This window comes from Lolium perenne, chromosome 2, assembly GCF_019359855.2.
Source record: "Lolium perenne isolate Kyuss_39 chromosome 2, Kyuss_2.0, whole genome shotgun sequence".
NCBI lineage: Eukaryota > Viridiplantae > Streptophyta > Magnoliopsida > Poales > Poaceae > Lolium > Lolium perenne.
This window is the reverse complement of record NC_067245.2, coordinates 191,139,826-191,210,910: the sequence shown is the minus strand read 5'-3', so window position 1 is coordinate 191,210,910 and position 71,085 is coordinate 191,139,826. Positions and strand designations below refer to the sequence as shown.

At 46.4% G+C, this 71,085-nt stretch overlaps 5 protein-coding genes across 8 annotated transcripts; 4 read left to right on the top strand and 1 right to left on the bottom strand.

Moving 5' to 3' along the window:
- The first annotated feature begins 8,910 nt into the window (after positions 1-8,910).
- Positions 8,911-10,054, top strand: LOC127324198 (uncharacterized). The gene is made up of 2 exons (XM_051352194.1): positions 8,911-8,993; positions 9,100-10,054. The coding sequence occupies exons 1-2, from the start codon at positions 8,911-8,913 to the stop codon at positions 10,052-10,054; spliced, it is 1,038 nt and encodes a 345-aa protein (XP_051208154.1).
- An 11,030-nt stretch (positions 10,055-21,084) lies between these two features.
- Positions 21,085-25,733, top strand: LOC127324193 (uncharacterized). 4 transcript variants are annotated; one of them, XR_007866131.2, is made up of 6 exons: positions 21,085-21,460; positions 21,552-21,714; positions 24,143-24,283; positions 24,403-24,492; positions 24,630-25,175; positions 25,481-25,733. XR_007866131.2 is itself a non-coding variant. In XM_051352189.2 (6 exons), the coding sequence occupies exons 1-6, from the start codon at positions 21,288-21,290 to the stop codon at positions 25,529-25,531; spliced, it is 684 nt and encodes a 227-aa protein (XP_051208149.1). In that variant the 5' UTR covers positions 21,091-21,287; the 3' UTR covers positions 25,532-25,733. The 4 variants fall into 4 exon arrangements, 1 of the variants encoding a protein (XP_051208149.1); XM_051352189.2 differs by having other exon boundaries at positions 21,091-21,460; positions 24,654-24,719; XR_007866132.2 differs by having other exon boundaries at positions 21,092-21,460; positions 24,160-24,283; positions 24,630-24,719.
- Positions 25,734-29,062: 3,329 nt separating this feature from the next.
- On the top strand, positions 29,063-30,236 carry LOC127324197 (uncharacterized). Its single transcript, XM_051352193.1, has 2 exons — positions 29,063-29,187; positions 29,225-30,236. The coding sequence occupies exons 1-2, from the start codon at positions 29,063-29,065 to the stop codon at positions 30,234-30,236; spliced, it is 1,137 nt and encodes a 378-aa protein (XP_051208153.1).
- Positions 30,237-40,531: 10,295 nt separating this feature from the next.
- Positions 40,532-42,702, top strand: LOC127324191 (4-coumarate--CoA ligase-like 9). Its single transcript, XM_051352187.2, has 3 exons — positions 40,532-42,115; positions 42,195-42,262; positions 42,352-42,702. The coding sequence occupies exons 1-3, from the start codon at positions 40,538-40,540 to the stop codon at positions 42,578-42,580; spliced, it is 1,875 nt and encodes a 624-aa protein (XP_051208147.1). The 5' UTR covers positions 40,532-40,537; the 3' UTR covers positions 42,581-42,702.
- A 2,685-nt stretch (positions 42,703-45,387) lies between these two features.
- On the bottom strand, positions 45,388-47,598 carry LOC127324192 (flotillin-like protein 2). The gene is made up of 2 exons (XM_051352188.2): positions 46,162-47,598; positions 45,388-46,078 (listed from the first exon to the last, which is right to left on the bottom strand). The coding sequence occupies exons 1-2, from the start codon at positions 47,125-47,127 to the stop codon at positions 45,560-45,562; spliced, it is 1,485 nt and encodes a 494-aa protein (XP_051208148.1). The 5' UTR covers positions 47,128-47,598; the 3' UTR covers positions 45,388-45,559.
- Between the last annotated feature and the right edge of the window lie 23,487 nt (positions 47,599-71,085).

Genomic DNA, 71,085 nt, shown 5'->3' with positions numbered 1-71,085 from the left:
CAAAATGCTTCTCAATTTGTGTTTATGTTTCATAGCTCATGAGGAAGTATGTGGTGTTTAGCTTTCAACCTTGTCATTTACTTTTGACGGACTCTCATATGGACTAGTGGCACATCCGCTTATCCAATAATTTTGCAAAAAGAGCTGGCAATGGGATTCCCAGTCCCGAATTAATTAACTTAAATAGACACTCCTCCATGGTTTGTGATTGTTGGACGGCACCCGAAGGATTTGGTTAGCCATGGCTTGTGTAAGCAAAGGTTGGGGGGAGTGTCATCATCATAATAAAACTAAAATAAAAAAGGCACTCCTTCATGGTATGAGATTGTTGGCAGGCACCCGAGGATTCGGTTAGCCATGGTTTGTGTAAGAAAGGTTGGAAGGAGTGCCAAATAAATATGCAATAATTCATGGGAGCCGCTCTTGAAAGTCCGGTTGGCGAGGTAGTTGGTGTACCCATTACCATTCGTTGACAACAACAAACACCTCTCAAAATAATTTTACTCCTGTCTTTATAAAAATGAAAAGCTCTAGTGCATGTTAATCCCTGCTTCCCTCTGCGAAGGGTCAATCTTTTACTTTTATGTTGTGTCTCCATTATTTCTTTGAGCACTATCTTAAGAGCACAACTGTCATTCTTAGTATAATATGCTTGTCTCAAAATATGATTGATTGTGGTATAACTTTGATGCATTTATCTTTTGACAATCACTACTTCTAGTCTTTCTATGAACTCCAAAGGTGCTCGGGCATTTATGTTTTCCCAATCAAATACAGGCAAGCGAGATACCACTTTATCATACTCTCTTATGAACATTGCAGTCCTGCTTATATACATGATTCATGATGCTTATTATTAATTGTTGGTACCTCTCCATGATTGACATAGCTGTTAGATGATCTTATTTGCATGTATCTCATTATGAATTGCTTAAGTATTAGCCATAGCATGAGAATATATACATCATATGAGCAAATGTGTTCGTGAAAGTTCTTTTATCGCTCAGTTGTTAACTGAATTGCTTGAGGACAAGCAATAAGCTAAGCTTGGGGGGAGTTGATACGTCCAAAACGTATCTACTTTCCCGAACACTTTTGCTATTGTTTTGCCACTAATTTGTGTATTTTGGATGCAACTAACACGGACTAACGCTGTTTTCAGCAGAACTGCTCTGGTGTCTCGTTTTTCTGCAGAAATCCAACTTTCGGGAAAATCCTCGGAATTTATGCAGAAGGCCCTATTTTCCCGCAGAATCGACGGAGCCGGAAGGACAAACCAGGTGGAGGCTCGAGGGCCCCACACCATAGGGCGGCGCGGCCCGGGGGGGCCCGCGTGGCCTGTGGTGTGGCCCCCTCGGCCGGCCTCCGACGCCCTCCTTCGGACTATTTATCGGCCTCGACCTAAAAACGCACGGGAGAAGTCGAAGTCGCAAGAAACCCTCCGTAACGCCGCCACATCGCGAAACTCCGTCGCGGAGCCGAAGTCTCCGTTTCCGGCACTCCGCCGGGACGGGGAATTGGAGGAGATCATCGCCGCCATCACCGCCAACGCCTCTACATCAACCAGCCATGTTTCCCCCATCCATGTGTGAGTAATTCCCCCGCTGTAGGCCGAAGGGGATGGTAGGGATTGGATGAGATTGGTCATGTAATAGCATAAGATTGTTAGGGCATAGTGCCTAGCGTCCGTAATTGGTACTTTGATGATATTGTTGCAACTTGTTATGCTTAATGCTTGTCACTAGGGCCCGAGTGCCATGATCTCAGATCTGAACATGTTATTGTTTCATCATGATATTCATTGTTTATGGTCTTACCTATAAGTTGTATACACATGTCGCTGTCCGGAACCGATGGCCCCGAAGTGATGAATCGGGACAACCGGAGGGAATGGTAGCGATGTGAGGATCACATGTGTTCACGGAGTGTTAATGCTTTGCTCCGGTACTCTATTAAAAGGAGTACCTTAATATCCAGTAGTTTCCCTTGAGGCCCGGCTGCCACCGACTGGTAGGACAAAAGATGTTGTGCAAGTTTCTCATTGCGAGCACGCACGACTATATATGGAACACATGCCTATTGATTGCTTTGTACTTGGACACCGTTTTATTATTATCTGCAAATGCCCTGCTATGATTGTTACATGAGTTTCTCTCATCCATGCAACGCCCGTTCATCCGTCCCCGTGCCTACAGTATTTTAATCCTGCTGTTTACTAAAATCACCATCGCTGCCGTTACTCATGTTATTTCACTCTGCCTCGCTATAAACCGTTATTATCGATAAACCCTTGCGAGCAAGTCTGTTTCGTGTGCAGCTGAATTGACAACTCCGCTGTTAAGGCTTCCAAGTGTTCTTTGTCTCCCCTTGTGTCGAATCAATAAATTGGGTTTTACTTCCCTCGAAGACTGTTGCGATCCCCTATACTTGTGGGTCATCACTGACAGGGTGGGGTCCGCGCGTCAGTGACTCAGCGTCACCGAAGCGGTACGTTTTAAAGTGGAGCGTTGGATTAGAACGCAGATCAACGGCCGTGGTTCATCGTCGTCGCCGACGAGAACCCGACGATGCGGCGGCGGCAGTAGGGGGTCGGCGGGCTAACCAGTGCTCCAGCGAGGGATGGCAGTGTGCGTGGTGAAGTTGTGGACGACGGCGGAGCTCCTGGTACCGGTGGCTCCTCCTGGAACAACTCCAATCGACGGCGGCGACCTCCGGGTACTGGCGGCGTCGATCTTCAAATTGGAGCAGCTCCGGTGATGATTCGATGGGTGGAGTGGTGGTTGAGAAGCAGTGAGAGGTGGGGAGTGAGATGGTGTGCTTGGTTCTGTCCAGGGAACTCCCTATTTATAGGATTGAGAGAGGGTGGCGGGGCAGTGATGCGGGCGACCATGGCGTGGCTTCTCCGGCGGCTGGTCGAGCTAGGCGTGGTCATGGCGATGCTCTACATGTCCAGGCGAGGCGAATGGTGGCGACAGCTCGGTCGGGGAGGGCCTGGTTGGGTCGCGTTGCTTCCATGTCTGCCGCGTCCGCGGCGGACCAGGGTTTCCTTCTCCGGCGGAGGTGGGCGCGGGTCGTGGTCGAGCGAGTGTCTGGCGGCGTCCAGGTGTCGTGGTGATGCTCAAGGCGTTGCGAGCGGGGCCAGGGCGAGCGTGAGGTGGTGGCGCGAGAGGTGGCCAGAGCGCGTCCATGGCGTGCATGCGCGCGACACGAGCGGCGTCTGGGCGTGTGCTAGGCGCGCGTCGTCCGGCCACTGTCGCTGTCGAGCTCGACCGTGGAGGTGCTAGGGCGGCGTAGGAGAGCACGGTGGCGAGCTGTGGCATGGTGGCCATTGCAGGGATGCAATGGGAGAGAGGGAGGTGGTCGGGTTGGGCGACATGGCCGGCATGGCCATGTCTAGCCTTGCCCTCTCTCTCCCCAGGTTTCTATTTGGCATTAAAATGGATTAAGGGGACCAGGGGACCAATTGGGGTAGTGTAGTGTAGATTAGGTTGAGTAGAATCACTATTTGCAATAGTTGCAAATAGTGCCCGAATTTGGAAAATTCAAAGATAGCCAAATTTGAAATGATTCAAATGGTGAAAGTTTTTGAAATGTGAGTGCTGATATAAGTTGTAAATGACCAGAGAGGTTTTGAGGTGGTGGTGGAATTTTTAGAATTCAAAAATTTGCAAAATTGGCTAAGTGGAGAATGTTGCATATGTGAGAAAGTTGAAACTTTGGATGAGCCTTGCTCATGATCAAAGATGAATTTGGCATGATGATCTTCACCAAAGTTGTTCACCTTGATGTTGACTTTGAAATGGTGCAAAGAGTTAGCAAGAGTTGGTTGGGGAAAAATGAATGGCAAGGGCTCAAAGTGGTGATCAGACTAGAATTGTCAAACTTGACCATTATCATATGTGAGTGGAATTTGTGTTTGAAATACATTTGAATTGTGAATCTTTGATTCCAAAAGTTCTAGTAAGTGTTTAATAACATTACTCAACTAATGGTGAAGACCAAATAGGTCTAGGGTCAAAATTTATAAAAATGCCATAGGGCATATGTGAGGGTTTTTAGGGTTTTCCATTTAATGGAATTTCTTCCTCTTTGATCTATTTGGGTTGGTGATCTTCATATGATCACATTAGGGTTTTAGAGCATATCAAATACAAGTAAAAGCAATCATCATGGCATATCACTCAAATGCACAAGTCCTATGCATGGTACTATATGCAAATAGAAAAGTTTTTGTTGGTTTGAAATTTTGCTTTCTGGAATTCTCTAACTTTCTTTTTATTGAAATTTGGGGTGTTACACTAGCACAAATATAGCAATCGATGCTTTCCTCTTTGAAGGACCTTTCTTTTACTTTTATTGTTGAGTCAGTTCACCTATATCTCTCCACCTCAAGAAGCAAACACTTGTGTGAACTGTGCATTGATTCTTACATACTTGCATATTGCATTTGTTATATTGCTTTGCATTGACAACTATCCATGAGATATACATGTTATAAGTTGAAAGCAACCGCTGAAACTTCATCTTCCTTTGTGTTGTTTCAATACCTCTACTTTGAATTATTGCTTTATGAGTTAACTCTTATGCAAGACTTATTGAAGCTTATCTTGAAAGTACTATTCATGAAAAGTCTTTGTTGTATGATTCATTTGTTTACTCATGTCATTACCATTGTTTTGATCGCTGCATTCATTACATATGCTTACAATAGTATGATCAAGGTTATGATGGCATGTCACTCCAGAAATTATCTTTGTTATCGTTTACCTGCTCGGGACGAGCAGAAACTAAGCTTGGGGATGCTGATACGTCTCCGACGTATCGATAATTTCTTATGTTCCATGCCACATTATTGATGATATCTACATGTTTTATGCACACTTTATGTCATATTTATGCATTTTCTGGAACTAACCTATTGACGAGATGCCGAAGGGCCAGTTCTTGTTTTCTGCTGTTTTTGGTTTCAGAAATCCTAGTAAGGAAATATTCTCGGAATCGGACGAAATCAACGCCCAGCATCCTATTTTTCCACGAAGCTTCCAGAACACCCGAGAGTCGCCAGAGGGGAGGCCTGGTGGGCCCAGGAGGGTGGCCGGCGCGGCCCAGGCCCTGGCCGCGCCGCCTTACCCCCTCACTGCCTCTTCGACCCTCCGACTCCGCCTCTTCGCCTATATAAAGGTCCTCGACCTAAAACCTCGATACGGAAAAGCCACGGTACGAGAAACCTTCCAGAGCCGCCGCCATCGCGAAGCCAAGATCTGGGGGACAGGAGTCTCTGTTCCGGCACGCCGCCGGGACGGGGAAGTGCCCCCGGAAGGCTTCTCCATCGACACCACCGCCATCTTCATCAACGCTGCTGTCTCCCATGAGGAGGGAGTAGTTCTCCATCGAGGCTCGGGACTGTACCGGTAGCTATGTGGTTAATCTCTCTCCTATGTACTTCAATACAATGATCTCATGAGCTGCCTTACATGATTGAGATTCATATGAGTTTTGTATCATAATTCATCTATGTGCTACTCTAGTGATGTTATTAAAATACTCTATTCCTCCTGCATGGTGTAAAGGTGGCAGTGTGTGCATCATGTAGTACTTGGCGTAGTTTATGATTGTGATCTTTCGTAGATTGTGAAGTTAACTATTACTATGATGGTATTGATGTGATCTATTTGGTTATGTTGATCTATCTTGCACTCTAAGGTTATTTAAATATGAACATTGAATATTGTGGAGCTTGTTAACTCCGGTATTGAGGGTTCGTGTAATCCTACACAATTAGTGGTGTTCATCATCCAACAAGAGGGTGTAGAGTCTAGCATTTATCTATTCTGTTATGTGATCAATGTTGAGAGTGTCCACTAGTGAAAGTATAATCCCTAGGCCTTGTTCCTAAATACTGCTATCGCTGCTTGTTTACTGTTCTACTGTATCTGTACTGCCTGCAATATTACCACCATCAACCACACGCCAGTCCTGGGCAAAGCACGTTTCTGGTGCCGTTGCTACTGCTTATTCATACCACCTGTATTTCACTATCTCTTCGCCGAACTAGTGCACCTATTTGGTGTGTTGGGGACACAAGAGACTTCTTGCTTTGTGGTTGCAGGGTTGCATGAGAGGGATATCTTTGACCTCTTCCTCCCTGAGTTCGATAAACCTTGGGTGATCCACTTAAGGGAAACTTGCTGCTGTTCTACAAACCTCTGCTCTTGGAGTCCCAACACTGTCTACAAGAATAGAAGCTCCCGTAGACATCAGCGTGGACTCAACAGCACTAACTGGCAAGTGGAAAGGACAACTTGCATCTGCCATTGCTATTGATGGAAACCATTGGATGTTTCCAGTAGCATATGGTGTATTTGGCTCAGAGACGTCTGATAACTAGACATGGTTTTTTGACAGGCTGCATATGGCTATTGGTTCACCCCCTGGATTAGTTATATCAACAGATGCAGGTAAAGGTATAGATGCTGCCGTTACCCAAATTTTCGCAAATGGGGTGGAGCATAGAGAGTGCATGAGGCACTTAGTCAAGAATTTCATGAAAAAATTCCGTGGTGATGTCTTCTTGAAGCACTTGTGGCCAGCTTGTAGAGCCTACAGAATTCTTCGGTTTGAGCAACACTACAATCCTATGCTTGAAGCATGTCCTGAAGCCATACAGTGGTTGGAGGACAACCACAAGCATGTATGGAAAAGGTACCAATTTTCAGAAATCAGCAAAGTAGATTATGTGACCAATAATATTGCTGAATCCTTCAATAGTTGGATAAGAACAGAAAAGTCTCTTCCTGTCATTCCACTTTTTGACAGAATAAGACAGTTGATAATGGAGAAAATGGACCTGAGAAGGAGACTTTCTTATAAGGTGCGGGGGAAAATTCTTCCTCGTGTTCTCAAGGATGTAAATGCTAAGAGTCGGAGATTGCCATATGTGCACACATTTTCTAACAGAGATCAAGATAACTCTCCACTTTTAGCTGAGGTACAAGGAGTTGATAAAGACCTACAACTATGGAGGCACACACTAGATCTCACAAACAGAACATGCACTTGTAGGCAGTGGCAGGTAACTGGTTTGCCTTGCTATCATGCTGTGCATGTTATCACTAGCATGAGAAATCCCAAGATGGAAGATTACATTGATGACTACTACTCAGTACACAAGTTCAAGAAAGCATATGAAAATTGGGTGGCGCCAATGACGGATAGGAACCAATGGCCTAAGGTGGATCTTGGCTTTAAACTTTGGCCCCCTATTTTGAAACGTGCTGCTGGGAGGCCAAGAACAAGAAGATATAAAGGATGGGAAGAAGGAGGAAAGACACGTAGAACCGTGACATGCAAACGCTGTCATGAAAAGGGCCACATGAAGAAAACTTGCAATGAGACTGTGCTTGATCCTAATGCACCTCCACCTGCACCACCTAAACCAAAGAGAGTGAGGAATAGGAGCAAGAAGAAGGCAATTGAAGTTCAAACTAAAGCTACACAGGTTCAAGCATCACCATCTGCACACGTGGAAGGAACTACACCCTCAAAGGCCCCGACTCCCACCATAGATATTAGTAGCCCAATGACAAGAAGGTAATCAAATCCATAATTTTTACTATATTTACATGCTAGCAAAAATATTTACACTCATCTTTGTGTGTTTTTGTAGCCGCCAGCGGCAGTTAGATCTAGATTCTGCAGCTATCCATGGAATGTGCACACCGACTAAACAACTTGCTTTTAGTGTTGATGGTAACAGCCCTGTGACAAGAAGGTACTAAGTCTGCAAATTTTGTACAACATTTACATCATATTGTTTTGCTGATTTCTATGCTTATGATATTGTAGCCGCAAGAAGCAACTGGATCTAGATGCTGCTATGTGCAAGACGTCAAAAATTGCTGCTAAGCCTAAATCCATGAAGAAAACAGTTCGCAAATTGGAGGTCAAAAAGCCCAGAAATTAGTGCTGAATCTCATATGCTGTATGTAATAGGGATATACTAATAGTTACTTGCTTGTTGAACTTCCAGTTGTTTAAACCTGTAATTTTTTTTTGCTTTTTACGAATTCGATGTTTAAATCTGTCATTTTGTGGCTTCTTACCTTGAGCCTTGAACTGATGCTAAATCTGTTTGGTCAAAAATTATGCCCTGTTAAATCTTTCAGGTTGCTGTTCGGTTTTCTTTTTTTTCCTTTGGCAAGCCACTGTCCGACTTTCATGCATATGGCATTTATTGGCTCCAAAAGTTGAATTACACTGATACGTATGACCTTTGGCTCAAAAAGTTGAATTAGAGAAAAACGCTGATTATTGATACGTACAACCTCTTTCGACGCACAATGAAAGAAAAAAGATGGAAATCTCTTTTGACGCCCAATCAGAGAAAAAAGATGTTCTAAACCGAAGTGTGTTTTGGCAAATGTACCACTAAATTAAGCAAAATATTAAACTTTCCGTTTTAGGCTACATGGTGTGTTTTGGCAAATGTACCTCAATTTTGTAATGGTACTCAGCAAACAGAAGTTTTAGTGGTGTGTTTAGGCAAAGGACTAGAAATAACGGTGTGTCCTGGCCAATTTTCCCTTATTTATATTGACCTTATTATCAGATCCCACGTTCACGTACGAACGCAGGGTTTACGCACGAAAAGGAAACTCAATGTGGGGCGTAGGTCTCGCTCGCCGCCACTGCCGCCGCCTCCTTGTTCCGCCATGTCCAATCCGTGGGAGGAAGGCCGCCCTTCGGGTCCTGCCAGGTACGCCGAGCATCATCACCATCCATCAGCCGTCGCAACCCTTTTCGGCCGCTCCCTTCTTCGCTGATCCATTGCGTTGGTGCAGGTCTTCCTCTTCTCGCCGCAGCGCTGATCCATTGCGTTCGTGCACGCCTTCCTCTTCTCCCAGCAGCGACATGGCGGCGATCGAGAGGCTCACCGACGACCTTCTCCTCGAGACCCTCTCGCACGTGGCCGCCAAATCGCGCCGCCTTTTCAAGTGCCCCTCCAACCACTAGCACGGCATCATCGATCACCACCGCGGCCACCGCTGGCACGACTAAGCTCTCCCAGCCCTTGGCCGGCTTTTTCTACAACACCCAAAGCGAGGAGCGCTTCCCGAGATCAGCTCTCCACTTCGTCAATATCTCCGGGAGCGAGGGCGAGGACCCTTTCATCTACCCCTCCTTCGCCTTCCTGCCCGACCGCCGGCGCCTCCATCTCCTCGACTGCTGCAACGGCCTCATCCTCTGCCAATGGTACGACATCTCCACCACCCGAGACGACGAGTTCAGATACGTCGTGTGTAATCCCGCCACGGAGGAGTGGGTGGCGTTGCCAGACCGCGGCCAGGCCGGCGACGGCAATGTGGGCACGGCGTGTTTAGGTTTCGATCCGGCCGTGTCTCCCCACTTTCATGTGTTTGTGTTCTTGCTGGACGAATCCGGCTTCATCAGCGGAGTGGATGTGTACTCGTCTGAGACCCGTCAATGGATTCACAAGGAGAAGAGATGGGACGTAAATGTTATGCTCGCTCATCCTCAGCTAGCAACCGTCTTTCTTGATGGCTATCTGTATCTTCCCACCATATGCGGCGACGAGGGCCCTCGTATATCTGCTGTGGACACGAAGGGAGAAACGTGGTCCAACTTTGATACGCCTTGTGGCCTGTGGCGTTGTGATGTGTTTCTTGGTCTTATTCAGCAGTCGCAGGGCCGCTTGCATTATGCTTGTTTTAACAATGGAGAAGATGACGAAGAAGAAACTCAACTGCAAGTTTACAGTCTCGAGGACCATGCCAAAAAAGAATGGATACTGAAGCATAGACTTAAAGTTTCGACCAAAGTGTTTGGATCAGGGCCCTTCAAGGGAGAATTTGATTGGATTGCCATGCATCCTGAAGGTAACTTGATGTTTTTCGTTGAGGGGTCGGATAATATGTTAACGTGTTATAGTATGGATGACCAGGAATCCACCGAGCTCCGTGAACTTCGAGAGGCCCAGCCACCATATCTGCCATATGTGCCCTTGTACTCAGAGTTAGAATCTTTGCGCATGTGATGTCAAGATTAGACCGACTTTATGTGAGGTGATCTTCGATAGGAGCGGTATGTTTGCTTGAATTTGGATCTCAGCTTGGAGCGCCCTAATGTCTGCATGCTTTTAATAAGTTTGGAGCAATGGTGGTTCTGTATGGATTATGGCGACAAGCTTGGGTTGGTTTTATCTTAGATTAGTTATTCGAATTTACACTGAACGTTTGTTGTCCGTTTGACTTTTTTTTTTCGAAATGGGGGAAATATCGCCCCAGCTTCTGCATCCAATAGATGCACACGGCTTTTTTTATTAGATTATTCACAACACCTTACAAGTGCAATACAAAAGTTTAAACTCGAAGCCACCTCGCTAAACCTATAGAGGGATGAAGGGGGTGACAATTTGTTATAAAAGCGACAAGCAAATAACGAAGAACGAAACAAGAACACACGCAGGGGACACAAGATTTAACGTGGAAAACCCTTCCAACACAGAAGGAGAAAAAAACCACGGGACCAGCCAGCAAAACTTCACTATATCGGGAGGTGTTTACAAACGCCGTGGGTTATCTTATAATCTGATGAACCCTAGCCGGCGGCTTACAAGATGTATATATACGCTTCGGCCCAAGCCTCCGACGACGGACCTCGCTCCGCTCGTCAGAAGTTAGCCTCCCTTTAGTATATGAATTTGGATCACAATACAACAAACTCCACCTTGAGACAAATTCCATCTTGTAGCATGAACTTCAACAATCTCGTGAACAACAAAGAAAAACACTTGCTAGCGCCAACAGCCACTTGGGCTAAACAGTTATACCAACCAAGCTCGAGCAAAGCTCAAACTTGGAATCAGGAACTGGCTTTGTCATCATATCAGCAGGATTATCATGAGTACTTATCTTGCATACCTTCAGTTTACCTTGAGCAACAATGTCGCGAACATAATGGTACTTGATATCAATGTGCTTTGTCCTCTCAGGGAACATTTGATCTTTAGTAAGGTATATTACACTTTGACTGTCAGAAAATAAGTTAATGCAAGAATCATCTCCACAAAGCTCAGCATACAAACCGTTCAACAAAACAGACTCTTTGCAAGCTTCATTAATTGCTATATATTCTGCTTCGGTCGTAGATTGGGCAACAACAGATTGTAACGTTGCCTTCCAACTCACAGCACATCCACCAACAGTGAACACATAACCTGTGAGGGATCTTCTCGTATCCAAATCGGCAGCAAAATCTGAATCCACATAGCCTACGAGTCCCTCACCGGTCTTGCCAAACTTCAAGCAAGCTTTGAATGTGCCACGAAGGTACCTGAAAATCCACTGAACAGCTTTCCAATGTTCTTTACCAGGATCAGCCATGTATCGACTAACCAAACTCATAGCATATGATAAATCAGGACGAGAACAAACCATGGCATACATCAAGGAACCAACAGCACTAGAATATGGAACTCGTGACATGTACTCAATATCTTCATCAGTACTAGGACATTGCAATGCTGACAATTTGAAGTGAGGAGCCATAGGTGTACTAACAGACTTTGCATCATGCATGTTAAAACGATGAAGAACTTTCTGAATGTAATTTTGCTGACTAAGAAATAACACACTAGATTTTCTGTCTCTTGTAATTTCCATACCTAGTATTTTCTTAGCAGCACCAAGATCCTTCATCTCAAACTCACTACTTAATTGTGACTTTAAAGTAGTGATCTCTTTCTTGCTCTTGGTAGCAATCAACATATCATCAACATATAACAGCAAGTATATTGGTGATCCATTAACAAACTTGATATAAACACAACTATCATACTTAGATCTCTTAAACTCATGTGCAAGCATAAATGAATCAAGCCTTTTGTACCACTGTCTTGGAGACTGTTTCAGACCATAAAGAGACCTCTTCAACTTGCAAACAAGATCCTCCTTACCAGGGACAACAAAACCTTCAGGCTGGTCCATGTATATCTCCTCCTCAAGCTCTCCATGCAGAAAAGCAGTCTTCACATCTAACTGCTCAAGCTCAAGATCATGCATAGCCACAATACCAAAGAATGCACAAATGGAACTATGCTTCACAATCGGAGAGAATACATCATTATAATCAATACCTGAAATTTGGCTGAAACCTTTTGCTACTAACCTTGCCTTAAACCTCGGAGGCTCATTAGGAGACAAACCTTCCTTTCTTTTAAATATCCACTTACAGCGGACAACCTTCTTTTGTTTAGGCAAGGGCACAACATCCCATGTGCCATTCTTGTCAAGCGATTGCATCTCCTCTTGCATAGCAGAAATCCACTTCACGCGGTCAACGGATGCAACTGCCTCAGCATATGTAGCAGGTTCAGTATCATGCTCCACCTGTTCAGCACAACTCAAAGCATGATGAACAAGATTACATTCTTCAATTAAACGAGGACGTGGACCTTTGTTACGCCTCGGTCTATCAGCAGCAATGGAACCATTTGTTTGCTGCAAAATAGGTGGTGAGTGCTGAGCAACAGTGTTATCATTTTCAGCAACATCATTTTCTTTCTCCTCCACGTGCTCCACCTGCACGCTGATCCTCTGTTGCTCATCATCAGAACTATCAGAAAAATCAACAGCATCAGTAACACCTGTAGATGAACTCTTATAAAACATGAGAGCCTCATTAAAGACTACATTCCTGCTATGCAAAATTTTCTTAGTTTCAGGATTCCATAACTTGTATGCCTTAACTCCTGAGCCATAACCAAGAAACACACACTTAACAGCCCTAGGCTCTAGCTTTCCATTATCAACAAGAGCATAAGCAGTGCAACCAAAAACTCTCAACTGTGAATAATCATCAGGTGAACCAGACCATACCTCAATAGGAGTTTTCTCAAGCGGAATACAAGGTGACCTGTTTATCAAGTAACAGGCGGTGGAGGCTGCTTCAGCCCAGAAACGTCTATGCATACCAGCATTGGACAACATGCAGCGAGCCTTGGAGATGATGGTTCTGTTCATCCTCTCCGCCACACCATATATGGGATGGTGTGGTGCCTGACAATGCATTCGTCGCTGCAATACACATTATATGTCGTATTTATGCATTTTCCGGCACTAACCTATTAACGAGATGCCGAAGAGCCAGTTGCTGTTTTCTGCTGTTTTTGGTTTCAGAAATCCTAGTAAGGAAATATTCTCGGAATTGGACGAAATCAACGCCCAGGGTCCTATTTTTGCACGAAGCTTCCAGAAGACCGAGGGGGAAAGGAAGTGGGGTCACGAGGCGCCGCCACAACAGGGCGGCGCGGCCCAGGTCTTGGCCGCGCGGCCCTGGTGTGTGGGGCCCTGGTGTGGCCCCCCGCGTTGCCCTTCCGCCTACTTAAAGCCTTCGTCGCGAAACCCCCAGTACCGAGAGCCACGATACGGAAAACCTTACTGAGACGCCACCGCCGCCAATCCCATCTCGGGGGATTCTGGAGATCGCCTCCGGCACCCTGCCGGAGAGGGGAATCATCTCCCGGAGGACTCTTCACCGCCATGGTCGCCTCCGGAGTGATGAGTGAGTAGTTCACCCCTGGACTATGGGTCCATAGCAGTAGCTAGATGGTTGTCTTCTCCTCATGTGCTTCATTGTCGGATCTTGTGAGCTGCCTAACATGATCAAGATCATCTATCTGTAATTCTATATGTTGTGTTTGTCGGGATCCGATGGATAGAGAATACTATGTTATGTTGATTATCAATCTATTACTTATGTGTTGTTTATGATCTTGCATGCTCTCCGTTATTAGTAGAGGCTCTGGCCAAGTTTTTGCTCTTAACTCCAAGAGGGAGTATTTATGCTCGATAGTGGGTTCATGCCTCCATTAAATCTGGACGATGTGACGAAAGTTCTAAGGTTGTGGATGTGCTGTTGCCACTAGGGATAAAACATTGATGCTATGTCCAAGGATGTAGTTATTGATTACATTACGCACCATACTTAATGCAATTGTCTGTTGTTTACAACTTAATACTGGAAGGGGTTCGGATGATAACCTGAAGGTGGACTTTTTAGGCATAGATGCATGCTGGATAGCGGTCTATGTACTTTGTCGTAATGCCCAATTAAATATCACAATACTCATCATATCATGTATGTGCATGGTCATGCCCTCTCTATTTGTCAATTTCCCGACTGTAATTTGTTCACCCAACATGCTATTTATCTTATGGGAGAGACACCTCTAGTGAACTGTGGACCCCGGTCCTATTCTTTACATCTGAAATACAATCTACTGTAATACTTGTTTTACTGTTCTTCGCAAACAATCATCATCCACACTATACATCTAATCCTTTGTTACAGCAAGCCGGTGAGATTGACAACCTCACTGTTTCGTTGGGGCAAAGTACTTTGGTTATGTTGTGCAGGTTCCACGTTGGCGCCGGAATCCCTGGTGTTGCGCCGCACTACATCCCGCCGCCATCAACCTTCAACGTGCTTCTTGGCTCCTCCTGGTTCGATAAACCTTGGTTTCTTTCTGAGGGAAAACTTGCTACTGTGTGCAACATACCTTCCTCTTGGGGTTCCCAACGAACGTGTGTGTTACACGCCATCAGCCACCGACGGATATGCTTCACCGCCGACCTCGCCACCGACGGATCTGCTTCACCGCCGACCTCATCCACAGCCTAGCAATCAACGCCTTTCCTGTCGACGCACCGGATCCTCTCCAACGGAACCGGGTCTACTTCACCGCGCCCCCCCTCCACAGAAGCCGATCTATTCCACCGACTACCTCGGCGCAATGGCTGTATCAACTTCACCAAATCCCTTGCCAGCCAACCATATCTGCTTCACTAACGCCTGCTTCTACTGAAATAGGGTCCACTCATCGTCTCCCGCGTTCGCCGCCGCTGGAATGCAAGTTGCCGCCCCCGTCCACCCCGCCGCAGCTTGGTTAGTACGCTGGCCCGTTAGATCGCGGTGTTTCTTTAGCCATGTTTTGTGTAGTTATTTGCAGATCTCATATGCCATTAACTTTCTTGATGTGTTATTTTGCATGAAGTTCGTTTAAATATTGTACAGTACAAAAGCATTATCCGGTCGCTACCATCCTGTTCATTCTACTGACACCTGTGTGCATCCACATATTTATAGCCTTATATCCATTCATTTGCTGCCAACTATTTTTGTACTGCATGCTATTCCTTTTATAGTCATGCTATGGGCATTTCCAATCTGGTTGTTCTTATACCACGTCATTAGCTCATTGCTAGCCGCTAGCTGTTTTCTCGTGCCTGCTATTCTCACACTGCTTTTATAATCATGCTATATGCATTTTCAATCTGCTTGCTCTTATACCTCATCTTTAGCTTATAGCTATTTTTTTCCATGAATGCTCCTGTCGCACAGCTTGCATAGTTATTGCTGCGTGCATGTCTAGTCTTTGTATTATCGTAGACTAACTTGTCAATGTTATTTTTTCTAGGGATTGATCATGCAAACCACTTATTAGAACATCCAACATTAACAGCGGGGACGCTAGGGAAGGTTGGAATCTGAGTTCTTGGTTGGTAATTTTGGCAGTTTACTTCCGTTATTATCTATAACCTATATGCATTGTTCCTTATGCAAGAGATTAACACTTGGAACCCTGCCATAGCAATGCCATTCATGCTTTACTATGTTTCTGCCTATTTGATATGCTTGTCTTGGAGCAACTGCGAAGGTGATTTGAACCTGACATTTGGTCATTCTTAATGCCAGTTTACTTTATGTGGACAACCTTGGCATTACCCAACTCTAAATCTGAATGTCTAAAATTCGTATCTCATGAAAAGCAACATCTAGTTGGTTTTAATCTGATATCTGGTAAATGTTGGCTTATTCATTTGGCAGCTCAAGTTTTTTGTTATTTGAAACCAGCTGACTTGGTGTTAAATGTGATATCTAAACACAGATTAAGGACAATGGAGCAGGAGGATTAGCATTTCACTTGATGGCTGAACCTAAAATGACAGGCATGTCGACCACGACTAGTGCACGCAAGAGAAGGACCTGCAGCGAGCCAGTATGTGCTTAGTACATGCATCTTATCTTATCTTATCTTATCTTGTCCTTATTTCTGCTACATGCTGTTATCTGATCTCTACATTGCGTAATACATGTTTGAATAGTTAATTGTTGTAACTATGTTTGCAATATTACCAGAATGCAGTTTTAATGAAGCAGTCATCATTAGAAGATAGTCGCCAAAGCGACCCTGTGCAACATTATGATGTAAGTTTGTGCTTAGTACAAGTTCCATACATTGTCTTATTTATGGAACTTGTTATTATCTTATATCTACATTGCATAATAAATGTTTGAATAGTTCACTGTTGTAACTATGTTTGCAATATTACTAGAATGCAGTTGTAATGAAGAAGTCCTTAGTAGAAGATAGAGCGCAAAAAAGGTTCCGGGGTGAGCCTATGCAACGATATAATGTAAGTCTGTGCTTAGTACTTGTGACTATCTCATATCGACAATGCTTAATACATGTTTGCATAGTTCATCGTTTAACTTTTTTTGCATTATTACCAGAATGCAGTTGTGATGAAGCAATCTTCATCAGAAGAGAGGCCCACAAAAAGTTCAGATCTTTCTTCTGATGCATCCTCTCGTAGCCGTCAACCTAGACCATTCCTTTCATCAAACAATAAATATCTTAAGACTGTACTTTATAAAAGACATGGTATTGCTGCTTTAAGATCTGTAGCTGATATGTTGACCAAGAGTACACACGATTCAATCAAGACGATTGCCAAATGTCAACGTGTTATTAATGATGCTAATAGAAGTTCTCAATGATTCTATGTATTTTTTTTATTTGGGCACATTAATTGCCTTGTAATTTTCCTAGTTATTTTATTTGTGTATGTAATTGTGTGTATCATTGATACCAGATTTTAGGCACATGAAAATTAATGCAAGTTGACTAGTCAAACAATCAGGGCCCTACAACAGATTGTGCCGGCCCACTTACAGTAGTGTGGGACCCACTTTCATTTTGGGTCGGCCCACTTACTTATTGGGCCGGCCCGTTAATACGATAGTGGGCCCCACCTGTTTATTGGGCCGGCCCACTACCTCGTTGGGCCAGCCCAATAACGTTATGGTGGACCCCACATACTAAATGAGCCGGTCCTTTAACAGGAAGTGGGACCCACCTGTGTTTTTGGCCCGGCCCACTATCTTGTTGGGCCAGCCCACTTGCTATATGGTAGACCCCACATACTAAATGGGCCGGCCCTTTAACAGGAATGTGGGACCCACCTATGTTTTTGGCCCGGCCCACTATCTTGTTGGGCCAGCCCACTTGCTATATGGTGGACCCCACATACTAAATGGGCCGGCCCTTTAACAGGAAAGTGGGACCCACATGTGTTTTTGGCCTGGCCCACTTTTTGTTGGGCCAGCCCATTTGATCTATTGTGGACCCCACGTACTAAATGGGCCGGCCCGATAGCAAGAAAGTGGGACCCGCAGGCTAATTGGGCCGCCCAATAACTTCTTGGGCCGGCCCACTTGCTTTAAGGTGGACCCCACTTGTTAAATGACCCGGCCCGATAACAGGAAAGTGGGTCCCACATGTCTTGTGGGCCGGCCCTTTTGCCTGTTGACCGGTCAAACGAGTGCATTCGGCCCGGCCCACATGCTTAGTGGGCCGGCCCATTAAAGTTTTGACCAGTCAACCGTAGAGGTTAGGCCCGGTCCACGTAACTAATGGACCAGCCTAGCTATATAGTTGACCGGTCAAACTAAGTCAGCTGGCCCAGCCCGCAAACTTAATGGGTCGGCCCGCTTAAGACGTGGCAGGCCTCGTGTGGGCCTACCATCTACCACGGGGTTTCAGCCGGTTAACGCCGTTAACTGCCAGTTAACGGCGTCTGCCATGTGTCAGTTTGCATGACGTCAGCAGTCAACGGGCTCCCGGAAACACTTCTGCAATGGTCCGATTTTCCGTGACGGAAGGGCGACCAAGCACGACGGACCGAAAAAATCGTCGTAGGACTTTGCCTGACGCAGTTTCGACAACAAAACCCATATCGTCGGGTTAGGCCCATAGGCGATGAAAAATACCCCTTAGCGGACGATTTTGGGACGTTGTCTGTCAGAACTTTTCTTGTAGTGCTACTTATGCGACATCGAACCTTAAGCGCGTCACCCTACGGTTCGTGAACTATGCAGACATGGTCGAGACTCCTCTCCGAGCAATAACCAATAGCGGGATCTGGAGATCCATAATGGCTCCCACATATTCAACGATGACTTAGTGATCGATTGAACCATTTACATACGATGCCGATTCCCTTTGTCACACGATATTTTACTTGTCCGAGGTTCGATCATCAGTATCTCTATACCTTGTTCAACCTCGTTACCGACAAGTACTCTTTACTCGTACCGTGGTATGTCATCTCTTATGATCTAATCATATGCTTGTAAGCTAATCAGACGACATTCCACCGAGAGGGCCCAAAGTATATCTATCCATCATCAGGATGGACAAATTCCACTATTGATCCATATGCCCCAACTCACACTTTCTGAATACTTAATCCCATCTTTATAACCACCCATTTACGCAATGGCATTTGATGTAATCAAAGTACCCTTCCGGTGTAAGTGATTTACATGATCTCATGGTCGAAGGACTTAGGCAACTATGTATCAAAAGCTTATAGCAAATTGAACTTTAATGACTTGATCTCATGCTACGCTTATTTGGGTGTATGTCCATTATATCATTCACCCAATGACATAACCTTGTTATTAACAACGTCCAATCTTCATGATCACGAAACCATGATCATCTATTAATCAACAAGCTAGTTATACAAGAGGCTTACTAGGGACTCCTTGTTGTTTACATAACACACATGTATCAATGTTTCGGTTAATACAATTATAGCATGGGATGTAAACATTTATCATGAACACTAAGATATAACAATAACTAATTTATTATTGCCTCTTGGGCATATCTCCAACAAGTCGCTGCTTAGATCTGAATCTGCATACGACCCGAAGGACATGTTGCCGAAGATATCGGCGAGTTTTCCGCTTGAAGCGGGTTTCGTGAAGCTTGGCGGCGAGATCTCTTCGTCGCCTGTCTCGAACGATGATGGCGATCCCGAGAAATCAGAATCGACCGCTGACGGACCCGAAGAAGTCGGTACCGCGAGACGATGCGATCCTTCTTTCCCGACGCGGAAGTGGAAACTCCTGAACGTCATCTCCATTGGCTCCTCCAAGTACGCATATGCATCCACACGGGCGGGAGGGTGAGGTATAAAATCAACGAGACCAGTTTTGATCTGTTTACCTCCATCCATCACGTTGCTCGCTACCGATGAAGTTGATGATGTTGTCGAAGATGTTGACGGTGCCATCGAGATCAGATCCTTGTCGCCTCCAATTCCCACAGACGGCGCCAATTGACAAGGTATTAACTTGTCAATGCCTACAAGTTGTAGACTTGGGTTTCGCGGAAGTAGAGGGCAAGTAGATCTCGAAGGTTTCAGCCGAAAAGGTGCTCGACTGCTAAAAACTAGGGTTGAGTTGACAATGATATTGATCCTTTCTTTGTCCCTCGACTCCCCCCTTATATAGGAGGCGGAGCCGAGGGTTTCGTATTACACAAGTTTACAAAATGCCGGGAGACTCTTTGAGTTCGTTCCGTGAAGTTACAAGTCTCTTGTATGCCTAATCTATCTCTATTTACCATAGTCGATGCCTTAATGGGCTTTCGGGCTTCATGAACTTCGGGTTATGGGCCTTCAGTAAACTCCGGGTACCTTCTTTGGCAGGCCTATCCGGGATGCCTATGTCACCCCCAGCTACAAAGATTGGCGTCGCTAATGCCTGCGAAGGCGGATCTCATCCAGGTTCGGACTCCTGACGATGTTGGCCTCACGGTGGGCCCTAACTGCTGTTCCGTGATCGACGGTGCTCCGGTGAGGGGAGCCTCACAAGGGGGGAGGGGGCCATAGGGCGAGGAGTCATCGGGTCAGGGACACACGAGTTACGTAGCTTCAGAAACCTCACGACGGTGGCGAGGCCCTACTGCTACTTGTCAGGAATTATCAGGCAACAAGTGCGAGATTAAAATGAGTTGAGTTGTTCCTTTCAAGGGCTCTCAGTATCAGGTTTATAAAGACTCCGGATCTAGGGTTACAATGGTAGAGATCCTACTAGAAATGACTAAGCCTAGACTACGCTAAGTATTCCTTGTCGTATATGTCACGAATTCGACCGACCTTCATCATGGACTGAATCCGATATCTTGTCTCCAAGCCGGATTCCACCATATCCGTTCTCCAGCAACTAGATCGCTCGGTTGGGCCATAGGCCTCACCACCATCCGTGGGCTACCCGAGCTTGCCGGAATCAAGGCCCTAGTATGGTATACCTATTTTGTATATCCACAACAGCAGGCTCGCTAGAAACATACGACCCACCTAGCCTAGATGGGCCCAATCTAGGCCCAGATCTGGCTGAACGAGCGCCGCCCTAGCAACCCCCGGTTCCGTCTGCGCCGCCGCGCTTCCTCCCACCCGATACGTGGGTCTCACGCCGCCGCACCGAATTGCCGTCGGTCGAGGTACACCGTCGCCATCACGAGGCACTCACGCCCCCCCTCCGCGCCACGGGTAGAGATAGTCCCGACACTGCAAGGGCAACACCCAGTGGTGCACGCCGATGACGGGGGCAGGGAAGAGAAGGGGAGTGAGGCTAAAGGAAGGGGGCAAGTTTTAGCCTTTTCGGATTTGCCCGTTGCGAGCAGAAAGGGTCACACTCAACTCTCGGTTCATAACTGAACCTGGAGTTTATAACTTTATATGCAAGAGGGATATTGGATTGATATATGCAAGACCGTGGAGGGAGATGGTATATTAATGAGGTAATTGCACCACACATGGAGAATAAGTAAGTGCAACCCCCTTTGCCATATGCGAGAGCGCTCCACGTGTTAAGATGCAGTTGGCTGGCTGATGAGGAAGAAAAAAGACTGCGAAAAGAAAAGGCAGCCCTGACCAAGCCGTATAAACCCTACCGACACTCTCTCCCGTCATGCCGCCGCCTCTTGCGTTCCCCATCCCCTCGCCGGCGCACCTTCCCCCTCACCGGCCTTGGCGCCTCTCTTCCGTGCCCCTTGGCACCAGGCACGGGTACATCACCTTCTCCGCCGCCCTCTCCTCCACTAGCCTCCGCATCGGCCGAGGCACGGCAGAATGATGGCTGCAGCCTTGACAAGCCATGGTTTTCCCTTTATCCGATGCCGCATTGACGAATTGAAGAGGAGGAGACAGTACGGCGGCAAGATGGTCCGACGATTCGTGCGGCCCTCCTTCTTCTCGCACGCCCCTCTCCTGGCCTCTCCAGAGAAGAGGAGGATATCTCAGAGGTGCGCCTTCTTCCTCTCCCCTTCTCTCCATTTGATTCCGTCGCCCACCACAAGAAGATTGGCTCATTGTTGTGAATGTGTTCTGCATTAGACATGTTTGTGGATATGTCGGTTTGCACTCCGTTGATTGTGGTGATCGTCGGCTATCGGCGCTGCAACCGTGTGTTCTCAGACGAGGCCCCCCTGCCTGCATTGGTTGTCAAAAAGAGCATCCATGCTGCCATGGTGGTCGCCACAAGCAGGCATCAAGACAGGTGAGGCGTGCCCTGTACAGAGGCGACCCTGAAAACTTCAGTTTACTTTGTTCTACTTGCATCTGAGAATTATTGGACACTTGTTTGTTGTTGACACTCAATTTTCTCAGTAATATTACAGGAGTATCCGGAAAAAAAACAATAGAATTGAGTTGATGGCAATGTTGCGCGTATTTGTTTTTTTTTTTTTTTTGAAATGAGGCAAAAGACTTGCCATTTTCATTAATAAAAAAGAAGTACAGAATTTGGCCAGTTTATTAGCGGGAAACCGGCCGAAAACCGAAACAAGTGCCCCGACGACCGTCATGGAGCACGGCCGCCGCGGGGGCACAGAGCCACCCTTGAAACCCACACAAGATACACAGACCACCGAAGCGAGAAGTCGTCGCGGTTGACCTTCAACATCATCGTCATCACTTTTCAGCGACTCCGACTTCACCGAAGAACCAACCACCAAGACCTCGCCGAAGCGGCACCGTGAAGCTCAAGCCGGCCACCGCCAAACAAGCGACTCCTCGTGAAGCAACCAGCAGCTCCGACTCTGATGACGAGCTCTGAAGAGGATAAGCGCAAGACATGCGCCGAGGAAGATCACCGCCAGAGGGCCACCCTGCAGGTCATCGTACGCTGCTCAAATGAAGAAACTCGACAAACCATAGCAGCTCCGACTCCACCGCAGGCGAAGCACAAGACGAAGAAGCTCGGACGCTCGCCGAAGCCAAGGTCTTGACGCTACCAGACCATCGCTCACCACCGCCATCGTTGCCACACAAGCCACCACACGGACCTCACACATCGCCGGCCACCCGCCGCGATGCCACTCAGGAAAGCACGTTGGGGAACAAAGTCTTCAAGACGACGCCCCCAAGAGGGAAGCAACGTGGATCGACGCCGTCGTTCGGCCCTGCCACGGCCTAGGCTTTCACCCGAAAAACTATGCCCCGGGAGCGGTGGAGGTCGAAGGCTCCATGAAGGCCCCCAAGAGGATAGCGACATCCGCAGCTGCCGCGCCATCAGCTTTCGCTCGGAGTAGCCGAACCTCCGCACTCCCATGTTGCCGAGACAACGCCGCCGGCCTGCGAACCACTGGCACAAGCACTTCCCACGCGGCGACGACGCCACACCACGAAGGACCACCAACCTCACCGCCGGCAGGAGCCGAAGCCACCGCGACGAGCAACCGGCAGCAACCGGCCGACCACCACCCGCAGAGGAAGAAGCAGGGGAGAGGGGCCGCCACCCCGCCCACCCTCGCCGGACAGCAGCTGTGAGCCGCCGCCGACGCCGCCACATCTGGGAGGAGCCGGAGCTCCACCCGCCGCCGCGCTGCTTCGGACCACCGGGGGTGCGGATGGGGTCGCCGGGGGTCGCCGAGCCAGGTCGCCGGGGGTCGCCGAGCCAGGCCGCCGCCACGCCGGCCGCAGGCCGAGCCAGCGACCCGGAGCAAGCCCGAGCAGGCCCGCAGGTGCCCATCTGGGCCCTTGCGTGCGCCGCCAAGCCCCGCCGCGCCCCGCAGCACCCCGCCGCTCCCGACCTCGACCTGGCCGCGCACCACCACGGCCGCCCGCAGCCCCGCCGGCGCCCGGCCCGCCGGCCCATCGCGCCCGCCGCACATCGCCGCGCCCGTGCGAGCTCCTTCTCGCCAGTGGACGCGGGAGGGGGGAGAATGCCCCGCCGCCACCTTCCTCGGGGGCACGCGCGGCTTTGCCGGCCCCCCCTCCGGCGGCGGCGAAGCAAGGGAGAGGGGTGGAGGGGCTAGAGGTGGCGGCAGCAAGGGTTCCCCCCTTGTCGCCAGAGGAGGGCGACGCTCGAGGGGCTAGAGGTGGCGGCGGCAAGGGTTCCCCCCTTGTCGCCAGAGGAGGGCGACGCGGGAGGAGGGCGACGCGTATTTGGAGCAGTTATCAATGTCATACAGATGTATCCTTGGAGTTGATCTGATATTTTTCTGTTTGAAATGGCAACACATTGCATCGGTTTGATAAGCTGATTGCACACTGCATTATTTTCCCTTTTTGAGATTACATAGTATTCTCCTTCAGATTACTCATAAGTATTCTTCTGCGATAAAAACTTCATTCTATTAAATGGAATGCTGGTGCTGTAAGTCCCTCCCAGTGCTCTGCCTACTGGTTAGCAGCTGCAGCTTCCTTGGAAAATAGGCCTCACTGTTAGAATCGCTGGAAAAATTATAGCAATATTATGTGATCAACAAGATCATGGTAGGCCTTTTCAAAGCATGATATTTTTAATGAAAGCAACGAGGAGTAAACTTTATCTTGTTCAATGGCTTAATTAACAAAGGGCACAGATTGGTTTGTTTTCTCTTTTGTTGGCATTTTTTATTCTTGCTCCGCTGATGTTCAGTTACTGCTGGTGGAGCAAGGAGGAACAATCAACATATTTAGCATTTATTTTGCTAAAACTGTAGGTTATTGTGAGCTGTAGGAATAACGGAAAGTCGGCAGCATCATGCTCGACCTGTGATCCGCCTCGGAGCGCGACGCATCCTCCCACTCGGCGCCCTAAGCTAGCTACTTCCTCCCCAAGCAGTGTCGACCTACAACATCATGTGAGTGTCCCACTCTATTTTTCCGGTTTGTATGTTTCGTTTGGCAATAGTACAGTATTTGTTGGAATGATATGCCAAATTTGTGAGTGTCCCACTCTGGAACAATCCTTGTTATTCAGTTTGTGCAAGGTAACTCGGCCATATTCCATATGTGTGCAAGGCGATTTTCATGGTTTACTAGGATGCAAAGCTATTTCCCCTATTGGCAGGTCTCTTTCCATCCCATTTCTTTTCGTTTAAAAATTTCTCTCTTTACACTGCTGATATTTAGGTGCATGTCTGATGCCAATAGGAGAAATTTCTCACATAGTTTATATGATTTATTCTACTGGATAATTATTTGCAGGGGCTCCCAACAAATCTATTGTAGTGTCATATGTGGGCGAAGTGCTTTTCAGGGTTTACTAGGATGCAGAGCTATTTCCCCTATTGGCAGGTATCTTTTCATCCCAATTTCTGTCATGAAAATCCCAATGATATTAAAAATGACCTAGGACAAGTAGCTTGCAAATTGAAGAACTGTATAAACAATCATATTTATTACATATTAAACTCCCAAAATAATATAGGAGTAGTAGATACCATGGAGAGATGATCCTACTTACCAGAAAATTACTTTGGACGGAGGGGAGGTGAAATAGCACATGTACCATCCAGCTCCTATATTTATAGGAGTAACTAATGTTCTTATGTGCCGAATTTTGGGTCCAACCTAGAGCTATAACAATGCTAGGTTCTGGCTCAATTAACCTTCAGCGGAAATTACTGACTTATTTGCTTTGAGTTGGCATAGAGTTTGTTTAGGCATTGTTTCTGATTGGCCCCGTGCTGCAGACTGAGCTTTCTGCACTTTGTGTTGAACTAAAATTCAGAGAGAGATGAGACTACAAATGTATGTATACAGTTCTCCTTTGCAATATTCTTTAGCACTAAGTCTGACAGTATATACTTACCTTGTTCACCGTTACAATCAATTAGAAGAAGCGTCGATATTGCAACAATATAGCAGACAAATCAGTGTATCTCGTTTATTCCTTGTTTGTCCGCTTGCAGTTTCCGAAGTAGTTTGTTAACAGTTTTGCCATCCTGTATTCTTTGGTGAAAAATTGAAGGCTAAATTAGTACCGATGCCATGAATTTGTACCTTCATGCCATTCAAACTTAAAAACTAAATTGGCTATTCTTCAATTCTTGCAGGTCAGCAATGAAGGTTTGACTGACTTTGTTGTCTTTGTTGCGCTGAACTGAATTAAGCGTCGGTCACCTCCAGCTGTGACCCGGCCGTTCTGGCTCCAGCGTGGTGCTACCGTAATACAATGTACTGAACAGTTTACTACTCTTTGTCAGTATAAGTGCTCAACTCTTCAAAGTGTGTCCAAGTAGTACTATTGAGCAATTGCGTTTCCACGTGCTAAGTTAAACATAAATACAAGCTGACTATTTGTCATTAGGCATTGGATTGGATCGCAAAGCATCGGTGAGGAGGCGCCCCATGGGGCGCCCCAACCACTAGTACATAAAATTGTCATCCATGTGCAAATTCATACAACTTCTTGCAACTTGTGATGCAGCAGTACAAATACTTGTCATTCCGGTGCAAAAACATACAAAACCAATCAAAACCTGACACTTGTCCGCCATGCTGGCTCTAGACCATCTCAAAGTCTTTAACAGAACCCCCTTAAGTTCCACACAAATTGCATCGAAGTCCTATTCGCCCAGGCTCTGGATATTTATGTGAAGCCCCCATTCTCTTTTGATTTCTTGGCGCTGTACCTAGCTGAACTATGGCTGGCCTACCTTGCGCTGCGTCGTGATGGGAAGTTGACTTATTTCCACGACCGTTTCATTTGAAGTTTCACACATACACTGAGATGCCCTAAACGCTTTCACTGTTATAATTATATCTCTTCCTATCCCATGGCTGAGGGCATCTCTAATCGTGGCGGCGCCAACTGTTTGCTACCACGTGGACCGAAAATGCGTCTGTACACTATTCGAGCGGCCCGACACATAGTGTTCAACCCGTCCGCCGAGACGCAAACGCCGCTCAAATATGCGGCATGTTTGCGTCTGCGCGGAGGCTGCGTGGATAGCGCGGTCATCCGCACGCTTCTCGCGCAGGCCCACCTGGCAGCGGCATAGATGCTTCGTCTTTAGCGTGGTATAACTTACGAGTGGCAAGCTGCAACTTTTTCAGGTCCGGGTTGATGGCGCGCCTCGCCTTCCGCGCGCGTGCGCTGGTGGGCATTGTCGCAGTGGCAGGCGCCGTATCCACCCGACCGACGACCACGAGGCTAGCGGCTCACGGTCTGGCAAGAAGTCGCGGGTCGGGCGGTACGAGCGCGCCGCCTCTGGGAGGAAAACCGGCCGGTGCCATGGCCGGATGCTAGCTTGCCTAGAGGAGGCTGGTACCTCAACTCCAGGCGCATGTCGGTCCCTTCCGTGCTACTCGAGGGCCGAGAGCGCCGTGACGACGTGCACCGCCATTGAGCCATCTTGTCGGCAGATCTCCGAGAAGATTCGGCGTACGCGTTCAACTCCTACAACTGGATCTCGTTCGGGACGTGGGAGTTTGACGCGCGCCGCCGAGCGGGATACCTCGGCGACCTCGACTACTTTGACCGCGAGATCGCCGCGGAAGAAGACGCTAACAACAACGACGACGCTGCCGCCAAAGCCGAGTGTGAGACCTCGGCGGATGGCCATGTCCAAGGCGGAGACAATGACCACGACGACGGCGGGCCGGCGTGGGATCCAGAGATCCAGCCGCTAGACATTAGCGAGGAGGAGGCCATTGCCATCGCACTGGCCAATATCGAGCTCGCTATGTGGGACGTGCTCGTCATCCAGCTTCGCGAGTCGGCGCTCGCATAGCTAAGGCCGGCGACTCCTCCGGCCACGCCAACGTGTTCCAATGACCGCGCCAACTCCTGCTCCTTCAACGGTCTGGGATCCTGGACACCTTCACCACAGCCTCCTGCGCTGCCGACGGCCTCTCCGCAGTTGCCGCAGGCTCCCATTCCTCCTCCATCGCCGGCGTACTAGCTTTCGGCGGACGCCGGAGTTCATCGACCTCGTCAGCGACGACGAGCAGTAGCCCATAGCTAGGTTTTAGCAGGCTTTGCTGGCCATTTTTAAGTCTTTTTATGTATTTTTATTTATGTAAATTATGGGTCAATCAATGGGAAAAAAGTTATGCGTCGGCCCGCTGATGACACCCCTAGATGCAAATGGACGCACGATCGATTTTGACCATTTGACCCAACTCAAATGGATGTTTCGCGTCCATTTTTACGTCTGAAATGTTGTCGCTCCGCTGGAGATGCCCGAGTCTATTGCATTGGTAAAAAATGGTGATTCAATACAGCGTGTGGCAGGTCCACTTTGGTTTGAGATTAAAAGGAATATCAAAGCGCATCTCAAAATAAAAGAATCTCTTGTTCAAAAAAAAATCTCTGGTGATACGTACGTCCCAGTAGGATTTGGCTTCGTCTCGACGTGTCTTTCGTGCAGTGATCACTCAACTGATTGCACTAACCTATGTTGGAGTCCACGTGCGAGGAGTCGAGAAGCAGCTACAGGAACACGCTCGCGGCGGACGCGACAGGTAGCTGCTCAAGCCCGGCGCGGAGGGCAGCGAGCGCAGCGGACTCTGCACCACGGAAGGCGGCGACCTTGTTCCCGCGATGGGCGAGAGGGGCGCGCATGCGCACGGCGGCGGCAATGCCCTTGAGGTGTGCGCCGTGGCTGACGAATAAAAATCCCGAAGACGTTCCCGCATCCTACCGCATCTCCACGCCTACTCGCGCCGCCTGCCCGTCGCGATGAGAGGAAACTGAGGAATCGATTCTAACTTAGAGGAAAGACCGCATTGTGAATTGAATCAAACGTAGGGGGTTTCTGCTAAAGATTTTGTGTGGGAAAGAGCCAGCGTGGCTGATAAGTGTCGGGTTTTGAATTTTTGATTGGTGTTGTATGTATTTGCACCTAAATGACAACTATTTGTACCACTGCATCACAAGTTGCAAGAAGTTGTATGAATCTGCACATGAATGACAACTTTTTGTATGTCACATGCAATTACCTCTATATTAATTATGCCGTGCGCGCGTGTGACTCCATTCCCTTGACAGTTTACTTTTTGAGAATTATTGCCCTTATTAATTTCGGATCCTACATTCACGAACGAACGCGGATTTACGCACGAAAAGGAAACTCAATGGGTATGTAGTATGTTTGGATGGGGCGGCGGCGTAGGCGTAGGTTTCGCCGCCGACACCTGCAATTTATGTGCAAGCAGTATATTGGATTGATACTGTACAACTGTATACGGAGTCACGGAGATGGTATATTATGCCGTGCGCGTGTGTGACTCCATTGCCCTTGACGTTTTTTTTAGAATTATTTATTGACCTTATTATCAGATCCTTTTTTTTTTTTTTTTTGAGAATTTATCAGATCCTACTTTCACGTACGAACGCAGGGTTTACGCACGAAAAAGAAACTCAATGTGGGGCGGCGGCGTAGGCGTAGGTTTCGCTCGCCGCCACTGCCACCGCCTCCTTGTTCCGCCATGTCCAATCCGTGGGAGGAAGGCCACCCTTCGGCCCGTGGCAGGTACGCCGAGCATCATCACCATCCATCAGCCGTCGCAAGTCGCAACCCTTTTCCGCCCCCCTCTTGGCTGATCCATTGCGTTGGTGCAGGTCTTCCTCTTCTCCCCACGGCGCTGATCCATTGCGTTGGTGCATGCCTTCCTCTTCTCCCTGGAGCGACATGGCTGCGATCGGGAGACACACCGAAGACCTCCTCCCGTGTGTGTCCACCAAATCGCTCTGCCTCTTCAAGTGCGCCACCAAGCACTGGCTCGGCCTCATCGACCACCCCGACCACCGCAGGAAGTAAGCTTCCCCAGTCCTTGGCCGGCTTCTTCTACAGCAGCGAAAGCGAGGAGCGCTTCCCGAGATCAGCTCTCCACTTCTTCAATGTCTCCGGGGAAGGCCGCCCTTTCATATACCCCTCCTTCTCCTTCCTGCCCGATCGCCGGCGCCTCCACCTCCTCGACTGCTGCAACGGCCTCATCCTCTGCCGCTGGTACGACATCTCCACCACCCGAGACGACGAGTTCAGTTATGTCGTGTGCAATCCCGCCACGGAGGAGTGGGTGGCGTTGCCGGACCGCCGCCAGTCAGGTGAAGTGGGCACGGCACGCCTGGGCTTCGATCCAGCCTCGTCTCCCCACTTTCACGTGTTCGTGTTTTTGATGGATGCACGGGGCTACATCAGCGGAGTTGATCTCTACTCGTCTGAGACCGGTAGATGGGTTTACAAGGAGAAGGGATGGGACGAAGATGTTACGTTGGCCGAACCTCAGTCAGCAACCGTCTTTCTTGACAGTTATATGCATCTCTGCACTGCCTGCGGTCGTATATCTGCTGTGGACACCAAGGGAGAAACATGGTCGAGCTTTCACACGCCTTGTGCTCCCTTTTTTGGTCTTATTCAGCAGTCACAGGGGCGCTTTCTTTATGCTACTTTTAACTATGGACAATATAATGATGATGACTATATTCCTCAAAAAAATAATGATGATGACTATGAAGAATGGCAGCTGAAAGTTTACGCTCTTGAGGACTGTGCCAACAAACAATGGATATTGAAGCATAGAGTTGGACTTCTAAACTTGGAAGCATTTGGAGGGGCCCTTCAGGGGGCATTTGATTGGGTTGCGATTCATCCTGAGAGAGACTCCATGTTCTACATCCAGGGGACATATGGTGATAATATGTTAATGTATTATAGTATGGATGGTAAACCGGCGACTGAGGTCCGCGCACTTGGAGAAGCGGCCCAGCCACCATATCTGCCATATGTGCCGTTGTACACAAAGTTAGAATCTTTGCGCAAGTGGCATCAAGATGGGACCGAGACCGCTGATGACTCTATGTAAGGTGGATCTTCGATGGGAGTCAATCTTCAGTATGTTGAATTTGGTTTCTCGACTTCTCTTACACGAGTGCTCTGTTGTGCGCAATGACCATTTATATTTAGTAAAGAAAAATCATGGTGAATATCATATATAGCTCAAACTTCTTTCTGAAGTTTGGAGTTCGGTATAGTATAAGCATCTTTACTTCCAATTGTCAAATCATTTCGAGAACATCATTTAATTGTGCTTAGAAATCATAATGTTCAATCTTCCTGAGATGAGCGCACTTCCCATTGTGGTCTTACTTATAGTCAGAATTCAGAAGCTACTAGTAATGTAGCAGCCGGTTAACATTTTCACCGGCACTCCACTCGTCCAATATTACTACACAGTGCGTCTTCTGATTTATGCTATTCTACATTGCTAGAATAACAAGTGACTATTGTGTGTACCATATAATCTTCTGATTCTGATGTAGGAGTACCATATAATCTCTAGAATAAACACACATCTCTACCACCACAACCTAGATGAATATTGTGTGTTGCTATATATGTAGAATAAACACACATCTGTAGATTTACTGCTTACGACATCGGAGGAAGTTTCCTCCCCCTTTTTTTCTTGTTGTACACGACGATGATGCGGTTCCCCATGTCATCTCTTCATGAGCAAGGAGGTGGTTAGATTATTGACAATTGATTCCTAACACCTAAGGGGCAATATTGTCAGTAAATTCAAATATAAAGCTGAAGTTTTCCTTTATCCCATAGAGCATAACATATACAGGTAGATGATAGTGAAGTTTAACATCAAGAGAGCAGAGCAAAGCATGTTGCAGATCATTTGCTTTACTCTTGTGCCTATTTTCATGTACTGACTACACATAATGGTTTACTTTTAGCTTGTGCATGTACCATAATTAATTAAGATTGTGTCATAAGTAATTCGTTGTTGCTAATATGGACCTCATCGTTGGCATCCGTTGGAAAAAATATCTTTTTAATTCACTCTCATTTTTAGTCAAGTCGAATTTCCCCCAAAAAATATGAAAAATATACCTTTTATAGAGGTGAATACATGTGTCTACATCTTCATAACATGAAAGTAAGCTTACTGATTACCCAATTAACCAATCAACAGTCGTCGTGCAGACGTAACTATGTGGCCAAGTCAGTTACATAAGCAAATTGTAACCGTTTTCTTTTTGTAGTAATGAAATATAAATTAGGTGTACAAACACCGGTCTTATGGAAGCGGCCCATTCTTTTAGTTTCAGGGTAGCATCTTCAGAAGTGAGGCCTTCTTGATCGCACATTACTCTTATTATGGTGGTTCATACCACGGTGTTGAAAAAAAAGTTATGATTTGCTCTTTGCTAACGATCTTAGTTACTCTCTGACTGCAATATCCTTATGTGATCAAGGGGAAAATGCAAGCTGAAACATATTATGTTTTTGTTTTTGTTTTGTACACATGCAAGCGTTGAGCATCCGCTTGCAACTGTTGTTGTAGAATATGTATTTCATTTCCATTTCTTTGGAAAGCTCCTTCCTCAAAGGATAACATTGATGAAAGAAAGTTAGAGCATCTCTAGCGGAGCCTGAACTCCGCGGAACCGAAAACTACGAGTTCGGTCCCGAACTCGAGGAGAAAGTTCGATTTTGTCACGGCGCAGAATAGAACCCGTACTCTGAACCGAAAACGCGGAAATCGAACAACGCGGGAAAATGAATTTTGCGATTCAACTTGATTTGATCCGATCAAGCTCAGTTCATCCATAATTTACAAGAATCTTAGCAAAATAGAAGCTTCCTCGACCTACATTCGCTAATAACGGACATAATTTAGACTAGATTAGTCCCTGGATGGACTATACTATGACCGGGGAGCTTAGGCGTCGCCGGCGGAGGGTTTTTGGTCGCCGGCCATTCCTAAGCGACGATGACCGCCGCCACTTCGAAGGCCGTCGCCTCGGAGGTGCTCCCGCAGGCTAGAGGCGTCCCGGCGGCGTCGTCGTCGCTGCGTGGGGGCTGCGCCGACAGCGGGGGGCGCCTCCGCTTCTCCTTCCGCAGCGTCCTTCGCGCGCGCTTGCAGGTACGCCATCATCTCCGGCCACTTCCGGCCGGCCCGCTTCCACGCGCCGTCGGAGCGCCTCCGCCTGGCGCGCTCCGGCGACGCTCGTACACTCGCCGCCCGATCGGCCACCTCCTCTACCCACGCGTCTTGCACGCGCCATTCCGGACGGAGCGGCGTCGGAGACGCCGAAATTTCTCGTCGGAGCGGAGGCAGGCGGCGGCGGGAGAGGAGCGGCGGAGGGGAGTAGGGTTTACGAACCGAAGTCCCCTCCGCGAACCCTTTTAATAGATGCCGGTCACCCGCCTGGCCGGCGCCTGCATAGCCTTGTGTGTTCCTCACTGTTGTCGGACAACCAAGTTCACCACCGTGCTGCAGATAACTGTACGTATAGTGAATTTGTGAACCCTGTAAGTCTGTAATTGCCGCAAATGGCAGATCGACTGCCGCAAATTATCTTTCTGCATTTTTTGTGCTACATAATCTGTTCACTCTAGGTTTGAAATTGGGATGGCTGGGGTTTTAAAGCTTTCCATCTGTCTCCCCGCCACGGTACAATTAATTATAAGCACAGAAGGGCAAGCTCGCGACTGAACCTGCAATTTATTTGCAATCAGTATATTGGATTGATACTGTACAACTATAGACGGATCGAGTCACAGAGATGGTATATTATGCCGTGCGCGTGTGTGACTCCATTGCCCTTGACGGTTTGTTTTTTTAGAGTTATTTATTGACCTTATTATCAGATCCCACGCTCACGTACGAACGAGGGTTTACGCACGATGTGGGGCGGCGGCCTAGGCGTAGGTTTCGCTCGCCGCCATTGCCACCGCCTCCTTGTTCCGCCATGTCCAATCCGTGGGAGGAAGGCCGCCCTTCGGGTCCTGCCAGGTACGCCGACCATCATCACCATCCATCAGCCGTCGCAACCCTTTTCCGCTCCCTTCTTCGCTGATCCATTGCGTTGGTGCAGGTCTTCCTCTTCTCGCCGCAGCGCTCATCCATTACGCTGCTGCACGCCTTCCTCTTCTCCCGGCAGCGACATGGCGGCGATCAAGAGGCTCACCGACGACCTCCTCCTCGAGACCCTCTCCCGCGTGCCCGCCAAATCGCGCCGCCTTTTCAAGTGCCCCTCCAGCCCCTCCAACCACTGGCACCGCCTCATCGATCACCACCGCGGCCACCGCTGGGACTAAGCTCTCCGAGCCCTTGGCCGGCTTTTTCTACAACACCGAAAGCGAGGAGCGCTTCCCGAGATCAGCTCTCCACTTCGTCAATATCTCCGGGAGCGAGGGCGAGGACCCTTTCATCTACCCCTCCTTCGCCTTCCTGCCCGACCGCCGGCGCCTCCATCTCCTCGACTGCTGCAACGGCCTCATCCTCTGCCAATGGTACGACATCTCCACCACCCGAGACGACGAGTTCAGATACGTCGTGTGCAATCCCGCCACGGAGGAGTGGGTGGCGTTGCCAGACCGCGGCCAGGCCGGCGACGGCGAGGTGGGCACGGCGTGTTTAGGTTTCGATCCGGCCGCGTCTCCCCACTTTCATGTGTTTGTGTTCTTGCTGGACGAATCCGGCTTCATCAGCGGAGTCGATGTGTACTCGTCTGAGACCCGTCAATGGATTCACAAGGAGAAGAGATGGGACGTAAATGTTAGGCTCGCCGATCCTCAGCTAGCGACTGTCTTTCTTGATGGTTATCTGTATCTTCGCACCATCTGCGGTGACGAGCGCCCTCGTATATCTGCCGTGGACACGAAGGGAGAAACGTGGTCCAACTTTGATACGCCTTGTGGCCTGTGGCGTTGTGATGTGTTTCTTGGTCTTATTCAGCAGTCGCAGGGGCGCTTACATTATGCTTGTTTTAACAATGGAGAAGATGACGAAGAAGAAACTCAACTGCAAGTTTACAGTCTGGAGGATCATGCCAAAAAAGAATGGATACTGAAGCATAGACTTGACGTTTCGGATACAGACGCGTTTGGATCAGGGCCCTTTGAGGGGGAATTTGATTGGATTGCCATGCATCCTGAAGGTAACCTGATGTTCTTCGTTGAGGGCTCGGATAATATGTTAACGTGTTATAGTATGGATGACGAGGAATCCACCGAGCTCCGTGAACTTCGAGAGGCCCAGCCACCATATCTGCCATATGTGCCCTTGTACTCAGAGTTAGAATCTTTGCGCATGTGATGTCAAGATGAGATCGACTTTATGTGAGGTGGATCTTCGATAGGAGCCAGTCTTTGGTGTGTTTGCTTGAACTTGGTTCTCAGCTTTTCTAATTGGAGCGCCCTAATGTCACTATGTCAGCATGCTTTTAAGTTTGGTGCAATGATGGATCTGTATGGATCATGGAGAGAAGCTTTGGGTTGGCTTATCTTAGACTAGTTATTCAAATTTACACTAGACGTTTTTCTTGTCTGTTTGGCTCAAGGTACAATGAACATTTAGTAAAGAAATAAACGATGCATGATGAAAATATCATGTAGTTCAAATTATATCTTAAGTTTTTGCAGTTTGGGAAAGTATAAACATATTACTTCTGATGGTAAAAACATTTCGACTGAATGCGATGTCACTTCCTTCCTGACAAGTTTTTAATGGGAAATGTTGCTAGCAAAACATCATCTCTAGTTGTGCTTAGACATAATAATATCCAATCTTTCTGCGGTGGAGTGGACTTCCCATGATGGTCTTACTTCTAGTCGGAAGCTACAGGTAATGTAACGGCGACATTAAGTGCTCATTTGATTCAAATTATGTAGGAATAAGAAAAGGGAGTGCCTAGGTAACAGTTGACTGAGATTTTAGTGTGACTCAGTCGACGCCCTAGCATCATGAGGCCACTTGACAATTGACATACATGCACAGACGGAGCATGCACCCCAGCATGTGCAGTTGTGCACGCATGTTGTGCTAGTTAGCCAGCTCCCAATTAAACAATATCGTTTTAATTGTATACAAAGTTAATTAACAACTGTTTAGATTTCACTTAGCCTAGTATTAAAGGAACTTCATCAAAAATAATAAAAGTAAATGTTTCTTAGACCTTTTCACAAATTTAATTGAAGATGTCAGTCATTTAAAATCGAAAAACAAGTGAAAAAAGACAAAAATATGGAACCAAAAGATATGCTAATTACACATTTCTTGAGAAAAGTGCAACTCATATTAAAAATCGGTTCCTAGTTGCACATTTCTTGAGAAAAGTATAACTCTTATTAAAAACTTCTAGTTACACATTCTTTAGAAAAGTGTAACTCGCATCAATAACCGGTAGCTAGTTGCATATTTCTTGAGAAAAAATGCATCTCATATTAATACTAGATGGAATGTGCAACTAACATTGAATATAGAATGCAAGTTGCATATTTCTTGAGAAAAAGTGCAACTCATATTAAAAAATAGGTGTCTAATTGCACATATTTTTTAGAAAAGTGCAACTCGTATTAAAAAAAGCTTCTAATTGCACATTTCTTTAGAAAAGTGCAACTCGTATCAACAAGCGGTAGCTAGTTGCACATTTCTGTAGAAAAAATGAAACTCATATTGAAACCAGATGAAGTTGTATATTTCTTCGAAAAGTGCAACTCACATTGAATATAGACTGCTAGTTGCATATTTCTTGAGAAAAAGTGCAACTCATATTAAAAATAGGTTTCTAGTTGCACATTTCTTGAGAAAATGCAACTTATATTAAAAAATTATAATTACATATTTCTTTAGAAAAGTGTAACGCGTATCAATAATCAATAATTGGTTGCTAGTTGTACATTTCGTAAAAAAAATTGAAACTCCTATGGAAAACTTTACTAGTTGCACATTTCTTGAGAAAAAATGTAACTCATATTAAAAACCCGATGAAATCTATATATATTATAAAAAACAGAAAAATACAACCAACATAAATAATAAAAATATATAATACATATAAAGCATGGTTTGCATTTTTTGATGAATATCAAATAAAAAATGCAAAAGTAATATAAACAATCATAAAAAAGGCATAAGAAAATATTATAAGCACAAATGCCGTCTACTTTACTATTTGTACAAAATGAAACAAAACAAGTGCAATATGCTATATATATCTGAAGTAGCGATTCTCTACCGTAACGAACTGTTCTCGTGGGGGTATTGACATCGCTCTGCGAATCCAGAGGTCGTGAGTTCTACTGCCTCAGGGTGCCGTGACCTATAATTTTTATTTCCGTTCACTTGTTGCACGAATCTCGAAGGCAGATCCAATGGTTCTGGGGTCGACTGAGACATAGAAAAATCTCAGTCACCTGAGACTTAGCAAAACCGATAAGAAAAACACATGATTTCAATGTAGTGCACCAAAGTATATTTAACATGATTAGGTATACACCAAAATATATTTGAGATAATCATATAGTGATAAAGGATGACCTGATCTCCTTAGCAAGTAAGGTAGATAACTTGTGTAATTCTACAAATCCTTCCGCTGATCACCCGTCAGGAGATGCAACAAACTTGCAACCAAAATGAATTCACAACACACTTGCACGGTAATCCACCGACCACAAGAGGTTTGACCAAATTCCGTTTCCCAGTGCAACACCATATGCCATTTGAAATTTTAGTAGTAACAAAAACACCCTATCACAAAGAATAGAGAGAATTCCTTATTTGACACTACTTAAAGTTTCACTTCCTTATTTGGCCCTAAAAAACTTTTTCTTCCCTATTTGACATGTAAACTTCATTTTCTTCTCTATATGACACTCTAGTGCATTCTGAGTAGTAACGGTGTTACCTTGGGATGTAAAATGACGTTTCTACCCCTAGTTCAATATATATGTGACCAATTTGTTTACATGGGCAAAATAACATGATCTGGGCAGAGAACTCCCAATAAAAGTTGGCTCAAGTTGATTGGAGTCGGTTCTTTATCTACAGTTGTGCATGTCTGGGAGAATTAATTGTAAAGCAATTAAAAACAGAAAAAATGAATAATGGATAAATTAAAATATAGAAAGAAGGGAAAATATACATGTAGGTGCTCCATCGTGCCTCCTCCCGTGCGGCGCACGACTCTGATATATGCTGCGGTATGCAACATCGGGCCCTCATAGGTCATAGCAGAATAGCAGATGCTTTTTTGACTTCGTGTCCGAGGAGTTTGCTAGGCTGAGTCTGATTTTTTTTTTTACCGGCACGATCTAGGTACAACTTCCTTTCCAAAGTTACAAGGCTGCATGTGCTAGTGTTTTTGCATTGTGGAGAATGCCAAACAGAATGAGTTACGTGGGATGGTAGATGCGTGCATGCGCGAAGCGAATCTAGCTTGGAAAAAGCACTAATCTGAACTACCTACGTACGCGGACCTTTTCTTCCAGTTTCCTCTGTGTCCATGGAGACAGGGGTATAATAGTCCAAGAAAAATAAAGATAACGGTGGGATTTGACAGAACTAACGGTAGTGTCATATAGGGAAAAAGCTGAAATTTACATGTCAAATAGGGAAGAATTTTTTTCCCAGGGCCAAATAAGGAACCAAAACTTTAGGTAGTGTCAAATAAGGAATTCTCTCCAAAGAATAGGGTGTAGAGGATTCAACATGAGTGCATGCACAGTACAACAGAAGTTCTACAATAGGTAAACATGGTATAATCTGACATCCAAGAGTTTTTACATACCATATGTGGGGGTAGGCACATCGTGCGTGGGTGGGCGACCGTGCGGCGATCAGACTTGTCAGGTTCATGAATTGCTCGATCTTTTCTTCCAATGGGTGAGGCACGTTGGAGGAGGCGCTATTCTGTAGGGAGCACAAACCGCTCGAGGTGAGGTGTAATGTTTGCGTCAAATCCATGCCAAAGTTCTTATGAATCTTGGTGACTACGAGGGCTGTGGCAGATCAGGATATGGAGAGCAATGTATCTTTTATATGTTGGATTGTCAATCGGGTGGGTTGATCGGTAATTAAGATATCACGGACTACGTGGTGGGGTGATCCCTCAACTATGACGAGGGAAGGATATCGTGTTGGAGGACACTGGAGTATCGACCCCGAGGATGTGGTCGGCGGATGTGGAAGATGGCACCAGCGAGTGGTGAAAACCCTACGTCTAACATCCATGTGTCTCCTATGGACAATGATGGGAGGAGGCAAGACAATGACCGAAAGCGGGATGGAGAAGCCCTCAACCTGCTTTTCGCACTTTCTCAAGTGGCTTAGGTGGGCATTGGTCCTGCCGCACCAGGATCCAACCAGTGAGAAGATGTCCATCGGTAGACAAGTTGCATTAGTTACGATTCCAGCGACATATTGTTTGGTTTGAAGAAGTGAAAACCTTTTTTCATGTCTCACTTTGCATGAAATTTAATTGGATTTTTTCCTCCAACTTCAGTAGAATGCCGCTTTGTTTCTGTTAAAAAACCATGGCATGCACATATTTTCTCAGGATAAATTCATGTGTTTCTTTGTATCTCCGTTTCGGTTCCACCCAAACCGCTTTGTGCGTTGTTTAATTTCCACCCAAACCGCAATGTGCGTTGTTTAATTTCCGTTCCAAAAACTATATGGCTTGTAGTATCAAGGAATAGAGGAAGTAATATCAAGGAATAGAGGAAGTAATATCAAGGAATAGAGGAAGTAATATTCTAATGTTGCAGATTAATGTTTTTTCGATTTCCACGGGATTCATTATGACATTTGATCCTAATCTTAGGTTTTCAGAATAATACGAACCGTAGAGGCTGAAAATATTAAAACGACGAACACATTGACTTAAATCTCACCAATCTGGCTTTTAAAACTACTCTACTTACATTAAAATTCTTTTTTTTTTGAACAAGGAGAGGCGCCGGAGGCGCCAAATATATTCAGCTCAAAAACACATTACATTGTGCATTACAATACCCTGAAAATTAAGATTGTGAAGCTGTAAAATAGCAGGGCAAGTGCCATTTGAATGAGCTGAATTACTACATTGAAATATAGGCTCAGACTGAACTTGTCTAATGGCCTGTTGTGCGCAATTGTGTGCAACAACATTCAAATCCCTGCTAATATGATAAATCGTAGGTGCCAGCTCCTGTGATACCTGCTTGAAGATTGCAATATGTGGTCGAATTTCCCATAGAACCTGAGGATCGGTTGTCGAACTCGCCGCTGCAGCCCTTGCAAGTGATTGATTGTCCGTGAGGAAGTTAGCATGGTGCAGCTGGAGCAAACTTGCAGCCCTTGCAGCAAGAAGTAGTGCCAAAGTTTCAGCCTGCAATGGAGACGTGGACGAAGAAGAGGCCTGAATAGATATTCTGACATTGTTACTACCCTGCTGATACTGACAGAAAACACCAAGTCCTGTAGACGTTCCGTCCGCTGCACCTGGGATCTTACGAGTCTTCCATGTCGCATCCGAATACAGTTTGGGTTCTGTAATCGATAAGTCAGTTTTGATCGTGCTTCCAGGTTGAGCTTCAAGTTGTGGTCTTGTGCCTTCGTGGATTTGTTGGCTGGATTCATGTTCCTGCAAAGAAGAAGTCTAAAGCGTAGCGACCAATTCCAAGTTTTGCTCAATTGCATGTGCCATGAACTGAATTTTGTGAGGTGCTCCTTCTTTCCTGCCAAATAAATGATCGTTTCTAGATTTCCAAAGGCACCACATAAAGGTTAGTATATTCGTCAAGGAAGCATGAGGGTGATTCATGTTCAACAAGTTCACAATGATTTGAGAGAGGGAGTCACAATTAACCGTAAGATAATTTGATCTTATAAACCAAGGAGCTCTAGCAAAATTACAAGTAAAGAAAAGGTGTATATCATCTTCTTCGAGACCACATCTTGAACAAAGCTTACTGATGTGAGTGGAGTATTTACCAGCTCTTGCACCTGTAGGTAAAGCTTTCCTAAGAAATCTCCATCCAAAGGCTTGCACTCTCGGAGTTATATATTTATTTCTCCAAATTTGCTTCAAGAGTTGGACAGTAACAGGGTGAACTTGCCTTGGCTTTGACTCACCTAGTTCCTGTAGTCTTTGAAGACAAGCCCTGTAAGCACTTTTTGTGTTACATTTACCTGAGGGCGTGAATTTCCAACATAGAATATCGTTATCCTGTGAGGAGATGATTGTTGAAGTTCCAGAAGGAGAGAGGCAGTAAGTCATCACAAGAGTGTTAACACCAGAATACCAGCATTGTCTGTTTCCATATACATTCAGCATCGTCGATAATGATCTGGGCACACTCTTTGTAAGCTGGCAAAAGGCCATGACTCAACCAAACCTCACCTACACACCACTTATCTTGGCAACACACAAGAACTGTGTCACGACCTCGAACATGCCCTCGTCTTCTTCTTCTCGCTACTCCTCCTCAAAACCCATCGTCTCTACAAATTCAAGCAAAGCCGCATCCTTCCAGCTCACTACCACCACCTCGGCCGGCCAGCAGGAAGCCTCCAACAGACAGCAGCGCAGCATGGGTGACGCGGCCATTGCCGTCATGGAGGAGGAGGAGGAGGAGCACATATTCCGGAGCAGGTTTCCGCCGGTTGACGTGCCGGATGGCATCACCGTGCCTGAGTTCGTGCTGGCGGGCGCCGAGGCCTACGCCGACAAGGTGGCCCTCGTGGAGGCTGCGCCCGGTGGCCGGTCCTACACCTACGGCGAGGTGGCCCGGGACGTCGCGCGGTTCGCCAGGGCGCTGCGGTCCGTGGGCATCCGGAAGGGCCACGTCGTGGTGGTCGTGCTCCCGAACCTCGCCGTGTACCCCGTGGTGTCCCTCGGCGTGATGGCCGCCGGGGCGATCTTCTCCGGCGTGAACCCGCGCTCCCTCGCCGCCGAGATCAGGAAGCAGGTGGAGGATTCCGAGGCCAGGCTCGTGGTCGCGAACGAGGTCGCTTACGACAAGGTGAAGGACGTGGGCGTGCCGGTCATCGGTATCGGCGACCAGGAGCGCATGGCCGGCACGATCGGCTGGGACGAGCTCCTCGCCGCCGCCGACCGCACGGGCCCGCCGATGGTCCCGCTGGAGCCGGTGCAGCAGTCGGACCTGTGCGCTCTTCCGTACTCGTCCGGCACGACCGGGGTGTCCAAGGGCGTGATGCTGAGCCACCGGAACCTGGTCTCCAACCTGTGCTCGTCCATGTTCGCCGTCGGGCCGGAGCTGCTGGGGCAGGTGGTGACGCTGGGCCTGATGCCCTTCTTCCACATCTACGGCATCACCGGCATCTGCTGCTCGACGCTGCGGCACAAGGGCACGGTGGTGGTGATGGACCGGTTCGACCTGCGCACGTTCCTGGGCGCGCTGGTGGCGCACCGCGTGATGTTCGCGCCCGTGGTGCCACCGGTGATGCTGGCCATGGTGAAGAACCCCATCGCCGACGAGTTCGACCTGTCCGGGCTGGCCCTCAAGTCCGTGATGACCGCCGCGGCGCCGCTCGCGCCGGACCTCCTGGCGGCGTTCCAGAAGAAGTTCCCCGGCGTGCAGGTGGAGGAGGCGTACGGGCTGACGGAGCACAGCTGCATCACGCTCACGCACGCCGGCGACGACCCGGAAAAGGGCCACATCGCCAAGAAGAACTCGGTGGGGTTCATCCTGCCCAACCTGGAGGTGAAGTTCGTGGACCCGGACACGGGCCGCTCGCTGCCCAAGAACACGCCCGGGGAGCTGTGCGTCCGGAGCCAGTGCGTGATGCAGGGCTACTACAGGAAGAAGGAGGAGACGGAGCGCACCATCGACGCCAAGGGCTGGCTGCACACCGGCGACGTCGGATACATCGACGACGACGGCGACGTCTTCATCGTCGACAGGATCAAGGAGCTCATCAAGTACAAGGGCTTTCAGGTACCCAAAACATTGCAGTGCACAGATACTCTGTTTTGTTCATGTCTTATGCAGCAGAGCTGGAATGTGTTGCTTTCAGGTTGCTCCTGCGGAGCTGGAGGCCATACTCCTCTCCCATCCTTCGGTCGAAGATGCGGCCGTCTTCGGGTAAGTAGCAATTCGATCAATGCAATTCTTTCTGCTCACCAAACAATTATGAACTACTCCAACATGGTGTGCCTCGTGTGGTGTTGCAGGCTGCCGGACGAGGAGGCCGGCGAGGTGCCGGCGTCGTGCGTGGTGCGGCGGAGGGGCGCGGAGGAGAGCGAGGCGGACCTCATGGCGTACGTGGCGTCGCGGGTGGCGTCCTACAAGAGGCTCCGGACGCTGCACCTCGTCGACGCCATACCCAAGTCCGTCTCCGGGAAGATCCTGCGGAGGCAGCTCAGGGACCACTTCATCAACATCACCAAACCGGCAGCTTAATCAATAACGATTGGGAAGATAGGAATGTCTCAACTTCGCCGCTCGTTTCTTACTAGTACTCCGTAGCACACATGCCCAAGAACAGCACGTATATAATGTTGAAAAATTATTACAATGAGTGAACGTGTATGGCCCAAATTACGGACGCCGAGCATCTTAGAAGCGCTCGAAAAAATACAGTGCCAAAAATTTCATTGTACTAAAAATCAAAACATTTGCAAAGACTAATACACAACCGAAAACTAGGAAATAAAACAAATAATCAGAAGCTATCGGGTTTCAAACTCCTTTTCGTAAAAATAACCATTTCAAAATACAAATGCAAAACGACTCTGTTCTATCTACACAAGCTCTGTCAAGTTGGTTGTGCACTACACTAGAAGCGAGATATATAGGTCTCATTCTCACGGTTTCTCTTTTTCTTTCGAAAATCATATACACGAACAATGTTAGAGCAAGCCCGGCTGTCAACATATTGGATGTATGTTTTCGTTAAGAGAGAAAACAAGTCCATTTTTTTTTTTGCTATATGACAGGGTGGTGGCATTGGTGTTTGCGTGGAAGCTTTGTCTCAGAGCATATGGTCGATGTGTCTTAAATTAGCCTTTGGCCCCTGTAAATGATAGTTGCTCGAGTAAAGTCTGAAATAAACCCTGTATTTGTAGAGGGTATCCAAATCAAACCCTATACTCCTAATCCCACGAATCAGCACCCTAGACTTCCGGTTCCCGGTCTTTACTTGCATGAAGCTTATTTGCACCGGGATTTGCAGACGTGGCACAAGTCAACACCAGGATCGCGGACTCAAATGATTCGAACGGCGAGCCTGCCCTTTCCCCTTTGTCATCCTTGCAGGCCATAGCCGAAGTTCTGCTGCACTGTGATCACCGTTGTTTTGCTCAGCGTCTCCGCTGCCAAAGGTGAACCTGACCAGCACGGTTCAAAGTCACACTGACGGTCGGCGAACTTGTCAGCGCGAGGTGGAACAAAACTGAGCGAGCTGGAGGCCGCGTGCCGCCGGGATGTAGGTTGTGCGCCACGCTGCAGGTCACACATAGGGTTGCATGCCACATCGCCAAGCTCTAGGTCGTGCTCCGGGCTGCGGGCCGCACCATCGAGGTCCAGGCCACGCGCTATCGAGCTCCCGTTCGCGCGATGTGCTGCAGGCCGCGCCGTATAGGTCCCGGTCGCGCGTCGTGCTGCAGGCCGCGCTGTCGAGACCCGCCCGCGCTCGCGCGCCGTGCTCCAGGCCGCGACGTTGAGCTCCGGGTCGCTCTCCGTGTGCTACATGCCTCGCCGTCAAGATCACGGTCACACGTCGTGCTAGAGACCGCGCCGTCGACCTCCCGTTCGCGCGCAGTGCTGCATGCCACGCCGTCGAGCTCGTGGTCGCGCGCCATGCTGTAGGCCGCGCCGTCGAGCTCCCGTTCGCACGCAGTGCTGCTGGCCACGCCGTCGAGCTCGCGGTCGCGCGCCATGCTGCAGGCCGCGCAGTCGAGCTCCCGTGTTGCAGGCCGCGCCGTGGAGCTCCCGGTCACGCGCCATGCTACAGACCGTGCCGTCGAGATCCCGATCACGCGCCGTGCTATAGACCGCGGGGTCGAGCTACCGGTCGCGCGTCCTGCTGCAGGCTACGCCGGCGACCTCCAGGGCATGATTTTGAGTGACCCTGCCATGCTACACAACGATTTCGAGAAAGAGATAGAGCGACTGATGAAGATGATGATGTCAACGAGAAAGATATGGGACTTCCTGGCCACGTCACAGTATCCTTGTTTGGGAACTACACAAAGGCAAAAATAGATCGGGAACAAGAAGTTTAGGGTGATGATTCCCGGGATTAGGAGTATAGGGTTTCATTCCAATCCCCTCTATGAATACAAGGTTTATTTCAGACTTTACTCTAGTTGCTCATTCCCAATAACAGAGACATTCATTTCTAAGCTTTCTGGAATTATAAAACAGTGGAGCTGCACATCTTACAAAGTTAGTGCAACTTTTAATTTGAGAAAACTTATGGATTCATTCTTCACACATTTTTTTGGTGGTTAGGAGGGCAGTGCCACCCCCAGTCCACCAGAGTTCAAACCCCAGGTTTGACACTTTGGTGTCTTATTAAAAGGTGGAATATTCTTCTGTGGGAGACGACGTTCTCGTCGATAGGAGACGTCTGTGGTGACATCGTCAATCTCAAGACCCGTCGATGAAGTTTCTTGGATGCAGTCTCTCGGAGATGCTCATAGGGGTAGGGTGTGTGTGCTTGCGTTTATAGGGTACTACGCAACGGATTAGGATGATCCTATCAACCTAATTTTAACCTTTTCTTAGTGCGCAGAGCTGGCCTTATAGTGGTACATGATATGTTTTGTGCAAAATTATATATTTTTTTGTTTTGTTTTGTTTTGTAACGGCTAACTGAACCAGCCAGTCGGTGCAAATTTATAATTTGATGATGCACGTCTTCATCCGTTGAGAAATATAATAACAAATCAAACGACTAATAAACGAGAAACAAATCTATTTCAACAAATGTTAACCTTTTCTTAGTGCGCCGAGCCTTATAGTGGTACATAATATGTTTTGTGCAAACTTATGATCTGATGATGCACATCAACCGAGAAATAATAACAATTCAAACGACTAATGAAAAGAAAAAAAATTCTATTTGGAAAATGTATGTATATGGAGAATTCACGAGCTAAATTATACTCTCTCCGTCCCATGAAACATGTAATGTAAGATTTATCTAAATTTAAATGTATCTAGACATCAAGTAGTATCTGGATACATCAAAATTTTGACAAAGCTTTTACATGTTTCGTGGGGACAGAGGAAGTAACACTTAAAAGTCCCACGACACGGTAAGCCGAAACTATGTAACAAACAGAACCTGCGATAAGTAGGTACTCAAACGCAACGACGAAAATAATGTAGTCCTACCTAACTATCTAACGAAAACCCCTGCGGGACTATATCAGTTCAGTTGGCAGCACCGTCCTCGGGCAGCTTGCCCATCCACGCCGGCGGCAGCATCCCTGTCTGCTCATGCACCGTGGACAGAAGCGGCGGCAGCATCTTGTAGAGCCCGGCCATCTGCTGCAGCGCGCCGCCAGCGGGGGCAGCCTGTCCGGCGCCGGCGCCGTCTCCGTTGCTCCAGATGCTGATCTTGGGCTGCATGCCGCTGACCGCGCCGGCGTTGATGCGCGCCATCTCGGCGTACATGCCGCTGTCGATCATGAGGTAGTCTCTTAGCGCGTGGTAGTTGCCGCCGAGAGCGTTGAGCATGGACGCCACGTACTCCGTCTTGGCCTTGCCCACCAGCGCCAGGGACTCGGCCTCCTGCTGCTTGGCGTAGAGCTTGGCGTCCTCGCACATCTTCTCCTCGAAGAACTTGGCGTCCGCCTGCGCCTTGCGCGCCTCCGCCACCTTGGTCTGCTCGAACAGCGCCGCCTCCGCCGCCTTCTGCCGGCTGTAGAACAGGGCGTTTGATTCTTGAACCTACAAGGACACAGTCAATTAGATCGATCAATGAAACTGACCATGAGAACACGCATGAATGGAAGTATATATATGTATGTTACCTGTGTGTCGTACTGCACGGTGGCCTTGCTGAGTTGCTCGGCCTTGAGCTTCTCGGTCTGGCGCATGGCGTTCTTGCGCTCGACCTCCATCTGGAGCTCGGCCTCACGGATGGCGACGGCCTTGGCCGCCTCCACCTCGGCCACCTTGGCCTGCCTATCCCAGCCGGCCTTCTTCATGGCAAGCTCGGCCTTGGCCGCGGCGATGTCCGCCTCCCTGGCGTTCTCAAACACCTGCACCTCGGCCTTGACCTTGGCCTCCTCCTTGAGCCCCTGGCCCTGCTGCCGCACCGACAGCACCTTGGTCTCGGCATCGACCTTGGCGGCGTTCTGCTTGGTGAGCCCATCCCTCTCCTTGGCTCCCACCTCTCCCTTCATCCGGGCCTCCGCCACGTCCACCCTGGCCTGGTTGGCGGCGTCCTGCTGCGTCTTCTGGCCGAGGTAGGAGAAGTACTCGTGGCCGGGCACGTCCACCAGCTGCTTCACGTTGGCGTTGTAGATGAAGAGGCCGAACTGGTTGAGCTCCAGCTGCACCTGTTCGAAGACCTTCATTTTGAAGGACTTGGTACCCTTGAAGATCTCCTCCATGGTGAGCTCCGCCGCCAGCACGCGAGTCTCGCCCTCGATGATGCCCTTGACCAGCTCGTGGACATGGCTCCTCGAGGTGTGCAGCGGCGCGATGAGCTTTGCGTAGAGGAGGAGCTGCGCCTCCAGGTCCTTCCTGTCCGACTCCTCGTCGCTGGTGGCCGTGATCTTGGGGCCGATCGTGAACACGGCGGGGAGGATGAAAGGCAGCTTCTCGGCGCTCATGGCGTGCACCTCGAACTCATAGTTCTCCGGCGAGATGCTGAATTTCTTGCACTTCTGCCCCACGAACACCCACGCCTTCTTCGCCAGCTTGACGTCGTCGATGCCCCAGCCGGTGATGGCCAGGTACTCCGACGCGTCGGCGACATGGAAACTCGCCATCTTCGACCCCCGCAGCTACGCCTTAGTTTACGATCTACGGCGAGAGCTAACTACCTTCCGGGAAAAAAGTTATCGTCGAGAGAGAGGTTTAGGAATCGCGGCGATGAGTACGTACGTGGCTACCTGCCGAATCTGGTTTCGCATATATATAGCAGGCTGTTGCGTCGTGATTGACAGGAGTCCTTCTTTGTCGATCAGGATACGTATATACATTTGAAGAGGTATCAGAAACATAATTCATATCTAATCACGTAGATACACCTGAAGGAGTAGTAGTTACCTTGGACATTTATGCAATCCGGAAATTAGTAGAGTTATTATCTCTTCACGGTTCAGGAGGTTCAGGAAATTGGGAGAATTCTGCGTCGAACAGAATCCGCGAATACAATGTAGAAGGTTTTTAGAGACAATCCATCTCTTGTATTACCTGTGTCTACAAAAGAATATCAAAAGTTTGATTAAATTTAAATGTATTTAATTTAGTGTATAGATACATCGGAATTTAGACAAATTTTCGATATCCTTTTATGGACGGAGGGAGTACTACATCGATCTATTCCGAAAGATAAACATCTGATGGACTAGTATGGATGTAGGGCATTCATGCAATCCCGGAATAAATAGGGTCTATTCATGGTTCACGAAACCGGGAGTGTATGTCTCGGTCAACACTTCTTGTTTGATTTTGTAAATTTGTTCATACATGTCTCAAAGAATTTGTTCTACCATATTGTAGGTTTGTAATTTTTCATCCAGTGCAAAGGCGACCCAGATGTACAGTCCGTTAACTAATTCTCAGTGCATTGGTGAATTTGTTCATATATCGATCTAAAATGATGTCCATCGCGCTATAAGTTTGTTCATCTGGACCAGTGCAAATGAAATAAAGTTTTTCACAGTGTTAAAAAAGAAATATTGCATGGATCTCAATGTTGGATTGACGTTTATCGGTGTCGACCGAGAACTAAGAAATTCTCAATGGAATGAGAACTAACGAAACCGAGTTTTCTTAACATTTAATGACGGAAGTGAGTTTACAAAGCCGTTCATATGTATCTAATATGGTTCAAATAAAACATATCAGGTTATAAGAACTTGTTCCATAGTCAAAAAATGTAATCTTGCACACATCTCAATGTCGCGTGGATAAGTATACCTGTTAACATAGGGCTAAGAAATTCTTGGTGAAGTGAGAGTTAGCAAAATGTGAATATGAAAACCGTCTCTTATGCTTTGTTATTTCTCAACACATTAATTCTTAGTCGACCACTTTATCCATCTTTTGTATGATTGATAACTAAACTGCACAAGACTAACATAATTGGGGCTAGATTAACACGTTACTACCTTTTCTGTCTTTTTTTGTAAAACAACCACTCATGAGGCAGGACATTGCAGATTACAGTGATGACCATCATCAAACGCTTTAACAAATCGTCTGTATAGCGGGGCTGGTTTGTCATGGTCGAGTTGGCAAAAAGCGCCATGTAGACATGTTGAATTCGAAGGAAAATAGGCTAGAGAGGCAGATGCTGGAGAGATTGAGGGTGACAACGAAGGAGAGTAAGTCGCAGAGCGCAGACGAGGTCAGGCCCTAGCTAATCCTATATAACTAAGAAGTTCATCCCCACTACCTATTTCTCTAAATATGCAGCTATGCCACCTCAGCGGGCCCACCACATCATGCCACATCAGCTTTTTTTTCTAGCCCCAAAGCATACAAGTAATCTTCTATGATAGATAGCACATACAGTTATTGGTTCGATCGGCAATCAATTATTAGTCACCACCACTGCAAGATATTCAACTCTTCGGTTGATAATTTGCCAATGAATTGTATTAAACTGCTATGCCTCTTTTGAGCTTCGGCAATCAATTTTCAGCCACCACCACTGCAAGATAGCAGTGAACGATTACCGACTCTTCAGTTGGTAATTTGTCAGTTAATTGTATTAAACCTCCAAGCATCTCTTGAGCTTCGTATTCCTCATTTATGCATGGCTAAGCTAGGCTTGCAGTTTATAAATTCATCATACCATGGACCGGTTGCTTGCTTGTGTGGCTGTGTACAGTCTAGCTTCGCCGTCCGGATACTTTACCTCACCTCCACTACTACAGAGCCGAGTTTTTGGCGCATGGCCGGCGGCCGGCGACGGCGGCGAGCGTCGGCAGAGTGAGACGTGCCGTCTGCGTGTTTGAAAGTGTATTTCATTTTGGGGAAGACAAAGCACCAGCACGGTGCCATCGTCTTCGTCTGGGGCCTGTACTGGACCATGGCGAGCTTCACCTGAATGACTGAAGCCGGATAGATGACTTTGACAAGAGAAGAGAATATGGGCATAGAACCTCGCCAGCAATCAGCGTGGTGGTGTGGTGCCTCCTCGACATGTCAACCAAGCGACACCTCCTGGAGCTGATTATTAAGGCTGACCGGGATCTACTCTTGCAAATTCTGGATCACTACAAACGTGTATGGTTTGATTGATTTTCTTTGTACGAAAGACCTCTGCCCTCAGCGTCCATCATGGTGGTGTGCTGTAAGCTGACCAGGTACTTGCTCGCCTGGATGCATGATACCGAGACCCGAAATTATGAATTTATGGGACTGGTAAGAAAATCTTAGTTGTCTTAGTCTGTGATATTCCATACCTTTCCCCTGATTTCTCATCTTCATTACTGATTTACATACTAACACATGTCAGCATGTTTTATTAACATATGAATGGCTTAACATTGATGTTTAATTGCTTATGTTTACCAGTTTGCTTTCAATAACAATGCAGGTCAGGTCGGTATACCTCTTGAAACCAACAACATCCATTATGTACATAGAAATCCGAAAAAGACATCCTTAGAAAAGTTGACAACTAGGGGTTAGAACAGGCAATTATTACTTGACTGGTGATGTTACAACTCATTTTCAGCGTTGGGGATTTGATGTATCATGTATGGCGTCTCATCACATATGGTTTAGAAAAGTTGGGTATTCATGTTTGAGAAAGTGAATATGTTTTCCAATATTATTTGTTCTTTACTTGAGCCTACGTAGCGAAAGTAAATGTTCCAAGTATTTAATTTTCTGAAGTTATTTGATAGAAAAAAGTTCATTCGGGTTCTATAATAAAAGTATTATTTATGTTCTCCACCAACTTTTCCTATTTTTAGTTTAACACATCACATTTTCACTTTCAACCTAGGTAACATGAATGACCGACTTTTAATGGATTTTACGTAGTGACTTAATAATGTTGCATTCATGCACAAGGAGGTCTCTTCGTGCTAGAAATTTTTGGCGATGTTTTATTAATCTTGCTTTCACTTATTTGTCTCCTTTTGATTTTATAACAAGATAACCTTTATTTCAGAAAGCAGAATGAAAATGGAAGGAGCTACACTTATGAGATAACGTACAACGATTGCAAAATCCGGTCAGACTACTTCAGGAAATAAGTCCACGATTTCCTGTATCCAAACAACAAAGATATAGTCTTATGGTTTATGAGATCTGGAGTTCCATCATTTGTATTTGGCTTTTAATCTCAACACAACTGTAGGTGAAGAAGGGACATTTTTAATCATTATTGTCCTTCGCAAATTTGTATTCATGTACTATATTTTAAGAATATTATTTCCTGAAGCAATGACTATCCGAGTACTGTCTAACCTTGATCCTTCTACATTCTAACTTCTTTCATAAGAATAAAATAATCACCTTCTTGCATATCAAGTGCTTAATTCAATCTAATGTGTATAAGTAATATCTCATTGTGACAAAGTATACATTTTATATTGGCATGGTCTAATTTCCAGCTTACTATGTTTTTTTTAACAAGTCCAGCTTACTATGTTAACATGGTTTGACTGTAACAATTCATTACATTGAAAAAACTAAGATTCTTCTCCTACCCCGCAGCAACGCGCGGGGTATCACCTAGTTACTGGAGAGATCAAGCACGGTGATGGTGGTGACCCCACGGCACTATGTTAGGATTTGTTTAAAGCATATTAAGATCTCTAGTGAACCCTCTTAATTGATTCAATTTCTGTAATCGAGTGTAACTAAATATGACATGTTAGCCTGATTATAAACACACACACGATACCGAGATAAAGATATCGCTTCCCACAATAAAGATCACATGGTATCAGAGCGGTTAATATGACGACGTCGATCCTAGACCTTCCACCACTTTCGCATTGCGCACCGTCCCGGGATATCAGTCTCTTCTCCTCGTGGATGTTGCACCTGGTCTCGATCCAAGGTCGGATCAGTTCTTTAGATATTGGATTTATTTTTCAAAATTTCAGTTCATTCGATTAGATCCAATTTAGCTAGCCAAATAAAATAAAAATCCTCAAATTGTCATATACCCTCCAAATTCCGGTGCAAACTGTTGAATGTAGATGGGCTGCAGCCCAGTTAGGCAGCCCATGTAGTCTACAATTCCTGAAATCTCAAGGCCCATCACGTTGGCAGCTTGGGACAGCCTTGGGAACAAAGTTTAATCACACATTGCTAGTTGGGAGAGAGTTGGAGTGGTATATAAGGGTTGATGTTCTAGTCATTCCAAGTGAGTGAGAATAGAAGGAGCCCTCGCGCACTCCTCCTCCTCCGCCCATCCCGCCTCGGCTCGGCACGTCACGCACGCACGTCGCGTTTCATGACTCGAGTTCGAGCACTCAAGGAAGCCTAAATTTTTACTTGGTGCACCAACTGAGTTGGGTACGTGTCGACCTGCATGTGCATGCTCGCTGCGTGCTATACAAGGACACAGATCAGATCTGGAGAGAATACAGTTCTCAGAACTCTCTAGTCCATCTCTCTCGTGAAGTTCCTTTTGCTGCGCTATTCTCTAGTCTTCCCCATCTCGGCGACTGCGTGCACAGCCGTCCGGGAGAGCAGGCCTCTGAAACTACGACGATGAGGGGCTTGGTTATAAGAGGCGGTTCTTCGGCAATGCCCACCATGAGGGGCTTGGGTTTTAGAGAAAGGCGGCGATGGAAGTTCCGGGAGCGAGGCGGTACACGACGTACCCAGGTTCACGTCCCCGCAGTGGAGGATCGCTACGTCCTGCTAGCAATCCAGTATATGTAAATATGTATACAGGGGGCCGCCATAGGCGGAGTTGTTGGATCTAGTCTAGTTCTAATCCGCGGGTTGCGGTTTCTAGGCGTGTCGCCTCTATAATTATGTTTTTTAATTGTGTGTCCCTATGGGGTGCCCCTGCCTGGCTTTATATATCAGCCAAGCTAGGGTTTACAAGTTTCATGCTTGTTTTATGACAATACCTACATGTTTTATACATACTTTATGATGATTTTATGCGTTTTTCGGAACTAACCTATTGACGAGATGCCGAAGTGCCAGTTCTTGTTTTCTGCTGTTTTTGGTTTCAGAAATCCTAGTAAGGAAATATTCTCGGAATTGGACGAAATCAACGCCCAGAGTCTTAAAATTGGACGAAGCTTCCATAACACCCGAGAGCCGCCAGAGAGGGGCCACAGGGCCACCAGATGACACCCTGGCGCGGCCAAGGGGGGGCGCGCCCCCCTGTTGTGTCACCGCCTCATCATCCTTCCGACTCCGCCTCTTCGCCTATTTAAAGGTCCCTGACCTAAATCTTCGATACGGAAAAGCCACGGTACGAGAAACCATCCAGAGCCGCCGCCATCGCGAAGCCAAGATCTGTGGGACAGGAGTCTCTGTTCCGGCACGCCGCCGGGACGGGGAAGTGCCCCCGGAAGGCTTCTCCATCGACACCGCTGCCATCTACACCGCCATCTTCATCAACGCTGCTGTCTCCCATGAGGAGGGAGTAGTTCTCCATCGAGGCTAAGGGGCTGTACCGGTAGCTATGTGGTTAATCTCTCTCCTATGTACTTCAACACAATAATCTCATGAGCTGCCTTACATGATTGAGATTCATATGATGATGCTTGTAATCTAGATGTCATTATGCTAGTCAAGTGAATTTTACTTATGTGATCTCCGGAGACTCCTTGTCCCACGTGTGTAAAGGTGACAGTGTGTGCACCGTGTGGGTCTCTTAGGCTATATTTCACAGAATACTTATTCACTGTTATGAATGGCATAGTGAAGTGCTTATTTATATCCCTTTATGATTGCAATGTGTTTTGTATCAGAATTTATCTGTGTGCTACTCTAGTGATGTTATTAAAGTAGTCTATTCCTCCTGCACGGTGTAAAGGTGACAGTGTGTGCATCGTGTAGTACTTGGCGTAGGCTATGATTGTGATCTCTTGTAGATTATGAAGTTAACTATTGCTATATATGATAGTATTGATGTGATCTATTCCTCCTTTCGTAGTGTGAAGGTGACAGTGTGCATGCTATGTTAGTACTTGGTTTAGTCGTGTTGATCTGTCATGCACTCTAAGGTTATTTAAACATGAATATCGAATATTGTGGAGCTTGTTAACTCCGGCATTGAGGGTTCGTGTAATCCTACACAATTAGTGGTGTTCATCATCCAACAAGAGAGTGTAGAGTATAGCATTTATCTATTCTGTTATGTGATCAATGTTGAGAGTGTCCACTAGTGAAAGTATAATCCCTAGGCCTTGTTCCCAAATACTTATCATCGCTTGTTTATCGTTTTTATCGCATCCGTATCGCTCGCAATATTACCACCATTGACTGCACGCCAGTTGTAGCGTCAAGCTATTTTCTGGTGCCGTTACTACTGCTCATATATATTCATACCACCTGTATTTCACTATCTCTTCGCCGAACTAGTGCACCTATTAGGTGTGTTGGGACACAAGAGACTTCTTGCTTTGTGGTTGCAGGGTTGCTTGAGAGGGATATCTTTGACCTCTTCCTCCCTGAGTTCGATAAACCTTGGGTGATCCACTTAAGGGAAACTTGTTGCTGTTCTACAAACCTCTGCTCTTGGAGGCCCAACACTGTCTACAAGAATAGAAGCACCCGTAGACATCAGGCACTTTTCTGGCGCCGTTGCCGGGGAGGAAAGGTAAAAGGTACTCACATTCCGGATCTCGGCTACTAAGCTATTTTCCGGCGCCGTTGTAAGTACTCGAAGCTATTTCCTTTAGATCCTGCAATTGCATCTTTTTGTTTCTTGTTTACACTAGTTAGGCATAATGGAAAACAACAAAAATATGAGAGATCTTTATGAACTTTATCTTGAATTAGGACATGATGTGTTTGAAGAGAGAATTAAAAAACCCTTGGAACTTTATATGCATGCTAATGGGAATGTTATTAATATGAATGCTTTGAACACTATTGTTGCTAATGCTATGGAAAATTCTAAGCTTGGGGAAGCTGGTTTTGATGAGCATGATCTTTTTAGTCCCCCAAGCATTGAGGAGGAAATTTACTTTGATGATACTTTACCTCCTATTTATGATGATTATAATGATAGTGGTCTTTTGGTGCCGCTTACTATGGAGGATAAAGTTTATTATGATGATATTATACCTCCTATATTTGATGATGAGAATAATAATGATAGCTACTTTGTTGAATTTGCTCCCACTACAACTACTAAAATTTATTATGCTTATGTGGAGAGTAATAATTTTATGCATGAGACTCATGATAAGAATGCTTTATGTGATAGTTATATTGTTGAGTTTGCTCATGATGCTACTGAAAGTTATTATGAGAGAGGAAAATATGGTTGTAGAAATTTTCATGTTACTAAAACACCTCTCTATGTGCTTAAAATCTTGAAGTTGCACTTGTTTTATCTTTCTATGCTTGTTGCATTATGCTTCATGAATTTGTTTACTTACAAGATTCCTTTTCATAGGAAGCATGTTAGGCTTAAATTTGTTTTGAATTTGCCTCTTGATGCTCTCTTTTGCTTCAAATACTATTTCTTGCGAGTGCATCATTAAAATTACTGAGCCCATCTTAATGGCTATAAAAAAGAACTTCTTGGGAGATAACCCATGTGTTTATTTTACTACAGCAATTTTATTTTATATTTGAGTCTTGGAAGTTGTTACTACTGTAGCAACCTCTCCTTATCTTTATTCTATTGCATTGTTGTGCCAAGTAAAGTCTTTGATAGTAAGGTTGATACTAGATTTGGATTACTGCGCAAAAACAGATTTCTGTCTGTCACGAATTTGGGCAGGGTTCTCTGTAGGTAACTCAGAAAAATCTGCCAATGTTTGTGAGTGATCCTCAGATATGTACGCAACTTTCATTCAATTTGAGCATTTTCATTTGAGCAAGTCTGGTGCCTCTTAGAAATTCGTCTTTACGGACTGTTCTGTTTTGACAGATTCTGCCTTTTATTTCGCATTGCCTCTTTTGCTATGTAGGATGGATTTCTTTGTTCCATTGACTTCCAGTAGCTTTGGGCAATGTCCAGAAGTGTTAAGAACGATTGTGTCACCTCTGAACATGTGAGTTTTTGATTATGCACTAACCCTCTAATGAGTTGTTTTGAGTTTGGTGTGGAGGAAGTTTTCAAGGGTCAAGAGAGGAGGATGATGTACTACGATCAAGAAGAGTGAAAAGTCTAAGCTTGGGGATGCCCCGGTGGTTCACCCCTGCATATTTCAAGAAGACTCAAGCATCTAAGCTTGGGGATGCCCAAGGCATCCGCTTCTTCATCGACAAATTATCAGGTTCCTTCTCTTGAAACTACATTTTTATTCAGTCACATCTTATGTACTTTACTTGGAGCGTTTGTTTGTTTTCATTTTTGTTTTGTTTGAATAAATGCATGCTTGTGTGGGAGAGAGACACGCTCCGCTGGTTCATGGGAACACATGTGTTCTTAGCTCTTAATGTTCATGGCGAAGGTTGAAACTGCTTCGTTAATTGTTATATGGTTGGAAACAGGAAATGCTACATGTAGTAATTGGTATGATGTCTTGAATAATGTGATACTTGGCAATTGTTGTGCTCATGATTAAGCTCTTGCATCATATACTTTGCACCTATTAGTGAAGAAATACATAGAGCTTGCTAAAATTTGGTTTGCATGATTGGTCTCTCTAAGGTCTAGATATTTTCTAGTAAAGTGTTTGAACAACAAGGAAGACAATGTATAGTCTTATAATGCTTGCAATATGTTCTTATGTAAGTTTTGTTGTACTAGTTCATACTTGTGTTTGCTTCAAACAACCTTGCTAGCCTAAGCCTTGTATTGAGAGGGATTACTTCTCATGCATCCAAATCCTTGAGCCAATAACTATGCCATTTGTGTCCACCATACCTACCTACTACATGGTATTTCTCCGCCATTCCAAAGTAAATTGCTTGAGTGCTATCTTTAAAAACTTCAAAATTTATTACCTCTTATTTGTGTCAATGTTTTATAGCTCATGAGGAAGTATGTGGTGTTTATCTTTCAATCTTGTTGGGCAACTTTCACCAATGGACTAGTGGCTTCATCCGCTTATCCAATAATTTTGCAAAAAGAGCTGGCAATGGGATTCCCAGTCCCAAATTAATTAACCTAAATAGACACTCCTCCATGGTATGTGATTTTTGGACGGCACCCGAAGGATTCGGTTAGCCATGGCTTGAGAAAGCAAAGGTGGGGAGGAGTGTCATCATAATAAAACTAAAATAAAAAGGCACTCCTTCATGGTATGAGATTGTTGGCAGGCACCCGAGGATTCGGTTAGCCATGGTTTGTGAAAGAAAGGTTGGAAGGAGTGCCACCCAAAAATAAAAATAATTCATGGGAGCCGCTCTTTGAAGGTTTGTCTGGCAAGGGGGTTAGAGTACCCACTACCATTCGTTGACAACAACAAACACCTCTCAAAATTCTACTTTTATGCTCTCTTTATGTTTTCAAAACCAAAGCTCTAGCACAAATATAGCAATCCCTGCTTCCCTCTGCGAAGGGCCTTTCTTCTACTTTTATGTTGAGTCAGTTTACCCATTTCTCTCTATCTTAGAAGCAAACACTTGTGTTAACTGTGCATTGATTCTTACATACTTGCTTATTGCACTTGTTATATTGCTTTGCATTGACAACTATCCATGAGATATACATGTTACAAGTTGAAAGCAACCGCTGAAACTTAATCTTTCATTGTGTTGCTTCAATGCCTTTACTTTGAATTTATTGTTTTATGAGTTAACCCTTATGCAAGACTTATTGATGCTTGTCTTGAAAGTACTATTCATGAAAAGTCTTTGCTATATGGTTCAGTTGTTTAATCATTGTCTTTATCATTGCTTTGAATTGCTGCATTCATCTCATATGCTTTACAATAGTATGATTAAGATCATGTTGGTAGCATGTCACTTCAGAAATTATCTTTGTTATCGTTTACCTACTCGGGGACGAGTAGGAACTAAGCTTGGGGATGCTGATACGTCTCCGACGTATCGATAATTTCTTATGTTCCATGCTTGTTTTATGACAATACCTACATGTTTTATACATACTTTATGATGATTTTATGCGTTTTCCGGAACTAACCTATTGACGAGATGCCGAAGTGCCAGTTCCTGTTTTCTGCTGTTTTTGGTTTCAGAAATCCTAGTAAGGAAATATTCTCGGAATTGGACGAAATCAACGCCCAGAGTCTTAAAATTGGACGAAGCTTCCAGAACACCCGAGAGCCGCCAGAGAGGGGCCACAGGGCCACCAGATGACACCCTGGCGCGGCCAAGGGGGGCCGCGCCCCCCTGTTGTGTCACCGCCTCATCAGCCCTCCGACTCCGCCTCTTCGCCTATTTAAAGGTCCTTGACCTAAATCTTCGATACGGAAAAGCCACGATACGAGAAACCATCCAGAGCCGCCGCCATCGCGAAGCCAAGATCTGGGGGACAGGAGTCTCTGTTCCGGCACGCCGCCGGGACGGGGAAGTGCCCCCGAAAGGCTTCTCCATCGACACCGCTGCCATCTTCACCGCCATCTTCATCAACGCTGCTGTCTCCCATGAGGAGGGAGTAGTTCTCCATCGAGGCTAAGGGGCTGTACCGGTAGCTATGTGGTTAATCTCTCTCCTATGTACTTCAATACAATAATCTCATGAGCTGCCTTACATGATTGAGATTCATATGATGATGCTTGTAATCTAGATGTCATTATGCTAGTCAAGTGAATTTTACTTATGTGATCTCCGGAGACTCCTTGTCCCACGTGTGTAAAGGTGACAGTGTGTGCACCGTGTGGGTCTCTTAGGCTATATTTCACAAAATACTTATTCACTGTTATGAATGGCATAGTGAAGTGCTTATTTATATCCCTTTATGATTGCAATGTGTTTTGTATCAGAATTTATCTGTGTGCTACTCTAGTGATGTTATTAAAGTAGTCTATTCCTCCTGCACGGTGTAAAGGTGACAGTGTGTGCATCGTGTAGTACTTGGCGTAGGCTATGATTGTGATCTCTTGTAGATTATGAAGTTAACTATTGCTATGATAATATTGATGTGATCTATTCCTCCTTTCGTAGTGTGAAGGTGACAGTGTGCATGCTATGTTAGTACTTGGTTTAGTCGTGTTGATCTGTCATGCACTCTAAGGTTATTTAAACATGAATATCGAATATTGTGGAGCTTGTTAACTCCGGCATTGAGGGTTCGTGTAATCCTGCACAATTAGTGGTGTTCATCATCCAACAAGAGAGTGTAGAGTATAGAATTTATCTATTCTGTTATGTGATCAATGTTGAGAGTGTCCACTAGTGAAAGTATAATCCCTAGGCCTTGTTCCCAAATACTGCTATAACTGCTTGTTTACTGTTTTACTGCATCTGTACTGCCTGCAATATTACCACCATTGACTGCACGCCAGTTGTAGCGTCAAGCTATTTTCTGGTGCCGTTACTACTACTCATATATATTCATACCACCTGTATTTCACTATCTCTTCGCCGAACTAGTGCACCTATTAGGTGTGTTGGGGACACAAGAGACTTCTTGCTTTGTGGTTGCAGGGTTGCTTGAGAGGGATATCTTTGACCTCTTCCTCCCTGAGTTCGATAAACCTTGGGTGATCCACTTAAGGGAAACTTGCTGCTGTTCTACAAACCTCTGCTCTTGGAGGCCCAACACTGTCTACAAGAATAGAAGCACCCGTAGACATCACGGGTCCAGCTTGTCGAGTCCTTGTGCTGGTCCAGCTTCATAGTTTGCACCGGGTATGGCAATGTCGAGTACCCGAAGGGTTATGCCCACGTTAGTAGCCCCCGAGTGTCTGGCCGAAGTGAAGCTTCGGGCAGGGACTCAAGTTGTCTTCGCTGAATGTCTTGATCATCTGTCGAATCTTGTGCTTGATGTAGAGTCGAAGTTGCTTTCTGTCGGGTGCGCGAAGCGCTCCCGATGGGAGTAGCCCCCGAGTCTATGGGCGGGTGCTTGCAGCCACGCAAAGACTCAAGTTGTACTACTCAAAGATCTTGATGTTGATGTCGACGAGGTTTCCAATTTTTATCGGGTTCGCGACTAGCGCTCCCGATGGGAGTAGCCCCCGAGACTGTAGATAAATATGAAATAGTTATGTATAGGGTGTTAAAAACGCTAAGTCAAATACCGTACATGTCCTTGAGTTCCGAGAACATGATGTCGATGACTCTGATGATGTCATTGAGGAGTTGATGATTTGGATGATGGCCTAGAGGAGCCGATGATTTGGATGATGGCCCAGAGGAGCCGATGATTTGGATGATGGCCCAGAGGAGCCGATGATTCGGATGATGGCCTAGAGGAGCCGATGATTCGGATGATGGCCCAGAGGAGCCGATGATTCGGATGATGGCCTAGAGGAGCCGATGATTCGGATGATGGCCTAGAGGAGCCGATGATTCGGATGATGGCCTAGAGGAGCCGATGATTTTATCGGGTGCGCGTCCAGCGCTCCCGATGGGAGTAGCCCCCGAGTCTGGGCACTGATGCTTGCAACCGTGAGTAGACTCAAGTCGAGCAACCCGATGTTTATAGTTTTCTTCAGGTGCCGTTGACACATTATTGTTTATTTCAAGGGACAAAACGCACCTTGAGCATTGTTGATGCCATTGTTTGTAAGTTTATCGGGTAGCAAATCATTTGAGTGATCAGCTCGTGTTGCGGGTCTTGCTAAACCCGTTGTATGTGCAACTTTGCTTTCAACCGATGTATGTCTTGACCGTGGGTCGTTTTCGTACGTGTTTCATGATCCTTGCTATCTGCGGCACTCTTTGAGGCATCTATAGCAAAGGAAAAGAGTAAGGTTCTCGCTGTTTCATGATCCTTGCTATCTGCGGCACTCTTTGAGGCATCTATAGCAAAGGAAAAGAGCAAGGTCCCCGTTGCTTCATGATCCTTGCTATTTGCGGCACTCTTTGAGGCATCTATAGCAAAGGAAAAGAGCACGGTCCCCGTTGATTTTGCATCATTGCACTCGTAATTTCAGAGGCTTTTTTAGAGTGCAATCTCTAAGCGTACTTTCCATCGAACCGATGTTCGTTGAAATATACGAACAAGGTTCCTGAGGATGTAGTTCGGGTGTCCCGAATTACTGCAATTCTTGAATCTTCATGTCTTCTTGGGTTCCAGCGAACCGGCGCTCCCGATGAGAGTAATAGTCTTCATATCTTCTTGAATTTCAACGAACCAGCGCTCCCGATGAGAGTAATAGTCTTCATATCTTCTTGAAGATATTCCAGGAGCCCCCGAGTAATTCCAACGCTCCCGATGGGATCGCATCGGGTTGATATTAAATAAGATGATATCCACTGAATATTCCAGATGATGATTCCACCAACCCGAGAGTGCATCGGGAGAAGATATATCCAGAGCCGAAGAAGATAAGTCCATCGAGTAGTCATAGATGATGAAGAAAATAAATCCACTGATTCGGGGAAAATAAATCCACCGAGAGTACTGGAGGTAACGATGTAATGACGCCTCCCCAATCATCGGGTGTGGCGAAAGGAAGAGGAACATTTAGTTCTGCAGGCACAGTCGAAATAGTTGCACCATCCAAGATAATCCACGCAGCGCCTAATTGACGTGGCCGATGAAGAGGACGCGGTTGACATAGCCGATCCGCTGCAGGTGAGCATCCGAATATATCGGGTCCGTAATGTCAGGTCCGCAGCAGGCGAGCCCCCGAGTAAGAAGAGTGCACGATGGCGGGCACGGTCGTCCGAGGAGAGCAGTCGAAGATTATTCCCGATCTGCAGACATATCACGGCACAAAAACTACGCGCAAATAATAGTACGAGCCAAAAATATTTGGCGAAATAAATTTTACGTAATTGGAAATATAGCACCTGATTTTTTTGTATCAGATGAAATCGGAGCGGCGATTTGCAACGCAAATACACTGTCGGGTCTCCAAAAACTTTGACTGTGCGCGATGAAGATGATCCTCTCCAAGCCCATTGAATTGTCAGACCAGTCAATGTTTCAGCACCAGAGTCATACGTCGTGTCCGGTTGCCAGGTTAGACATGCATAGACAAGGAAGATATTTGTGCGTGGATGTTAGAACCGTGTAAATCAATCAGGTAATAAAATAGTAAAAAGGGAAATAGAGATTGATGGCCGGTCGTGAAGCCCATGGACTCATCCATCGGGAGTGCTGGCAGGTGACGACGAAGTCTTCCGCGTCGAAGCCAAAGTATTTTCCAAGGCTGAAGCTGCATGCACGATTGTAAACGTGGTATCTGGCAGTCGATCCTTTCTCTCATGGACCGTAGGGGTGAACTTGGTATGTGCGCTGCTTCCTCCCTTTTCTTTCTTAATTCGTACTCTTTTCCTTAATGCGTTGAGCATCTACTGGTTGGCCGCTGCAGCTCCTTGGAAATTTCCCCATGAGCAATGCTCACTTTTAATCCTTGCTAGCCGCTGCAGCGCCTGCCCCCCGCAGAAGCGATCGAGTCCATGCTACTGATACTGATAATGAACTTGACGATGACGTAGAGAGATCCCGTCCGGATGATAAAATCCAATCGTTGCGCTTTCGGCCGATCGGAATACGGCACCGTTCCGTGCCTGAGCGATAGCTGTGAGTTTGATTTCTTGACAAAGCTTCTCGTCGGTTTAGTCTCCTAGTGCGTTGAAACTTTGGCCGACTTGCATGGCCCAGGGCGGCAATCGATAAACAGGCCAGCTGCATGATTTACGAGTGCGGTTGATTCCAAGTGTATGCGCTGATTGCTTCTTCTTCGGGTACTCGATCCGGCTCGCTGATCGGTTGTTTTCTTTCCAATATGAACGCACGCTGCAGTCGACGGACGGGCCGACCTACAGTTGATTCCAAGCGCGCATCTGACTCCTTTTTGTCTTCTTCTCGAAACTGGATTCGGCGCTGTTTGGTGTCGATGACTGATACGTCTCCAACGTATCGATAATTTCTTATGTTCCATGCTACTTTATTGATGATACATACATGTTTTATGCATACTTTATGTCATATCTATGCATTTTCCGGCACTAACCTATTAACGAGATGCCGAAGAGCCAGTTGCTGTTTTCTGCTGTTTTTGGTTTCAGAAATCCTAGTAAGGAAATATTCTCGTAATTGGACGAAATCAACGTCCAGGATCTTATTTTTCCACGAAGCTTCCAGAAGTCCGGAGAGGAAACGAAGTGGGGCGACGAGGCAGCCACACACCAGGGCGGTGCGGCCCAGGCCCTGGCCGTGCCGGCCTGTGGTGTGGGCCCCTCGTGGCGCCCCTAAACCTACCCTTCCGCCTACATAAGCCTTCGTCAAGAATAACTCCAGTACCGAGAACCACGATACGGAAAACCTTCCAGAGACGCCGCCGCCGCCAATCCCATCTCGCGGGATTCAGGAGATCGCCTCCGGCACCCTGCCGGAGAGGGGAATCATCTCCCGGAGGACTCTTCACCGCCATGGTCGCCTCCGGAGTGATGAGTGAGTAGTTCACCCTTGGACCATGGGTCCATAGCAGTAGCTAGATGGTCGTCTTCTTCTAATTGTGCTATCATTGTTGGATCTTGTGAGCTGCCTAACATGATCAAGATCATCTACCTGTAATGCTACATGTTGCGTTTGTTGGGATCCGATGAATAAGTGAATGCTATGTTATGTTGATTATCAATATCATCTATGTGTTGTTTATGATCTTGCATGCTCTCCGTTGCTAGTAGAGGCTCTGGCCAAGTTTTTGCTTGTAACTCCAAGAGGGAGTATTTATGCTCGATAGTGGGTTCATGTCTCCATTAAATCTGGGGGAGTGACAGAAACCTCTAAGGTTGTGGATGTGCTGTTGCCACTAGGGATAAAACATCAATGCTATGTCTAAGGATATATTTATTGATTACATTACGCACCATATGTAATGCAATTGTCTGTTGTTTGCAACTTAATACCGGAGGGGGTTCGGATGATAACCTGAAAGTGGACTTTTTAGGCATAAATGCATGCTGGATAGCGGTCTATGTACTTTGTCGTAATGCCCAATTAAATCTCACAATACTCATCATAACATGTATGTGCATGGTCATGCCCTCTTTATTTGTCAATTGCACAACTGTAATTTGTTCACCCAACATGCTTATTCTTATGAGAGAGACACCTCTAGTGAACTGTTGACCCCGGTCCATTCTTTACATCAAATACAATCAACTGCAATACTCGTTCTACTGTTTTCTGCAAACATCATCATCCACACTATACATCTAATCCTTTGTTACAGCAAGCCGGTGAGATTGACAACCTCACTGTTACGTTGGGACAAAGTATCTTGGTTGTGTTGTGCAGGTTCCACGTTGGCGCCAGAATCCCTGGTGTTGCACCGCACTACACTCCGCCGCCATCAACCTTCAACGTGCTTCTTGGCTCCTACTGGTTCGATAAACCTTGGTTTTTTACTGAGGGAAAACTTGCCGCTGTACGCATCACACCTTCCTCTTGGGGTTCCCAACGGACGCGTGCTGTACGCGTATCAATGACCCGCCAGATGCGATCTGGCCGAGTTTGTTCAAGACAAGAATATCCCGCCCAGATGACAAAATCCAGCGTCGCGCTTCCCACAGACGGCGCCAATTGACGAGGCGGTTCCTCGGCAATGCCCACCATGAGGGGCTTGGGTTTTAGAGAAAGGCGACGATGGAAGTTCCGGGAGCGAGGCGGTACACGATGTACCCAGGTTCACGTCCCCGCGGTGGAGGATCGCTACGTTCTGCTAGCAATCCAGTATATGTAAATATGTATACAGGGGGCCGCCATAGGCGGAGTTGTTGGATCTAGTCTAGTTCTAATCCGCGGGTTGCGGTTTCTAGGCGTGTCGCCTCTATAATTATGTTTTTTGATTGTGTGTCCCTATGGGGTGCCCCTACCTGGCTTTATATATCAGCCAAGCTAGGGTTTACAAGAGTCCTAGTAGGATTCGTGTTGGAGTCTTCTTTCCTTGTAGTCCAAGTTGATATTCCTTGCGGGTCCAGCTTGTCGAGTCCTTGTGCTGGTCCAGCTTCATAGTTTGCACCGGGTATGGCAATGTCGAGTACCCGAAGGGTTATGCCCACGTCACCGTCCGTTAAGATCCTGCACCGGGAGACGGGCGATAAGGTTTTTTGGGAGCGTCTCGGCGCGACTGCTCGCTGCTGTTCGTCTTCTTCTTCGACGGTTCGGCTGCTTCATCGACAGATCCGACTACACCATGGGCAACATCAACGATTCCCATGGTGGAGCTGCTGGTGCGACCTTCCCGGTCGCGATGTACGTCATTTTCCTCTCCTACCTTGCACTGCTACTTTTTCCATGTTCAGATCTGATGCATGTGCTTAGTCTGATGTATATGGTTAAATATGTTTGTGCATCTGTAATGTTGCTTTTGGTAATTAAACTCACACGAAATTTCCTAATAATCCAACAATCCAAAAACCTTATATGCTTAGGCAATTTTCATCGTCTGGTTTTGCTGTTGCGCCTAAACCGAGCCCGTTTACGGGTTCTCATTTCAAGAGATGGCAGAATAAAACCCTCTTGTGGCTCACTTCTATGGGCGTGCACCGGGTTGCGGAAGGTACTCCCAGAGGTCCGCTTACTCCTGACGAGGATAACGCGTTCGGGGATGCCACCGTAATCTTTGTGGGTGTCGTCCTAAGTGTGCTTGGAGACAAGTTGGTCGATGCTTATTGATATGTCTCAAACGTATCTATAATTTCTTATGTTCCATGCTACTTTTATGATGATACTCACATGTTTTATACACACTTTATGTCATATTTCTGCATTTTCTGGCACTAACCTATTGACAAGATGCCGAAGAGCCAGTTGCTGTTTTCTGCTGTTTTTGGTTTCAGAAATCCTACAAAGGAAATATTCTCGGAATTGGACGAAATCAACGCCCAGGGTCTTATTTTTCCACGAAGCTTCCAGAAGACCGAAAGGATTACGAAGTGGGGCGACGAGGCGCCGCCACACCATGGCCGCGCGGCCAAGGTGGGGCCCGCGTCGCCCTGGCGTGTGGGGCCCTCGCGCCGCCTCTAAACCTACCCTTCCGCCTACTTAAAGCCTTCGCCGCGAAAACCCCAGTACCGAGATCCACGATACGGAAAACCTTCCAGAGACGCCGCCGCCAATCCCATCTCGGGGGATTCAGGAGATCGCCTCCGGCACCCTGCCGGAGAGGAGAATCATCTCCCGGAGGACTCTTCATCACCATGATCGCCTCCGGATTGATGTGTGAGTAGTTCACCCCCGGACTATGGGTCCATAGCAGTAGCTAGATGGTTGTCTTCTCCTCATTGTGCCATCATTGTTAGATCTTGTGAGCTGCCTATCATGATCAAGATCATCTATTTGTAATGCTACATGTTGTGTTTGTTGGGATCCGATGAATATGGAATACTATGTTATGTTGATTATCAATCTATCATATATGTGTTGTTTATGATCTTGCATGCTCTCCGTTGCTAGTAGAGGCTCTGACCAAGTTGATACTTGTAACTCCAAGAGGGAGTATTTATGCTCGATAGTGGGTTCATGCCTCCATTGAATCTGGGACAAAGGATGTAAAGTTCTAAGATTGTGGATGTGTTGTTGCCACTAGGGATAAAACATCAATGCTTTGTCTAAGGATATTTGTGTTGATTACATTACGCACCATACTTAATGCAATTGTCTGTTATTTGCAACTTAATACTGGAAGGGGTGCGGATGCTAACCCGAAGGTGGACTTTTTAGGCATAGATGGATGCTGGATAGCGGTCTATGTACTTTGTCGTAATGCCCAATTGAATTTCACACTACTCATCATGAGATGTATGTGCATTGTTATGCCCTCTTTATTTGTCAATTGCCCAACTGTAATTTGTTCACCCAACATGCTATTTCTTATTGGAGAGACACCACTAGTGAACTATGGATCCCGGTCCATTCTTTTACATCGAATACAATCTACTGCAATACTTGTTCTTTATTGTTCTTCGCAAACATCATCTTCCACACTATACATCTAATCCTTTGTTTACAGCAAGCCGGTGAGATTGACAACCTCACTGTTACGTTGGGGCAAAGTACTTTGATTGTGTTGTGCAGGTTCCACGTTGGCGCCGAAATCCCTGGTGTTGCGCCGCACTACACTCCGCCACCAACAACCATCACGTGCTCCTTGACTCCTACTGGTTCGATAACCTTGGTTTCTTACAGAGGGAAAACTTGCTGCTATACGCATCACACCTTCCTCTTGGGGTTCCCAACGGACGTGTGCTTTACGCGTATCACTTATCTGCACATCCGAAATGGGAAGGAACTGTGGGATGCATTGGACGCTAAGTTTGGTGCTGCCTATGCCGGAGGTGAACTGCATGCTATGGAGCAGTTCAATGACTACAGAATGGTTGAGAACCGATCAGTAGTAGAATAGGCTCATGAGATACAGATCATGGCAAAGGAACTTGAGCTCCTCAAGTGTGTGCTACCGGACAAGTTTGTCGCGGGATGCATTGTCGCTAAGCTTCCCCCTTCATGGAGGAACTTTGCCACTTCTCTGAAACATCAGAGGCATGAGTTCTCTGTTGAGAATATCATTGGCTCTCTGGATGTTGAGGAGAAGGCGAGGGCAAAAGACAAACACACTGGAGGAACCGAGGGACGTTCTGCTGCCAATATGGTGCAGAAAAATTCCCACAAGTCCAAGGGAAAGAACAAGGGAGTCTCCCAGACTACCAACTTCAAGAAGAAGGGGAAAACGGAGAAGAAAGATCCTTGCTGGGTATGTGGCGAGATAGCCCATTGGGATAATCGTTGTCCACAACGCAAAGGAAAGAAATATCAGGCTGGACAAAACTCAAACTCTATCAGCATGGTCATTGGCAACACAGAGGAAGGAACTACAGGGTATGATAATATATTACCTACTGTTCTTTCGGTGTTTTAGCCCACAGAATGGTGGGTTGATACAGGTGCCAATGTTCATGTGTGTGCTGACATCTCCATGTTTACCTCTTATCAGGCCCGAGGTTCCTCAGTAATGATGGGGAATGGGTTACATGCTACTGTTCGTGGTGTTGGCACGGTAGATCTGAAGTTTACTTCGGGAAAGATCGTGCAACTGAAGAACATGTTGCATGTCCCTTCTATCAAGAAGAATCTCGTTAGTGGCTCCCGTCTTATGAAAGATGGGTTTAAGTTGGTGTTTGAGTCCAATAAAGTTGTACTGTCTAAGTATGGAACTTTTGTTGGAAAGGGCTATGAATGTGAGGGAATGTTTCTCTTCTCTCTAGAAGACTCCTGTGATAATGTTGTGAACCATGTAAGCACTAGTGTTAATGAAACTAATGTTTGGCATTCACGACTTTGTCATGTTAGTTTCGGTTGTATGACGCGTCTTGCTGATATGAGTTTAATTCCGAAATTCACCTTTGTCAAAGGCTCTAAGTGCCATGCTTGTGTGCAAGCAAAGCAGCCCCGCAAGCCTCACAAGCCAGCGAAGGAAAGAAACTTGGCACCACTAGAACTAATACATTCAGATCTATGTGAGATGAATGGTGAGTTGACAAGAGGTGGAAATAAATATTTCATGACTCTGATCGATGATTCCACTAGGTATTGTTATGTGTATCTCCTGAAAACTAAAGATGAGGCTCTTGATTTCTTTAAAATCTATAAGGCTGAAGTTGAGAATCAACTTGAAAGAAAGATAAAAAGGGTTCGGTCCGATCATGGTGGAGAGTACTTTTCTAATGAGTTCAATTTATTCTGTGTGGAACGTGGTATAATCCATGAGAGGACGCCTCCCAATTCCCCACAATCCATTGGGATTGCGGAAAGGAAAAACCGTACTCTAACAGATTTGGTTAACGCCATGTTGGATGTGTCGAGTTTATCCAAGGAATGGTGGGGGAAGGCTATATTGACTTCGTGTCATGTCCTAAACCATGTTCCAACCAAGAATAAACATATTACTCCTTATGAGGAATGGGAAAAGAAAAGACCAACACTCTCCTACCTACGAACTTGGGGCTGCTTGGCTAAAGTGAATTTGCCAATCACCAAAAAGCGAAAGCTTAGACCAAAAACCGTGGATTGTGTCTTTCTTGGCTATGTTGCCCATAGCATTGCTTATAGATTTCTTGTGGTGAAATCTGGAGTGGACGACATGAATGTTGGCACCATCTTTGAATCAAGAGTTGCTACATTCTTTGAGGATATATTTCCTATGAGAGATATGCATGGCATGTCTAGTTGGGAATCTGATCCAATCCATGAAACTCCTATGGAGTCTGATGAGGAATCTGATGATGAGAGTTTAGATTCTGATGAAGATGACAATGAAGCTCCCACAAGGAGTAAGAGACAAAGGACTCCAAAGTCTTTTGGTAATGATTTCATTGTGTATCTTGTGGATGATACTCCTACTACCATTTTAGAAGCTCTCGCATCTCCTGATGCAGACTACTGGAAGGAAGCGGTTCAAAGAGAGATGGATTCCATCTTGGCTAATGGAACGTGGGAGTTAACTGAGTATCCTTATGGGTGCAAACCTGTAGGATGTAAATGGGTATTTAAGAAGAAGCTTCAAGCTGATGGTACTATTGAGAAGTACAAAGCTCGATGATGACCCACAAGTATAGGGGGTGTATCGTAGTATTTTCGATAAGTAAGAATGTCGATCCCAACGAGGAGCAGAAGGTGTTGACAAGCAGTTTCGATGAAGGATTCACTGTAAATGCTCACAGACAAGTATTCAGGGGGTTTTGATGTAACAGTTGAATAAAGTACGAGTAAGTAAAGTGCGAGAGTAACAATTGCAGCGAGTGGCCCAATCCTTTTTAGCACAAAGGACAAGCCGGTTTGTTTACTTATAATGACCAAACGTTCTCGAGGACACACGGGATTTTAGTCTAGTGCTTTCGCTACATACGGCTAAATAATCTTCATTGTTATGATAAGTGTTGTGTGGGTGAACCTATGCTAATGTACTGCCCTTCCTAGGACTAATACATACTTGTGATTATACCCCTTGCAAGCATCCGCAACTACAAGAAAGTAATTAAGAATAAATCTAACCACAGCCTTAAACTCTGAGATCCTGCTATCCCTCTTGCATCGATATACCAACGGGGGTTTAGGTTTCTGTCACTCCGGCAACCCCGCAATTGGCAAACGAATACAAGATGCATTCCCCTAGGCCCATAAATGGTGAAGTGTCATGTAGTCGACGTTCACATGACACCACTAGAAGAATAACACCACAACTTAAATATTATACCATTGAATATTACTCAACCATAGTTCACTACTAACATTTAGACTTCACCCATGTCCTCAAGAACTAAACGAACTACTCACGAGACATCATATGGAACATGATCAGAGGTGATATGATGATGAATAACAATCTGAACATAAACTTGGTTCAATGGTTTCACTCAATAGCATCAACAACAAGTAGAGATCTATACCGGGAGAGTTTCCCCTATCAAACAATCAAGATCAAACCCAAATTGCTACGGCGGTGACGGTGTCCAGCGGTGGAGACGGCGGTGATGATGGTGGAGATGATGATGATGGTGATGGAGATGATGTCCAGCTCGATGACGGTGACGATGGCGTCGATTTCCCCCTCGGGAGGGAATTTCCCGGTGGATTCCTGCCCGCCGGAGAGCTCTTTTCTCTCTGGTGTTCTCCGCCCCGCAGGCGGTCAGTAACTCTTCGCGAGGTACCCTCTCGTGGCTTAGGTTTTCGGACGAAGGGTTTCGCGAAGAAAAGGAGGCGAAAGGGGCTGTGGGGCCCCCACACCACATGGTGGCGCGGCCAGGCCATGGGCCGCGCCGCCCTATGGTGTGGGCCCACCTTGGGTCCAGCTGGCTCCTCCTTCTGGCTTCCTTCGTCATCTTGAAAAATAGGATTTTATGTATAATTTCCTTCCACAGTTGATCTTCCGAAATATTGCGTTCTGACGGTGCTTTTTCCAGCAGAATCCTGGCTCCGGTGCTTGATCCTCCAATAATGATGAAACATGCAAAATAGATGAAATAACATAAGTATTGTATCCAAATATGAAATATATCAATGAATAACAGCAAATTATGATATGAAATAGTGATGCAAATTGGACGTATCAACTCCCCCCAAGCTTAGACTTCGCTTGTCCCCAAGCGAAACTGAGCTCGGTAAACAGGACCACATGTTTATGGAGTGAAGAGTCGATAAATAAAATACGGACAAGAAGCATCATATTCATTCACACAAGACATTATAGTAAACAACTTCCTCATATAACTCAACTTGAAACAAGTATAAGGTAATCACAAATAAAGGTGCATAAGAAATCATAGTTGGTGATGGCAAACTTCGTTCTTGGTCAGAGAACAATTAACAGATTATATTTATCTCATTGAGCAGCGCTCTCATGTTAAAGTTTATATAGCACAACTTGCATACTCAATCATAATAGTCTCCTCATAATCATTGATAACTTGCAAAGTTATATTCATTTAGATAAAACTTGTACTAAACAAGGAAGAATAAAAACATGATGAAGCAAATCACAATATAATGGTTTGATCACAACTACTCAAATGCTTGCTTG

Coding starts and splice junctions, on each gene's coding strand:
- LOC127324198 (XM_051352194.1), top strand. CDS start 8,911: ATGGCGGCGATCGAGAGGCTCACCGACGACCTTCTCCTCGAGACCCTC. Junction 8,994..9,099: donor AAATCGCGCCGCCTTTTCAA/GTGCCCCTCCAA, acceptor CAACACCCAAAG/CGAGGAGCGCTTCCCGAGAT.
- LOC127324193 (XM_051352189.2), top strand. CDS start 21,288: ATGATGGCTGCAGCCTTGACAAGCCATGGTTTTCCCTTTATCCGATGC. Junction 24,284..24,402: donor GTGTCGACCTACAACATCAT/GTGAGTGTCCCA, acceptor CTTGTTATTCAG/TTTGTGCAAGGTAACTCGGC. Junction 24,493..24,653: donor GCTATTTCCCCTATTGGCAG/GTCTCTTTCCAT, acceptor AATCTATTGTAG/TGTCATATGTGGGCGAAGTG.
- LOC127324197 (XM_051352193.1), top strand. CDS start 29,063: ATGGCTGCGATCGGGAGACACACCGAAGACCTCCTCCCGTGTGTGTCC. Junction 29,188..29,224: donor CACCCCGACCACCGCAGGAA/GTAAGCTTCCCC, acceptor CTTCTTCTACAG/CAGCGAAAGCGAGGAGCGCT.
- LOC127324191 (XM_051352187.2), top strand. CDS start 40,538: ATGACTCAACCAAACCTCACCTACACACCACTTATCTTGGCAACACAC. Junction 42,116..42,194: donor TCAAGTACAAGGGCTTTCAG/GTACCCAAAACA, acceptor TGTTGCTTTCAG/GTTGCTCCTGCGGAGCTGGA. Junction 42,263..42,351: donor GAAGATGCGGCCGTCTTCGG/GTAAGTAGCAAT, acceptor GTGGTGTTGCAG/GCTGCCGGACGAGGAGGCCG.
- LOC127324192 (XM_051352188.2), bottom strand. CDS start 47,127: ATGGCGAGTTTCCATGTCGCCGACGCGTCGGAGTACCTGGCCATCACC. Junction 46,079..46,161: donor CCGTGCAGTACGACACACAG/GTAACATACATA, acceptor GTGTCCTTGTAG/GTTCAAGAATCAAACGCCCT.